Source organism: Mustela nivalis, assembly GCF_964662115.1.
Source record: "Mustela nivalis genome assembly, chromosome: 7".
Classification (NCBI taxonomy): domain Eukaryota; kingdom Metazoa; phylum Chordata; class Mammalia; order Carnivora; family Mustelidae; genus Mustela; species Mustela nivalis.
Genome location: NC_139026.1, coordinates 53582536 through 53654624, shown reverse-complemented (window position 1 = coordinate 53654624; position 72089 = coordinate 53582536). Strand labels below are relative to the sequence as shown.

The 72089-nt window shown below is 36.6% G+C and overlaps 2 protein-coding genes across 9 annotated transcripts; both read left to right on the top strand.

Moving 5' to 3' along the window:
* Positions 1-35492: 35492 nt before the first annotated feature.
* LOC309870231 (NKG2-A/NKG2-B type II integral membrane protein-like) lies at positions 35493-50762 on the top strand (the record flags this gene model as incomplete). The annotated part of the gene is made up of 5 exons (XM_082742425.1): positions 35493-35679; positions 36119-36196; positions 36679-36732; positions 37466-37617; positions 50610-50762. The coding sequence occupies 5 exons, from the start codon at positions 35493-35495 to the stop codon at positions 50760-50762; spliced, it is 624 nt and encodes a 207-aa protein (XP_082598551.1).
* A 9105-nt stretch (positions 50763-59867) lies between these two features.
* On the top strand, positions 59868-71031 carry LOC309868489 (NKG2-C type II integral membrane protein-like). Of its 8 annotated transcripts, XR_014313712.1 has the most exons (7): positions 59944-60172; positions 62083-62192; positions 62743-62823; positions 63455-63508; positions 64293-64444; positions 70117-70224; positions 70487-71031. XR_014313712.1 is itself a non-coding variant. In XM_082738414.1 (6 exons), the coding sequence occupies exons 2-6, from the start codon at positions 62123-62125 to the stop codon at positions 70508-70510; spliced, it is 381 nt and encodes a 126-aa protein (XP_082594540.1). In that variant the 5' UTR covers positions 59944-60172; positions 62083-62122; the 3' UTR covers positions 70511-71031. The 8 variants fall into 8 exon arrangements, 4 of the variants coding, with proteins under 4 accessions (XP_082594540.1, XP_082594543.1, XP_082594542.1 ...); XR_014313709.1 differs by lacking the exon at positions 62743-62823 and having other exon boundaries at positions 59868-60172; positions 61668-62192; XM_082738414.1 differs by lacking the exon at positions 70117-70224.
* Positions 71032-72089: the final 1058 nt, after the last annotated feature.

Sequence of the window (72089 nt, the reverse complement as noted above, 5' to 3'; positions counted from 1 at the left end):
ATTTTACTTGTGGAATGTAAACAATGCATTTGTCAAAATAATAATGTATAAATGTAACATTATAATTATATTTGCATTTGATTATAATATATTTTCTTCTAAGCATTAGTATGAAATTGCATGGTCACAGATATGTGTGACTTTCAATATATTAAATTATCCCTACATTTATCTAGTGTTTTGTGTCAATACACATTGCACAAAAATCCCTTGTTCCAAAACTCAGTAGTCTCAGAAAAGTTATTACAATAAGTTCTGGTGGCTATGTGACAATATAATTTTTCTGGGCTGTGAGCCATTAGGATAATCTCTTCAGTGAGCCTGAGAAGGGCTTGGGTGTGTCTTTTGCTCATTTCACCCAGACCGATGTTTTCTTTTGTCTTCTAGAATTCCTTTTCTTGTTTTAAATATGAGCTGTTTTTTGAGTTTATGAGATGGAAATAGCTGTGTCTTGCATTTTTATTCAAGTCTTTTAATGATCAGAATTTTACTGTTACCATGGTCCAATATATCATTCTGGTGTTAGTGATTGTTTTGATTCTATTTCAGAAGTTACTCAAAGTCCATGAATATAATTCTTATATTACTTTCTTAGATTTTCTTCTTTCTTTTCTTTTCTTTTCTTATCTTTTCTTTTTTTCTCTTTTCTTCTTTCTTTCTTGCTTGCTTTCTTCTTACTTTCTCTTTCTTTTCTCTCTTTCTAAACTTTAATTAGTGTTTATGATCCGGTAATAATTTATTTTTGGTGATGTCTCATTTGCAATGCTGTGATATAAAAGTGAAGGTTATACTTTTCTACATCATGACCTAATTTATGTAGCATAATTTAAAGCAAAGTAGACCTTTTCTGCATAAATAGCTTATGTATGTTCTAATCTGCTTCATATAAATCATATAGATATTAGATATCTTTACATAGATAATTATAAACACATATATCAGTCTACACAGTCTGTCACAACCCACAGCACTCCGAATAAAGTGTAGAGCCTTACCTTCCTTGATGTCCCTTTACTGTGTCTCATTTCTACTATAATTGTCTTAAATGTTTCTCTAGTTACATTGGGAATCAAATGAATGTTACAGTTTTGCTTCAGCTGATGATTTTGCTTTAAATATCAAGCAATTTAGACAACAGAAGAGGTGAAGCAAAGTTCATTAGACCTAGTGATTATTTTATTCTTTCTTTTGTTGTCTTCTTCTTCCTGATGATTCAAGATTCCTTCTGTTATTTAATTTCTGTTTAGATAATTCCCTTTTGTAGTTCTTTCAGAGTGGGTCTAGAGGTGACACAACTTCTTAGTTTTTCTTTATCTCAGAATATCTTGATTTCTCCTGTATTCCTGGGTGATATTTTTGCTGAATAGTCAATGTTTTTTTTTTTTTTTTAATTTCTTTTCAGCGTAAGAGTATTCATTGTTTTTGCACCACACTCAGTGCTCCATGTAATACGTGCCCTCTCTAATACCTATCACCTTGTTCCCCCCAACCTCCCACCCCCCGCCTCTTCAAGTCCCTCAGGTTGTTTTTCAGAGCCCATAGTCTCCCATGGTTCACCGCCCCTTCCAATTTCCTCCAACTCCCTTCTCCTCTCTGTCTCCCCATGTCTTCATGTTATTTGTTATGCTCCACAAATAAGTGAAACCATATGATAATTGACTCTCTCTGCTTGACTTATTTCACTCAGCATAATCTCTTCCAGTCCCATCCATGTTGCTACAAAAGTTGGGTATTCATCCTTTCTGATGGAGGCATAATACTCTATAGTGTATATGGACCCCATCTTCCTTATCCATTCGTCCATTGAAGGGCCTATTGGTTCTTTCCACAGTTTGGCGACCATGGCCATTGCTGCTATAAACATTGGGGGTACAGATGGCCCGTCTTTTTACTTCATCTGTATCTTTGGGGTAAATACCCAGTAGTGCAATGGCAGGGTCATAGGGAAGCTCTATTTTTAATTTCTTGAGGAATCTCCACACTGTTCTCCAAAGTGGCTGCACCAACTTGCATTCCCACCAACAGTGTAAGAGGGTTCCCCTTTCTCCTCTCCATCCTCTCCAACACGTGTTGTTTCCTGTCTTGCTAATTTTGGCCATGCTAAGTGGTGTAAGGTGGTATCTCAATGTGGTTTTAATTTGAATCTCCCTGATGGCTAGTGATGATGAACATTTTTTCATGTGTCTGATAGCCATTTGTATGTTGTCATTGGAGAAGTGTCTGTTCATATCTTCTGCCCATTTTTTGATATGGTTTTTTATTGAAATAATGAAGTTAGGTTCTTTTTTGGGGGGGCTTTCTAGCATGACTCTTTCCCATTATTTTTACTGGACAGAAAAAAGAAAACATTTTCGGACTTTTGTCAGTACCCTTTGGTGTCTGTGGTTTGCTCACCAGTCTGGGATATGGGATGGAAAGAGAAATCTAGGGCGCTCACCACTCTGTCATTCCTTGGGGTTGGAGTGCCCAGTTCTGTCAGTTCTCTCACCTCCTGTTTGAAACTGCTGTTGTTTTTTTATAAAATGTCCAGGGGGTTTTAGTTGCATTTGGTAGAGGGAATAGGGAACAGTGTTTCCTATTTTGCTGGAACAGGAATTCTGATATGTAGTGGTTTTAATTTGTATCTTCCTAAGATTAATAGTGTTAAGCATCTTTCCCTGTACTCATTTGCCATCAATGTGTGCTTTTTGATGTTAGTAACTTGAAATATTTTGGCTATATTTTTACTTCCTGTTACTGTATTTTGAGAATTCTTTATTATTTTTTTTACAATGATTTATAAGTATTTCCTCTCAAGTCTATGACTTGTTTTTCTCTTCTCTTCAAAGAGCAGACATTACCTTAAGGAACTATACTTTATCAATTTGTTCTTTCATGGATTATGCTTTGTTGTTCTTTCCAAGAAATCTCTTCTCAACTTTTGGTCATATGTTTTTTAATACATTTTTTTTCTTTTTCTTACCAATTCAGATGCCTTTTATTTCTTTTTCTTTCTTTCTTTTTTTAATTAATTTTTTTTATTTTCAGCATAACAGTATTCATTATTTTTTCACCACACCCAGTGCTCCATGCAATCCATGCCCTCTATAATACCCACCACCTGGTACCCCAACCTCCCAACCCCCTGCCACTTCAAACCCCTCAGATTGTTTTTCAGAGTCCATAGTCTCTCATGATTAATACATCTTATTGAAATTTTATCATTTATATTTATTGATGATCATTTTTTAGCATTTTTGTATGTAGTATAAAGTTTATATTATTAATTTCATTTGATACTCCATTGTTTCCACACCATTTGTTGTAAGACTCTATTTTCGCCACTGAATGACTGCATCTTTGTTGAAATCTGCATTCCATATATGTTTGGGTATAAACTGCATTTTTTCCTCAGTTTCCTTAATCTTGTATGTATTTTTATGTCAATCCATACTTTAAAACTTGTTCTTTTGCAAACAGTGAGTTTATATTAGTTATTTTTCAGAATTCTCCTATCTATTCTCGATCATTACATGGATGTTTCCTTTCTATTTCTATCAGACTAAATTATTTAAAAAATTAAGAGTGAAAATTAGTTTTATCAGTTGCCTTCTTCATCAGAGAAATCACATCATTTGGCCTTCTTTACTCTGCTAATGTGACGGATTAAGTTTATGAAATTTCACATATAAATCCAAAGTGGTATTTCTTCAATAAATCTACTTACATCATAGTCCATTATTTTTATATACTGTCTGAATCAGTTTAGATTGTCATGGACATGTAATTTTCCTTTTCCTTAGTATTCCAAGAAAACATACACACCACATATTTTATTAGACGCAGCCCCCCCCTTTTTTTTTTATCCTGTAAGGGTTTCTGTTTGGATTATAATTGACATTTCATTTTTCTTTACTTGTAAGCATCTAGATATTTTATAACTGAGAATGAAAAGCTTTCTGGATTACAGATTAAAATATATTAGAAGTTAGGACACTTCTGATATTTTTATTTCCTTTTGTTTTGGTTTTCACAAGTTGTATTTGCTAGGATGTTTTCAATTTTATGTCTAGTTTTAAACATATTTGCATATCTTCATAGTGTTCTCTTATGGTAGTTTTATTGTGGTATGATGTACATACAGATGGTTGCCAACAGCTGGCTGAGTTTTCAAGTGTGACCATCATATGAATAAGAAAATGTGTAAGCTTGATGATTCACAGACCTGTATCCTTGGGGCAAATAATATATTATATATTAATAAAAAAAAGGAAAGAAAGAAAGAAAGAGAAAGAAAGAAAGTTAATTTCCAAAGGAAATCACTGTAGATTTCATTAGTTCAGGTATAACCTACCTTAAGGCTATAATTAAAAGTAATATTTATTCCAAAACAAAACAAAACAAAACAAAACAAACAACAAAAAGAAAGTAAATATTACCAGCACGGCAAAATACCCCTTTCATATTTTCACCTCCATTTACAAACTTTTATATAAATAGAATCATACAGCATGCATATTTTATTTTTGGCATTTTCAGGGGAAGCTAAGTGTGCATTTCATCCATATAGTTTCATGAAGTTCTAAATCATCCAAACTCCTTGCTATTTCATTGTCTGATTCTACTACAGTGCATTCATCCGTGCTATTGCTAATGCTCTTGGATATTTGGGTATTGACCCACTAGGGGCTGCCATGAGTTATTCTATAATACATACTTCACAATTTTCAGCGTAGTATATGTTTATCATTTCTTTTTTCTCTAACTTTAATAGTCTCTTCTCTGTACAGCATCTTGAGAGGGAAGCTACTCAGATCATGCATTTTATAACACTCTTCCTTTTGGATATAAGTGATAAAACTATAAATTGTCTCCAAACACTACTTTGGTTTCATTTTAAAAGTTTTGATATATTTTCAGTTTAGTATCATCCAGTACAAGGTATTTTCATAGATTTCATCTTTGAACTATAAATTTTTCAGAGACTATCACTTTTCTACATGTTTGGAAAATTTCCGCATTTCTTTCAATTGTCACTTCTAATTCATTCCTTTGTCTTCAGAGAATATACTTTGAAAATTTCCATCCTTTCAATGTTTGATCCCTATTTATGACCCAGAAGAATAATTTTTATGTATATCAGTTTTGTCAAGCTGGTTCCTAGTGTTTCAACAGTCTTCCACAGGGCTTCTGATTTTGTGACTAGCTGGTCTCTCACTTACTGAGTGAAGAGCTTTTATATCTCCAACTGTAATTATTGAATTGTTTATTTATCCTCCCAAATCTTTCAATTTCTATTTCATGTGTTTAAGGCTTCCATTGTTAGCGAATGTTTATAATTATTTTAATCTTCTTCTCATATTGACAGCTTTAATGTGTGAAATGTTTCTTTTAATTTCTAATTAAATTTCTTGTTTTAACAGCTATGTTGATATTAGAATAGCCATTTGTCCTCACTTATGGGGTTACTGTTTGTATGATAGATCTTTTGCTGTTGTTTTTCTTTTAGCCTTTTTGCCTTTGAATCTAAAGTGTGTGTGTTATAGAAAGCATAATGACAGACCCTAGTATTCTTTTCTTATTCAGGAAGACAATTTGTATCTTTTGATTGGAATATTTACTGAATTAGCATGAATATCATTATTGGGATAGTTGGATTTAGGTCTCCCATTTTGCTGTTCATATCATGTTTATTTTTTTTATTTTTTTTTAAAGATTTTATTTATTTATTTGACAGAGAGAAATCACAAGTAGATGGAGAGGCAGGCAGAGAGAGAGAGAGGGAAACAGGCTCTCCGCTGAGCAGAGAGCCCGATGTGGGACTCGATCCCAGGACCCTGAGACCATGACCTGAGCTGAAGGCAGCGGCTTAACCCACTGAGCCACCCAGGCGCCCCATATCATGTTTATGTCTTGCTTTCTTCTTCCACCTGATGTATAACCCTTATCTGATATATACGTAGGAGTGACATCACTGAATAATATGGTATTTTTATTTGTAATTTCTTGAAAAAATGCTGTAATATTTTCCATTGTGGCAGCACCAATTTACATTTCTTCCAAAGGATTTCCTTTTCTTCAGATCTCTCACCATTTCTCTTATATTTTTAGAAAAAGCAATTCTAACAGGTGAGAGTTGATATTTTATTGTTTTTGATTTGCATTTTCCTGACGATTAGTGATTTTCTTTCTTGTACCTATTAGCCATTTCTATGTCTTCAGAAAAATGTTACTCAGGCCCTGTTCCCATTTTCAGAATCACATTCTTTTCTTTGTTTTTATTGCATTGGTTGAGATATTTATATATTTGGATGTAGGTTCCTTATCTGATATATGGTTTACAATATTTCTCCTGTTCTGTACATTGTTCTTCCATATATTTTTTCAACTTCATTTTTCAACGTTGTTTCCTTTTCTTTGCTGTGCAAACACTTTGTTAATTTTTCTGCTTTTTCTTTCTCATTCATGACATGAATAAATTCTGTTATTCCTTCCTTGATTTTAAATATTTTTTTCTAGTGTATCTCAAATTTTCTGGAGAGCCAATGAAGTGAATTTTCATTCAGTTGTATCATGATAAACTAAGAAATTCTCTGTGGTTTATTCATATAGTTTTATTTCTCTATTGATATTTCCTATTTGCTATATTCCTGCCATTATATATTCATTTAATTATCTGAACTGTTTTCTTTATGATTTCCATATACTTATTTTTATAAGATTTTATTTATTTGCTTCAGAGAGATTGAGAGACAGAGACAGAGAGCACAAGCATGAGAGGGGGAAGAAGGGCACAGGAAGAAATAGACTTGCTGCTGAGCAGGGAGCCCAATGTGGGACTTGATCCCAGGACTCTGGGATCATGACCTGAGCTAAAGGCAGAAGTTTAACAGACTGAGCCACCCAGAGGTCCCATGTAATTTCCATATGTTTATAAACAGTTCTCTAAAATACTGTCTTATAATTAAAGTAACACCTTATCATAATAGAATTTTATATTGACCTATGTTTTCCTGTAGTATAGTAGACATTTGCCAGTGACTTTTCATGTTTTTTTTTATAGGTAGATATTTTTGGTAATATAGTTTAAATAATATGTAGTCTGTTTCATATTCTTAGATTTATATATTTTATAAGTTGCATACACTTTACTGCAGGATCTTCTTCCCTATTAATCTGCCTGCTGATATTTTTGTTCAGTGTTTCCAAATAGTTATTCTTTATTTTTATTTTTTAGTCTACATTCCTAAGGATTGCAATTGTGAATTTGTAGCTTAAATGAAACCCACAAGTTTTTTAAAAACTATGTTCAAAAACTACAATCAGTAGGGCTTGTACCCTCTTCCATGGTGTGTGTGTGTGTGTGTGTGTGTATGCATGTGAGAGGGGAGTGCTCACAACTTGAGTATCAGTTCTCAAGTCTCCTTCTGCTTAAAATTGTACTGGGTTCATCTTGGTCTCCTCTTCACGTGTGCATATTTTGTTCAATCATCCAAGAGTGTGTAGAGCTCATTGTATTCTCACTAAGAGTATCTTCCCATTGTGTTTATGGGATCATGGTGCTTGACAGAAAAACCAAAATCTCTGACTAGTAAACATATGGGTTTTCCTCATTCATTACCAAGAAAAATCATCACTCTGAGCTGATAAATCAATGGGCTCTTTCAGTCCTTTCTCCATGCTGATCGAGTCTCCCCTGTGGCACCAGCACCATTGTTTTCTGCAGCTTCTCCAAATTGTGGAACTACAAGCGACTGGATTACTGAGCTATGGTGGGCAGGTAGGGAGGCAGGGGAGCAGTGCTGAGCAGGAAGACTACAGACGTGTTTCTTCTTACCAGAATCTCTAGGAGTTTTTTAATAATAGATATTTCATAAAATATTATTAACTTTTGTTAAATTATCAGAATGCTGAAATTGTTGTCTTTGTAAGATTTCCTCTTCATTTACTTCTACTAAGATATTTTCATAACATGTTCAGTATATAACACTATGTTAAAATGTGAAAGATTCTATAAAGTAAGAAAAAAAAATAACTGTGGTTGTTATTACAAATTTAAATAAGAGTCAAATTTATTTGACTTCTAAAAAAATTGTTTTCTTTTTTTTTTTTTTTTTTTTTTAAAGAATTTTTTTAAAGATTTTATTTATTTATTTGACAGAGAGAAATCACAAGTAGATGGAGAGGCAGGCAGAGAGAGAGAGGGAAGCAGGCTCCCTGCTGAGCAGAGAGCCCGATGCGGGACTCGATCCCAGGACCCTGAGATCATGACCTGAGCCGAAGGCAGCGGCTTAACCCACTGAGCCACCCAGGTGCCCCTAAAAAAATTGTTTTCTTATAGTGTTTGTTTGGTCTCCTCATTCGTTCTTCATGGATTAGCAGAGTTTTCCAGAATATCAATATTAATTCATCTCTGTGTCCAAAAGCCTCAGCCTTCTTTCCTAAAGTGTAAGTTTCTTGACAACTTTTGTATTTTATGCCTTAAGAGGACCAATCTTATAAAGAATAAATGCAGTATGTGAATAATCCTATAACATAAAAACTGTTTCCAAAGAAGAATGAAATGGAAATATTCATATTTAGATGTATAAATATTAGTTTAAATAAACTGTTTATTGTTCAAAATATTGTGATTTATATTTTTAAGAATAATAAGATACAATTTTCTGTATTTCAGGTCATCAGTTTTCTCAGCAAGTGACAAGAATTGTCCATTTTTTAACTTTGACTCAAACATAAGATCTTCTGAAAACTGCTTAGATCTAAAAATATATATTTGTAAGCATTAGGCATTTTAGTTACCTAATTTTGGTATAACGCTATCTCACCACCTATAAAGAAGATATTTCTCATTTCTTCAAAGGGCATATAATTTGCCCAGATATTTTTCAGATACTATTTTTAGAACAATTTTAGTTCACAACATAATTGAGAAGAAGGTGCAGAGGTATCCTCCATTGTCCCCGTACACACACATGTGTGGCCTTGCCCGCTATCAGCATCATTCACTAGAATGGTTCGTTTGTTACCAAGAAGGAACCTGCAGTTTGGATCATAATCACGCAAAGCCCAAAGTGAGGTTTGCCCCTTGGTGTCATAGAACTGTTTTTCCATCTTAATTTTATTAATGTGAAAAATATACACTCAGGTACATATTACACATTTCTTAAGCTTTTGTTATTAAATCAGAAATGACAAATAATAATATGAAGCACTGTTACTGTAAAGTCTTCTGTAAGGTCATCAATCCACTCATATTTCCAAATGAATTGATTTTTCTAGCCCTTAAAGGGGCTGCAAATAAAGATTGAACCACCCTGGGTGCCAAGATTATCCACCAGAATTGACTCCAGAATAGAAACCGGAGGAAGACTGATGTAAACAACTATTATCCATTTGTAAGGGAAAACCTACTATGAGGAAAAGTTACTAAAGTCAAGAAAATCATAATAAATTTCTTAGGGTTAAAGGAGAGTATCCAAGGGAAAGATCACTGGGAAACCACATCTGCTCTCTGGATTTAGGGGATTTAGATGTCATTGAAGACAATGCAGCCACAGACAGCTTCATGGCAGACATGCTCACTGCATTGCACCTGGGACAGGGCAGCTCCAGTCCACAGGCTGAACTTAGTGAGGCTGGATCTCAGGCTGTGACTGGCAGGCAGGAAGAATCCTGTTAGGAAGAACAGAGCAGAGGCCAGGAAACTGACTCACACTGACCACAAAACTTGCTGGAGGCTGAATACAAGGACTTCCTGCCTGCGTGCAGCAGGTAACCAAGCCATAGCCGCCAAACACCCTGAAAAGACCATGAAATCAGAAGAGTCCTTACTGCTGTGTCTCTCCATTGCCTTTATCGACAGAACTCAGACTCATGTGAGCTGACAAGGAAGAGAACTCCATTTTCTGAGAACAGGGCACAGAGGGTGGGAAGATTTAGATCTGAGAGTACCAAATTGTTAACAGACACTCAGGGTGATCATGCAACAACCACAGGATTGCTGTATAAGAGCCATTGCTACCTGCCCCACGTCCTCAGAGAATGGAATAAACAGCTATCTTCTGAACCTCTTTTAGTGCTGCACCATCAAAATTAGGTTCATTTTTTGGTAGAGATTGGTGTCTTCTCAATCATTAATAACCAGTGTCCTTCACCACTTTTTCTTGTGTGCTGTTTTCCTTCTTACCTGGATTTCAGATGTTTTAGAAGACATCTTATTTTATTAAATTTCCCAAGTCCCCACTTCTGTCACCCTTATCCAGGCTAGAAAATATTTTGATGTAAGAAATAAAATGTTAAATTATTAAGAAAAAAAGAATAAAAGTGTAAAGACATTGTTTGAGTCAAACAGCTAGTTAATGCTACAATTCCCAACAAACTTTAGTAATTTGGTAGTGATTCAGATATTTCTACCCTCATTTAATTACAAGAGTGAGATCGATTGAACTTGATTATTGCTTGCAAAAATATTCATACATCATAAACATGTGTCATTTTGAATATACACAATTTTTTTTGCACATATTATTTTTTGAGAGCTATTTATTTATTTAGTGCAGAGAGAGAGAGAGAGAGAGAGAGAGAGAGAGAGAACAAGCAGGAGAGCAGCAGTCAGAGGGAGAAGCAATCTCCCCACTGAAAAGAGCCAGACTGGAAGGTGCAGCACGCAGTCCCAGGACCCTGGGAATATAACCTCAGCATAATGCAGATGCTTAACTGACTGAGCCACCCAAGCAAACTTACACATATTCTTTACACTCTCTGTACTGATTTCTTATACTCTGATTGAGGAATTATATGAATACTCAAAATCAAACTCATATAATATGTAAATGCTAGCTGTAATGGTTTGCTGACATTGTACTCAAATGACCCAAGATTGCAATGACATTGTAAAATAAACTTATTTCTCATTCACCAGTTTCTGCTTTGGCTGGGTTTTAGTTGATCGAGGCTTGGCATCATGGGCTTGGCTCCAGACTACAACTACAGATTCAGCTCTGATCTTTTGGATGTATTTTATTCTTAGAAAAGCAGCTACCTGATGTACGACATCTTATAGCAGAGGTTAGCTGTTAGGAGATATGTGCTTCTTAATGCCTGGACCCTGAACTTATAAGCTGTCACATTCCCACTCACATTAGATTGTGAAAACAAGTCACATGGCCAAACTTGTCATTGGTTTTCTACAGGGTTTACTCCTTTCAAAGTGCTCTGATGGAAGGAATGTAGTTTTATTGAACAAAAACCTAATTTACCATAATAACTGTAGGATTTTTTTTCTTATTGTATTTCATGAAAGAAACTTGTTTGTAAAAGAAAAATATTGGGAAATAGATTTTTGAAATCAAGTTGTAGTTATTATTCTTTCTCTTACTGGTCAAGAAACCCAGTCTTCTCACCCAATGTGTTACTTTGGACATATGTAATGGTCTCTTTTGTAATAGAAGACATTTTTAAAGGAATTTTCAAGGTGTTCAAGATAGTCTGTTTGGTTCCTGGATTTGGGGAGCCTACTGGGTCTTAGGGGAAGAAGGCACTGAATGCCCTGTTCCTTCCAGTGTTGAGTATCGCATTGATATATATGTATTTCTTTTTTTTATAATGGTAAATCAAACAATGTTTATTATTTGAATTATTTTTATTCAACTTAAACTTAAAAGAAAAAAAAATCATTTATTTCTCCTATTCCCCACTCCAACTCCAATCTACTTTCTGTATCCATGAACTTGGGTTTTTTTTGTTCACTTTTAGATTTCACTAAAGAGTGATCAAAAGTCTTCAAAAAGTCTTTATCTGTCTTATGTCACGTAGCATAATGCCTTGAGGTTCATATCCATGTTGTTGTAAATGACAAGACTTCATTATTTTTATGGCTGAATAATAGTCTATTGCATATATGTACACCACAATTTTTTTAATTAATTTTTTTATTTTCAGCATAACAGTATTCATTATTTTTGTACCACACCCAGTGCTCCATGCAATCCGTGCCCTCTCTATTACCCACCAGCTGGTACCCCAATCTCCCACCCCCTGGCACTTCAAAACCTTCAGATTGTTTTTCAGAGTCCATACTCTCTCATGGTTCACCTCCCCTTCCAATTTACCCCAACTCCCTTCTCCTCTCTAACTCCCCATGTCCTCCATGCTATTTGTTATGCTCCACAAATAAGTGAAACCATATGATAATTGACTCTCTCTGCTTGACTTATTTCACTCAGCATAATCTCTTCCAGTCCCATCCATGTTGCTACAAAAGTTGGGTATCCATCCTTTCTGATGGAGGCATAATACTCCATAGTGTATATGGACCACATCTTCCTTATCCATTCGTCCGTTGAAGGGCATCTTGGTTCTTTCCACAGTTTGGTGACCGTGGCCATTGCTGCTATAAACATTGGGGTACAGGTGGCCCTTCTTTTCACTACATCTGTATCTTTGGGGTAAATACACAGGAGTGCAATGGCACTCCTGTCATAGGGAAGTTCTATTTTTAATTTCTTGAGGAATCTCCACACTGTTCTCCAAAGAGGCTGCACCAACTTGCATTCCCACCAACAGTGTAAGAAGGTTCCCCTTTCTCCACATCACCTCCGACACATGTTGTTTCCCTGTCTTGCTAATTTTGGCCATTCTAACTGGTATAAGGTGATATCTCAATGTAGTTTTAATTTGAATCTCCCTGATGGCTAGTGATGATGAACATTTTTTCATGTGTCTGCTAGCCATTTGTATGTCTTTATTGGAGAAGTGTCTGTCCATATCTTCCGCCCATTTTTTGATAAGATTGCCTGTTTTGTGTGTGTTGAGTTTGAGGAGTTCATTATAGATCCTGGATAACAACTTCTTGTCTGTACTGTCATTTGCCAATATCTTCTCCCATTCCGTGGGTTGCCTCTTGGTTTTCTGGACTGTTTCCTTGGCTGTGCAGAAGCTTTTGATTCTGATGAAGTCCCAAAAGTTCATCTTCGCTTTTGTTTCCTTTGCCTTTGGAGACATATCTTGAAAGAAGTTGCTGCGGCTGATATCGAAGAGATTACTGCCTATGCTCTCCTCGAGGATTCTGATGGATTCCTGTCTCACATTGAGGTCTTTTATCCATTTTGAGTTTATCTTTGTGTTTGGTGTATGAGAATGGTCTAGTTTCATTCTTCTACATATAGCTGTCCAGTTTTCCCAGCACCATTTATTGAAGAGACTGTCTTTTTTCCATTGTATATTTTTTCCTGTTTTATCGAAGATTATTTGACCATAGAGTTGAGGGTCCATATCGGTCCCTACTCTGTTCCACTGGTCTATGTGTCTGTTTTTTATGCCAGTACCATGCTGTCTTGGTGATCACAGCTTTGTAGTAAAGCTTGAAATCAGGTAACGTGATGCCCCCAGTTTTATTTTTGTTTTTCAACATTTCCTTAGTGATTCAGGGTCTCTTCTGATTCCATACAAATTTTAGAATTATTTGCTCCAGCTCTTTGAAGAATACAGGTGGAATTTTGATTGGAATAGCATTAAAAGTATAGATTGCTCTAGGTAGTATAGACATTTTAAGAAATTTATTCTTCCAATCCAAGAGCATGGAATGGTCTTCCATCTTTTTGTGTCTTCTTCAATTTCTTTCATGAGTGTTCTGTAGTTCCTCAAGTACAGATCCTTTACCTCTTTGGTTAGGTTTATTTCCAGGTATCTTATGGTTCTTGGTGCTATAGTAAATGGAATCAATTCTCTAATTTCCCCTTCTGTATTTTCAGTATTAGTGTATAAGAAAGCCACTGATTTCTGTACATTGACTTTGTATCCTGCCACGTTGCTGAATTGTTGTATTAGTTCTGGTAATTTGGGGGTGGAGTCTTTTAGGATTTCCATATAAAGAATCATGTCATCTGCAACGAGAGAGAGTTTTACTTCTTCATTGCCAATTTGGATACCTTTTATTTCTCTTTGTTGTCTGATTGCTGTTGCTAGGACTTCTAATACTATGTTGAACAAGAGTGGTGAGAGTGGGTACCCTTGTCGTGTTCCTGATCTCAAAGGGAAGGAGGCAAGCTTTTTCCCACTGAGGATGATATTTGCTGTGGGTCTTTCATAGGTAGATTTGATGAAGTTCAGGAATGTTCCCTCTATCCCTATGCTTTGAAGCGTTTTAATCAGGAACGGATGCTGGATTTTGTCAAATGCTTTTTCTGCATCAATCGAGAGGACCATGTGGTTCTTCTCTCTTCTCTTATTAATTTGTTCTATCACATTGATTGATTTGCGAATGTTGAACCATTCTTGTAGCCCAGGAATGAATCCCACCTGATCATGGTGGATAATCTTTTTAATGTGCTGTTGGATCCTGTTGGCTAGGATCTTGTTAAGAATCTTAGCATCCATATTCATCAGGGATATTGGTCTGAAATTCTCCTTTTTGGTAGGGTCTTTGCCTGGTTTGGGGATCAGGGTAATGCTGGCTTCACAGAAAGAGTCAGGAAGTTTTCCTTCTGCTTCAATTTTTTGAAACAGCTTCAGGAGAATAGGTGTTATTTCTTCTTTGAAAGTTTGGTAGAATTCCCCAGGGAATTCATCAGGTCCTGGGATCTTGTTTTTTGGGAGGTTTTTGATCACCGCTTCAATCTCGTTACTAGATATTGGTCTATTCAGGTTGTCAATTTCTTCCTCATTCAATTTTGGGAGTTTATAGTTTTCCAGGAATGCATCCATTTCATCTAGGTTGCTTAGCTTATTGGCATATATCTGTTAATAATAACTTCTGATGATTGTTTCTACTTCCTTGGTGTTCATTGTGATCTCTCCCTTTTCATTCATAATTTTATGAATATGAGCTTTCTTTCTTTTCTTTTGGATTAGTGTCACCAATGGTTTATTGATCTTATTGATTCTTTCAAAAAAACAGCTTCTAGTTTCATTGATACGTTCTACTGTATCTCTGGTTTCTACCTCATCAATCTCAGCTCTAATCTTGATTATTTCCCTTCTTATGTGTGGAATTGGTTTGATTTGTTGTTGATTCTCCAGTTCTTTGAGGTGTAGAGACAGCTGCTGTGTTCTGGATTTTTCAATTTTTTTGAGGGAGGCTTGGTTGGCTATGTATTTTCCCCTTAGGACCACCTTTACTGTATACCATAGGTTTTGGATTGAAGTGTTTTCATTGTCATTGGTTTCCATGAATTGTTTCAGTTTTTACTTGATCTCCTGGTTGATCCAAGTATTCTTAAGCTAGGTGGTCTTTAGCTTCCAGGTGTTTGAGTTTCTTCGGAACTTTTCCTTGTGATTGAGCTCCAGTTTCAAAGCATTGTGATCTGAGAATATGCAGGGAATAATCTCAGTCTTTTGGTATCAGTTGAGTCCTGATTTGTGACCCAGTATGTGGTCTATTCTGGAGAAGGTCCCATATGCACTTGAGAAGAATGAGTATTCTGTTGTTTTAGGGTGGAATGTTATGTATATATCTATGATGTCCATCTGGTCCAATGTGTCATTCAATGCTCTTGTTTTTTTATTGATTTTCTGCTTCGATGATCTGTCTATTCCTGAGAGAGGTGTGTTAAGATCTCCTACGATTAGTGTATTCATATCAATATGACTCTTTATCTTGATTAACAGTTTTCTTATGTAATTGGCTGCTCCCATATTGGGGGCATAGATATTTACAATTGTTAGATCATCTTGGTGGATAGTCCCTTTAAAAATGATGTAGTGTCCTTCTGTATCTCTGACTACATTCTTTAGTTTAAAATCTAATTTGTCTGATATGAGAATCGCTACCCTAGCTTTCTTTTGAGGCCCATTGGCATGAAAGATGCTTCTCCATCCCTTCACTTTCAGTCTGGGTGTATCTTTAGGTTCAAAATGGGTCTCTTGTAGACAACATATGGATGGGTCCTGTCGTTTTATCCAATCTGCAACCCTGTGCCATTTTATGGGTGCATTTAGGCCAGTCACATTAAGGGTGATTATTGATAGATACGTTTTTATTGACATCGTGTTACCTTTGAAGTCTTTCTTTCTGTAGATTGTCTCTATATTTTTGTTCAATGTTATTCTTGGGCTTTTTCCTCCTTTAAAGAAGCCCCCTTAATATTTCCTGCTGTATCGGCTTGGTGGTTGCATAGTCTTTTAAGACTTTCTGGTCCTGGAAACTCTTTATCTCTCCATCCATTTTGAATGTCAGTCTTGCTGGATAAAGTATTCTTGGCTGCATGTTCTTCTCCTTTATGCCCTGAATATATCTTGCCAGCCATTTCTGGCTTGCCACGTCTCTGTGGACAGGTCTGACATTATTCTGATAGGCTTTCCTCTGTATGTAAGGATCTTCTTTGTCCTAGCTGCTTTAAAGAGGTTCTGTCTACAATTATAATTCTTCATTCTTACTATTAGGTGTCTCGAGGACTTTCGAGAATCTGAATCTTGGGGGGGGGGGGGACCTTTCGGCCTCTAGTACATGAACGCTGGTTCCATTCATGAGATTTGAAAATTTTCATGAAGAACTTCTTCCACTATATCTTCTAGACTACTTTCTTTCTCCTCCCCTTCAGGGATTCCAATAATTCTGATGTTGGAACGTTTCATGGCATCATTTATTTCCTTGATTCTGTTTTTGTGGCTTCTAAACTGTTTGTTCCAGGCTTCCTCCCCATCCTTTCTCTCTATCTGTTTGTCCTCCAGATCACTAATTCTATCTTCTGACTCAGTTACTCTAGCGTTGAGAGAATTTAGATTAGATTGGAACTCATTGAGAGCATTGTGAAGCTCATCTCTGGTAGCTTTCAGCTCTTCCCTAATATTGAAAACATGTTCTCTGGTCGTTTTCAGTTCGGCCCTAATCAATTCCGTTTGGTCACCCATGGCTTTCTCCAACCGAGCTATTGCTTGGATAATTGTTAGCCTGAATTCTCTTTCCGACATATTGTCTATGTTGATAGCCATTAGCTCTGTTGCAGAAAGTCCATCCTCTGTATTTTTCTTCTGTTGGGCATTCCCCTCCTAGTCATTTTGGTGAAGATGACTGAATGGGTGTAGCTGGGTGTATCGACTGTGGTGCAGTCCAGGTGCATCCTGGAATGCTTCTGAGAAATCAGGGTTCCCCACCCAAATGAGAGGGAAAAGAAAAGGAAAAGAAAAAAAGAGAGAGGGAGAGAGACAGGAATGAAAGGTGAGATAAAAGAGAAGGTTCAGCCCAAATGGGCCCCAAGGTAAGATTTATGAAGTATACAAACAGACACAGACAAACAAAAAGACTGATAAAAGTATATGACAAGAGAAAAAATATATATATATTTGCATATGTATATATGCAAATAAAGGAAGAACCTCATTAAAAAGAACCCTGAGTGTAAGATTTATATACTATCAGGACAAACACAAAAACACAGAAATACTGGTGGAAGAAAGAGATGGGAGAGTGGTTGTAAATTCTCAGTGTGGGTGAGGAAGGTTGTTTTGATTTTTCTTGGATGTATCTTTATATCTTTGTTAAAGGACTCAAATTTCCTAAGATAAGGGGGGATTAGGAATTGGTTTACCTATAGGGGTGGCATTGATTGGGGAAAGGGGATTACCTTGAATTTTAACTCTATATGAATATTAGAAAATAAAAATTAAAAAAGGAATAAACTAGACTAAACTAAACTCAAATTAAAAAAAAAGAAATTTAAAAAATAGAAATGCAAAAGGAAAACACAGGTGTATATATCAAAAAGTTCAGGTTAGAAGGTTATTATGGAATTTGATGTACTGGACATCTCACTGTGACGGTAAATAGGTTAAAAAATTATCTATATATAATAAAAATTAACTATATAAAAAATGAGCCAGAATAGTAGGATCGAATTAATAATAAAAATTGTCCTATGAAGTAGTGGTGATTGTTCTCTTGTCATCCCTGGTAGCTTTTTTTTTTTTTTTTTTCCTTTCCTGGTTGGTTTTCTGGGGGAGGGGCCTGCCACATGGGTTTTCAGAAAATGATGTTATCTCAGTTAAGTCCCCCCGCCCCCCTCAAAGGGTGGGCTCTGAGGAAACTGTTTTTTTCAGGCTTTTGTTCTCTGGAGGTTTTTATATTTGTTCACTTTTGTTTATCTCTCTCGCCTTGACCGCTTTTGATGGTTTTTGTAGGTTTAGAGGAAAGCAAATTGCACCCTGACCTCCCTCTCAGAAAGATGCCTCAGACTGGCTGCAGAGCCCAAATAAATCCCCCCTTGGCCACTGGCAGAGCAGGTTCCCAGTCGCTGTCCCTGGGGACACAGGATTTTTTGCTTGTACCCAAAACCACGGCAGCAGCGGCTGTCTGGGCAGCTCTAGACTGCCATAAGTTCCAAGCAGCAATAGCACACTGAGATTTTCCCGCTGGCCCAGGCTGGGAATGCCTGGTCTTTCCCGTCTGAGAGCACCCAGCTGGCGCCTGTGTGCACCTCTCTCAGGGCAGGGCGTGGGGCATGACTCGGACTCTGATGGCATGGCAGGGCGCTCGCGTGGGGTCTGCAAAAAGGCTGTGCTTCTGTTGGCTGGCTAGGCTCCCAGCCCCTCACAGGAGCCGGGCGCCACGCCCTCTCAGGCACACTGGTGGTTCAGGGACCAAGACCTGGATTCTCTGCCGCACTCTCTCTGGCTATGTGCCAGGGGTGGCTCTCCTGGGCCTGGGGACTTAAGCCCCGACCCTAACACTCCGATTCCCACAATTTCCCCCCAGTGACCCTTTGCTCTTTTTGAGAGCTTTCTACCAGACTCCCGAGTTAATGCTGGTCCCCAGGTGCAGGGCGCTCTAGTATTGGGATATTACTTTCCAACGGGTCGCCTCTGGTGGCTCCCTCCCCCTTTTGTTTATCTTCTGATATCAGTCTGACTTTCCCAGTCCGCTTTACCTGCCCACTGGCGTCTTCTGCTCCAGTAGAGATCCAGACGTGTATAATTCAGATCTCAGGCTAATTTCGTGGGTGATCACGGATTTCTTTGGAAGATAATCAGCTCACTTTAGGGTACAGGTTGAAAGGGCGCCTCCTCCTACTTCCCCGCCATCTTGTGTCTCAGATCCATATGTATTTCTTAGCACGGAGACGAAAGAAAGGAAGCTCTTTAATATTAACATTCTGATTGTGGAACACCTCCCAGTTTTTTCTTTAATATTAGCTCTTTAATATTAACATTCTGATGTGGAACACCTCCCAGTTTTTTCTTAAATTATGTTTTACATCTCCAAATTCTTCTAAAAAAGATGCTTAATGTCTTACATGTACCCATAAGAAGCCATGGGAAGACTTTGGTAGAGTGAACTTAGTGGAGGATCCACCAAATTCATTGGAGATATATAAGCATGGAACACTATTTTAAGGGAGTTATGCAGGTGTAAAGTCAGAGTAGAAAGAGTCATGGAAGGGCTCAGTCAGTTAAGTGACTGAATCTTGATTTCAGGTCGGGTCACTACCTCAAGGTCATGAAATTGAGCCTGTGTCCAGCTCCATACTCAGTGCAGGGTTTGCTTAAGATTCTCTCTCCCTTGCCTTCTGCCCCAACCCCATTTCAAATGAATAAATAAATCTTTAAAAAAAAAAAAAAGAGAAGACCATATGGTCTTGATGATAATAGCTTCATAATAGAGTTTCAAGTGCAGAATTGTAATGCCTCAGGCTTTTGTTTTCTTTTTCAACATTATTTTGTCTTTTGGGGGGCATTTCTCATTCCATGCAAATTTTAGGATTATTTGTTCTAGCGCTGTGAAAAATGTTGATGGTATTTTGATAGGGCTTGTATCAAAACTATAGATTGCTATTGGTAGCATACACATTTACAAGTATTTTTTGTTCCAGTTCATGAGGATGGAATTTTTTTTTTCCATTTCTCTATGTCTTCCTCAATTTCTTTCATAACTGTTCTATAGTTTTAGTTTCTCGTTACCTCTTTGGTTAGGTTTATTCCTCTGTATCTTACGGTTTTGGTGCAATTGTAAATAGGATTGAACCCTTAATTTCTATTTCTTCTGCCTCACTGTTAATATATAGAATGCACCTGACTTCTGTGTATTGATTTTTATCCTGTGCATTTGCTGAATTCCTGCATGAATTCTAGGAATTTTTTTGGTGGAATCTTTGCATTTTCTACATAGACTATTATATCATTTATGAAGAATGAAGATCTGAATTCTTCGCTGATTTGTATGTCTTTAAAATCTTTTCATTGTCTGATTGCTGAGGCTAGGACTCTAGTGCTATTGAACAACAGTGGTGAGAGTGGACTCAACTGTTGTGTTTCTGACCTTCTCATACTGCTGGTGAGAATGCAAACTGGTACAGCAACTCTGGTAATCAGTATGGAGGTTCCTCAATCAGTTGAAAATAGAGCTACCCTATTACATAGCAGGTACACTACTTGGTATTTATCCAAAGGTACAAACATTGTGATTCAAGGGGGCATATACACCTCAATATTTGTAGCAGCAATGTCCATAAGAACCAAACTAGGGAAAGAGCCCACATGTGCATCGGCAGATAAATGGATATAGAAGACGTGGTATATATACATTGAAGTATGATCCAGCAACAAAAAAGAATGAAATCTTGCCATTTGCAATGATGTGCATGGAACTAGAGTGTGTTATGCTAAGCAAAATAAGTTAAGTCAGAGAAAGACCAATAATGTATGGTTTCACTCATATGCGGAATTTAATAAACAAAACAGATGAACATGGAGAAGGGTGGAAAAACAACACAAGATGAAAACTGAGATGGAGGCAGATCATAAGAGACTCTTAAATATAGGGAACAGACAGGGTTGCAGGCGGGGAGATGGGTGGGAGGAAGGGACAACTGGGTGATCTGCATTAAGCAGGACATTGAGGTAATGACCATGGGATGTAATATGCAACTGATGAATCACTAAATTCTACCACTGAGACTTAAAAAAAAAAACCCCTCAGAGAAGTCAGAGATATAAAGATCAGTGTGGCAGTTTTCTGTGTGTCTAACTTTCTAAGACTATCCATTAGGTTTTGAACATTATGGGCTTCTTATTCTAGATTTCAGAGTTAAGGAGACCTCATTTCAGTACTAATTTCAGAGGAAGGTGAGGTTCTTTTATAACTTGCTGTGTTTGCAGCACAGAAGAAAGTGTATTCTTTGCGGGCACGCAGTTCCAAAGAAAATGCGAAAAGGAAAAAGTTGGGTCTGTCCAAATTACTGTACCCAATTGATTAATATGAAATTTTTATTTTCTGAAATTAATGATTGTATTTTGTGAATAAAATAAGGCTTTAACATTTAACATTTAACATTTAATTGTTGCTCTGCAACAATTAAGATTAAGATTACAACCATTAGTTCTTTGCAGCTCCTCCTAAGGCAACATGTAAATATCTAGCTTTGTCCCTCTAAATGCTCTGGATTGGATAAGAATAATAATGGAATCTGAGAGGGGATCAAAAATAAGTTTTGCAAGAGAGATCAACGTGATAATATCAAAAGTTATGACACATGTAATTAGCATCTCACAAGAAGAGGGAAACAATTAGCAGAAGATGATTTTAAGAAATAATGGCTGAAGCTAATTTGAATTTGTTGAAAACACCAAGTTAAAGTCAGGAAGTCCAGCAAAACCCGAATTAAAATAATAAAAACTAGATCACACATAGGCACATTCTGGTCATACTTCTGAAACAGATAAAAAATATTGAAATCAATGAGAGAATAACAACACTTTCTATTCCTAGAAATTCACTAGGAACAATAAGTTTAGGAGATAATAATCATCTCATTAAAAACCCTGCCAAATCAGAATGTGATATCATTAATGGTTTTCCAGAATGAAGGTAAATTAAGATGTTTTCCAGAAACTACTTGGCTTGCCGTGCAAGAAGTATTAAAGGAAGAAAATGTCTCAGGTTTACGTGTCATAGTTTCATAAGAAATCTTGTTGTTTGGGAAGGCATAAAAACATGTAAAGTTATAAATATCAGGGTAAATATGAAAGACAATCTTCTGTGAATTTTCTGGCAGTGTGCGTGACCATTCAAAGCAAAGTTTGCAAGTTTCTTCCAGTGTTTATAATGTATGTGATATGTAAGACCTATGACAACTATTTACCATAATGGCGGGGGGAGGATATCAATAAACCTGTTTCATACAGGGTTTCTTACGTTGTACAACTAATTCTACCTAGGCCATGAAAAGTTAAGACTGTGTACAGTAATCTTAGTATAACCACTAAGAAGAAACTGTACACAGGGAGAGCCTAGAAGCAAATATACTAATTGAAATGGAGTTCTAAAAATTATTCAGGGACAAGATGGCAGGGGAGTAGGAGGAGGCGCCCCAAAGTGAGCTGATTACCTACCAAAGAACTCTGATCACCCATGAAATCAGCCTGAGATCAGAATTATACACGTCTGGATCTCTACAGGGGCAGAAAATGCCAGTGGGCAGGTAAAGCGGACTGGGAAAGTCGGACTGATATCGGAAGATAAACAAAAGGGGGAGGGAGCCACCAGAGGCGACCCGTTGGAAAGTAATACCCCAATACAAGCGAGAGTGCCCTGCCTCTGGGGACCAGCATTAACTTGGAGACTGGTTGAAAGCACTCGGGGGGGGGGGGGGGGGGGGGATTGTGGGATTGTGGGTGGCTAGGGACAGGGGCTCAAGTCCCCGGGCCCAGGACAGCCTCCCTGGCGCTGAGGCAGAGAGAGTGCGGCGGAGAAACCAGCTCTTGTCCCTAAGCAGCCAGCACGCCCGAGAATTCCGAATTCGTGGGTTCTAGTTCCTGTGAGTCAGCAGAATGTGCGAGCCCTACCACAAAGCTCGAGATATGCGTGCATGTCCCTCATGCTCCCCTGAGTTACAAAGGCCCAGCCGGTGCTCTTTGACCTGCGCCATTGTTTCAAAGCCTAAGCCTCGTGCCCCAAACTCTCCCCTGACAGAGGTGCGCAAAAGCCGAGCCTGGTGCTTAAGGACCTGCGCCCCGTTCTCATTGCCTGAGATATGCACCCGACCCATAGCCGCCTCTGAAAGAGGTGCGGGCAAGCCGGGCACTCCCAGCCCAGGCCAGTGGCAAAATCTCAGTGTGCAATTGCTGCTTGGAACCTCCCTGGCGGTCGGGAGCTCCCAGACAGCTGCCACTGCCTTGGCTTTGGGTACAAGCAAAAAGATCCTGTGCCCCCAGGGTATGCAACTTGGAACCTGCTCTGCCAGCGGCCAAAGGGGAACTTATTTAGGCTCTGCACCCAGACTGAGGCTTCTCTCTGAGAGGGAGATCAGGGTGCGGTTTGTTTTCCTCTAAAACTACAAAAACCATCAAAGGCGGTCAAGGTGAGAGAAAAAAAAAGTGAACAAGCACAAAAACCGACAGAGAACAAAAGCCTGAAAAAAACCAGTTTCCTCAGAGCCCACCCCCTTGAGGGGGGCAGGAGGACTTAACTCAGGAAACATCATTGACTGACAACCCACGTGGCAGCCCCTCCCCCCAGAATACAAACCAAGAAAGAAAAAAAAAAAAGAGGAAAAAAAAAAAAGGGACTACTAAAGAACAACCACTACTTCATAGGAAAACTTGTATTGTTCACTCGTTCCCACTATTCCGGTTCTTTTTTTTTTTTTTTTAACCTATTTACCATCAAAGCAAGTTGTACAGTACATCAAATTCCATAAGACCTTTCTAACCTGAACTTTTTGATACATACACCTATGTTTTTCTCTTGCATTTTTATTTTTTGAATTCCTTTTTTAAAATTTTAGTTTAGTTTAGTCTAATTTATTCCTTTTTATTTTTATCCTCTAATATTCATATAGAGTTAAACTTCAAAGTAATCCCCTTTCCCCAATCAATACTACCCCTATAGGTAAACCAATTTTTAATCCCCTTTATCTTAGGAAAGTTGAGTCCTTTAACAAAGATATCAAGATACATCCAGGAAGAATCAAAACAACCTTCCTCACACACACTGAGAATTTATAAGAACTCTCCCATCTTCTTCCACCAGTGTTTCTGTGTTTTTTGTGTTTGTCCTGATAGCATATAAATTTTACACTTGTAGTTCTTTTTGACGAGGTTCTTTCTTTATTTGCATATATATATATATTTTTTTTTCTTTTGTCATATACTTGTATCAGTCTTTTTATCTCTTTTTGTCTACATCTGGGCTGAACCTTCTTTTTCATCTTCCCTTTCTTTCCTGTCTCTCTCTCTCTCTCTCTCTCTCTTTTTCCTTCTTTTCTTTTTTTCTTTTTCTTTTTCTTTTCTTTTGTCTCTCGTTTGGGTGGGGAATCCTGATTGCTCAGAAGTGTTCCAGGGTGCACCTTGACTGCACCACAGTTGATACATCCAGCTACATCTGTTTAGTCATCTCCCACCAAAATGACTAGGAGGAGGAATGCCCAACAGAAGAAAAATACAGAGGATGGTCCTTCTGCAACAGAGCTGACCGCTATCAACATAGACAATATGTCGGAAAGAGAATTCAGGCTAACAATTATCCAGGCAATAGCTAGGTTAGAGAAAGCCATGGATGACCAAACAGAATTGATTAGGGCCAAACTGAAAGAGACCAGACAGGATGTTCACAATGTTAGGGCGGAGCTTAAAGCTACCAGGAAGGAGGTTCACAATGCTTTCAATGAGTTCCAATCTAATCTAAACTTTCTCAAAGCTAGGGTAACTGAGACAGAAGATAGAATTAGTGATCTGGAAGACAAACAGAGAGAAAGGATCAGGAGGAAGCCTGGAACAAACAGCTTAGAAACCATGAAAACAGAATCAGGGAAACAAATGATGCCATGAAGCGTTCGAATGTCAGAATTATTGGAATCCCTGAAGGGGAGGAGAAAGAAAGAAGTCTAGAAGATATAGTGACACAAGTCCTTCATGAAAATTTTCCCAGTCTCGCGAAAGGAACCAGCATTCATGTACTAGAGGCTGAACGGTCTCCACCCAAGATTATACATTCCAAAAAAAAATCACCTGATAGTCAAATTGAGGAATTATAATTGTAAGTATAATCTCTTGAAAGCCGCCAGGGCAAAGAGGCTCCTTACTTACAGAGGGAAGCCCATCAGAATAACGTCAGACCTGTCCAGAGACTGGCAAGCCAGAAGAGGCTGGCAAGATATATTCAGGGCACTAAATGAGAAGAACATGCAGCCAAGAATACTTTATCCAGCAAGACTGACATTCAAAATAGATGGAGAGATAAAGAGTTTTCAAGACCGGCAAAGCTTAAAGGACTGTGCAACCACCAAGCCAACACCGCAGGAAATATTAAGGGGGGTTCTATAAAAGAGGAAAAATCCCAAGAATAGCATTGAACAGAAATATAGAGACAGTCTACAGAAAGAAAGACTTTAAAGGTAACTCAATGTCGATAAAAACGTATCAATAGGGTGATCAATAATCACCCTTAATGTGAATGGCCTAAATGCACGCATAAAACGACACAGGGTTGCAGATTGGATAAAACGACAGGACCCATCCATATGTTGTCTACAGAGACCCATTTTGAACCTAAAGATACACGCAGACTGAAAGTGAATGGATGGAGAAGCATGTTTTATGCCAATGGGCATCAAAAGAAGGCTGGGGTATCGATTCTCATATCAGATAAATTAGACTTCAAACTGTAGTCAGAGATACAGAAGGACACTACATAATCCTTAAAGGGACTATCCACCAAGATGATCTAACAATTGTAAATATCTATGCTCCCAATATGGAAGCAGCCAATTACTTAAGAAAACTGTTCATCAAGATAAAGAGTCATATTGATATGAATACACTAATCGTAGGAGATCTTAAAACGCCTCTCTCAGAATTAGACAGATGATCGAAGCAGAAAATCAATAAAGAAACAAGAGCATTGAATGACACATTGGACCAGATGGACATCATAGATATATACATAACATTCCACCCTAAAACAACAGAATACTCATTCTTCTCAAGTGCATACGGGACCTTCTCCAGAATAGACCACATACTGGGTCACAAATCAGGACTCAACTGATACCAAAAGACTGAGATTATTCCCTGCATATTCTCAGATCACAATGCTTTGAAACTGGAGCTCAATCACAAGGAAAAGTTCCGAAGAAACTCAAACACCTGGAAGCTAAAGACCACCTTGCTTAAGAATGCTTGGATCAATCAGGAGATCAAGTAAAAACTGAAACAATTCATGGAAACCAATGACAATGAAGACACTTCAATCCAAAACCTATGGTATACAGTAAAGGTGGTCCTAAGGGGAAAATACATAGCCAACCAAGCCTCCCTCAAAAAAATTGAAAAATCCAGAACACAGCAGCTGTCTCTACACCTTAAAGAACTGGAGAATCAACAACAAATCAAACCAATTCCACACATAAGAAGGGAAATAATCAAGATTAGAGCTGAGATCAATGAGGTGGAAGCCAGAGATACAGTAGAACGTATCAATGAAACTAGAAGCTGTTTTTTTAAAGAATCAATAAGATCCATAAACCATTGGCCACACTAATCAAAAAGAAAAGAGGGAAAGCTCAAATTCATAAAATTATGAATGAAAAGGGAGAGATCACAACAAACACCAAGGAGGTAGAAACAATCATCAGAAGTTATTATCAACAGTTATATGCCAATAAGCTTAGCAACCTAGATGAAATGGATGAATTCATGGAAAAATAGAAACTACCAAAATTGAATGAGGAAGAAATTGACAACCTGAATAGACTGATATCTAATAACGAGATTGAAGCAGTGATCAAAATCTTCGCAAAAAACAAGAGCCCAGGACCTGACGGATTCCCTGGGGAATTCTACCTATTCTCCTGAAGCTGTTTCAAAAATTGAAGCACAAGGAAAACTTCCTGACTCTTTCTATGAAGCCAGCATTACCCTGATCCCCAAACCAGGCAAAGACCCTACCAAAAAGGAGAATTTCAGACCAATATCCCTGATGAATATGGATGCTAAGATTCTTAACAAGATCCTAGCCAACAGGATCCAACAGCACATTAAAAAGATTATCCACCATGATAAGGTGGGATTCATTCCTGGCCTCAAGAATGGTTCAACATTCGCAAATCAATCAATGTGATAGAACAAATTAATAAGAGAAGAGAGAAGAACCACATGGTCCTCTCGATTGATGCAGAAAAAGCATTTGACAAAATCCAGCATCTGTTCCTGATTAAAATGCTTCAAAGTGTACGGATAGAGGGAACTTTCCTGAACCTCATCAAATCTATCTATGAAAGACCCACAGCAAATATCATTCTCAATGGGAAAAAACTTGCTTCCTTCCCGTTGAGATCAGGAACAAGACAAGGATGCCCACTTTCACCACTCTTGTTCAACATAGTATTAGAAGTCCTAGCAACAGCAATCAGACAACAAAGAGAAATAAAAGGTATCCAAATTGGTAATGAAGAAGTCAAACTGCCTCTCTTCACAGATGACATGATTCTTTATATGGAAAACCCAAAAGACTCCACCCCCAAACTACTAGAACTCATACAGGAATTCAGCAATGTGGCAGGATACAAAGTCAATGTGCAGAAATCAGTGGCTTTCTTATATACTAACAATGAAAATACAGAAAGGGAAATTAGAGAATTGATTCCATTTACTATAGCACCAAGAACCATAAGACACCTGGGAATAAACCTAACCAAAGAGGTAAAGGATCTGTACTTGAGGAACTACAGAACACTCATGAAAGAATTGAAGAAGACACAAAAAAATGGAAGATCATTCCATGCTCTTGGATCGAAGGAATAAACATTGTTAAAATGTCTATACTGCCAAGAGCAATCTATACTTTTAATGCTATTCCGATCAAAATTCCACTGGTATTCTTCAAAGAGCTGGAGCAAATAATCCTAAAAATTGTATGGAATCAGAAGAGACCCCAAATCCTTAAGGAAATGTTGAAAAACAAAAATAAAACTGGGGGCATCACGTTACCTGATTTCAAGCTTTACTACAAAGCTGTGATCACCAAGACAGCATGGTACTGGCATAAAAACAGACACATAGACCAGTAGAACAGAGTAGAGAGCCTAGATATGGACCCTCAACTCTATGGTCAATTAATCTTTGACAAAACAGGAAAAAATATAGAGTGGAAAAAAGACAGTCTCTTCAATAAATGGTGCTGGGAAAACTGGACAGCTATATGTAGAAGAATGAAACTAGACTATTCTCTTACACCGTACGCAAAGATAAACTCAAAATGGATAAAATACCTCAATGTGAGACAGGAATCCATCAAAATCCTCGAGGAGAACATAGGTAGTAACCTCTTCAATATCGACCACATAATTTCTTTCAAGATATGTCTCCAAAGGCAAAGGAAACAAAAATGAAGATGAACTTTTGGGACTTCATCAAGATCAAAAGCTTCTGCACAGCAAAGGAAACAGTCAACAAAACAAAGAGGCAACCCACGGAATGGGAGAAGATATTTGCAAATGACAGTACAGACAAAAGGTTGATATCCAGGATCTATAATAAACTCCTCAAACTCAACACACACAAAACAGACAATCATATAAAAAAATGGGCAGAAGATATGAGCAGATACTTCTCCAATGAAGACATACAAATGGCTATCAGACACATGAAAAAATGTTCATCATCACTAGCCATCAGGGAGATTCAAATTAAAACTACATTGAGATATCACCTTATACCAGTTAGAATGGCCAAAATTAACAAAACAGGAAACAACATGTGTTGGAGGTGATGTGGAGAAAGGGGAACCCTCTTCCACTGTTGGTGGGAATGCAAGTTGGTGCAGCCACTTTGGAGAACGGTGTGGAGATTCCTCAAGAAATTAAAAATAGAGCTTCCCTATGACCCTGCAATTGCACTCCTGGGTATTTACCCCAAGGATTCAGATGTAGTAAAAAGAAGGGCCATCTGTACCCCAATGTTTATAGCAACAATGGCCAGAGTCGCCAAACTATGGAAAGAACCAAGATGCCATTCAACGGACGAATGGATAAGGAAGATGTGGTCCATATACACTATGGAGTATTATCCCTCCATCAGAAAGGATGAATACCCAACTTTTGTAGCAACATGGATGGGACTGGAAGAGATTATGCTGAGTGAAATAAATCAAGCAGAGAGAGTCAATTATCATATGGTTTCACTTATTTGTGGATCATAACAAATAGCATGGAGGACAAGGGGTGTTAGAGAGGAGAAGCGAGTTGGGGTAAATTGGAAGGGGAGGTGAATCACGAGAGACTATGGACTCTGAAAAACAACCTGAGGGGTTTGAAGTGGTGGGGGGGTGGGAGGTTGGGGTACCAGGTGGTGGTTATTATAGAGGGCACGGATTGCATGGAACACTGGGTGTGGTGAAAAAATAATGAATACTGTTTTTCTGAAAATAAATAAATTGAAAAAATTTTAAAAAAAAGAAAAAAAAAGAAAAAAATTATTCAAATAATCCCAGAGAAGGGAGGCACAAAGTGCACATAGACAGAATAAGTTACAAATCTGAAAGTATTTAATTTGAGGAATTAACACTTCCATAATATGACTCATATACCTATGATGACATAATTAAGAAAAGAATTCTTCTATCCCAAATTCTTACTCTTATTATTCTTCCCCATAAGTATGTGTGATCTAGCTTCAATTAGTATTCCTCTGGCAGATTCAATTTAAGCTAATTTCCCTTAAAATGGATATTGTGGTTCTAGACTACAAAAGATGGGTTTTGAAAAATACTTATATTCCTTATTTTTCAATTTCCAATATATATATTAGCATATAAAAATAAAGTTTTAATCTGTCACCCACATAATCTTTGTTATTATTTTTTCCATAATTAAAAATCCTCTAAGTGTACATTTTATCATAGGCTCAATTACTTCCCAGATTTTAATGATCATTGTTGCTAAAGAAAAACTTCTGTAGTTATTCTCAACCTAGGCCATTTAGGATATGGAAACTGTGCTCAAAATTGAAAATCATAAAAAAAAAAAAGGAAAAAAGAAGAAAAGCAAAAGAGAAACACACATACACACACACATACACACCAAATGATGGAATTCTTGAAAATTGATTATAAAGTACAAATATTTAAACACTTTTATTTTAAAGATTTTATTTATTTATTTGACAGACAGAGATCACAAGTAGGCAGAGAGGCAGGCAGAGAGGAGGAAGCAGGCTCCCCACAGAGCAGAGAGCCCGATGTGGGGCCTAATCCCAGGATCCTGAGATCATGACCCGAGCCGAAGGCAGTGGCTTAACCCACTGAGCCACCCAGGCGCCCCATAAAGTACAAATATTTAGAGTGAATAAAAGTGTAAGGGATACAGAATGACTACCAAAAAAAAGAGGTTAGTGTCTGATGGTTAGACTTTGGAAAACCTGGAGTAATTTTTAAAAATAAAAAAAAAAGAATTCTAGAAATGAAAATAAAAATATTTAAATGAATAATTGATGGAGTGATTAAAGAACAAGTTAGAAAAGATTTGGGAGAAAGTAAGCAAATTGAAAGACAAGACAATAGAAAAGGAGGGAGAACGTATAAAAGCTACAGGTGTGAGGGATAATATTTGCAGAGAGGATCAGAATCATTGAGAGAATGCAGATAAGCCATATTGGAAGAGAGCATATGTGATCGTAGTCAGGATTGGTAGTCCACTGGATCCTCCATTCAAGAAACACAGTTACTCACTATTGGAAAAGATACCTTTAATGAACACCGTGCTGCATCATAGTAAAACTATTTCTAATTCCCATCTTTCCATTTTCTGTTGAATCTATGACAAATTGGATTTTTGCCCCAACAGCTCACTGGAACCATTCCCTATTCTGCACACAAAATAACAAAATCTCATCTTCCTTTATTAGCAGCAGCATTCAACAGAGTGGATCATTCATTCCTCGTGGAAACATTTTTTCACTTGGTACCTATGGCAGCATGGATTCCTGGGTTTGAGTCCTATCTCCTCATTGCGCTTTTGGTCTTGTTTGCTGATTTCACCTCTTCTCCTCTTCCTCTTTACATGAGAGAGTCTCTGAGCTTATCCTAGAACTTCCTCTTATTTACATCCACTTTAAGTTTCTGGGTGACCATCTCTGATACTTCATTTTAAGCAGCACCTGCAAGCTGAAAAGCCTAGTTTTATACTTTCTTGCCCATATCTCACCATTCACCTTGGGACTTTGATATCTGAGTCCTTAGTCAACTGTTCCATTTGTGTGTTTCACAAAAAATTCACTCTTCAGATGTCCAATCCAAACACAGACTCTTAATCACAACTACTTCATGTATAATCCTTCCCAGTTCATTGAATGGAAACAGATTCAGTCTCTTTTCAGATACTCAAGGTAAAGCACATGTTTCATCCATGACCCCTTTCCTTCTTTCTCAGGCCACGTTCTCACGTTAGAGGCTTCTTAACACTGACTTCAAAGTATTCCAGAGTCCAATCTCTCATCACCATTGCCCCACTTTACCTTAGCCCAAGCTACCACATCCCTGTAGTATTTTGAGTCTCCCTGTTTTTGTTCTTAATTTTCTCATTACTTTTTATCTGCCAAATTGAGACTAGTATAATGTAATTAGAGCATGCTACTCATCTGTTCCTGATTCTTGAAAAAGATGTTACAGACTTAACTAGCAAAAACCTGGGAGATCTGATCTTTTCAATTTATGCATATTACTTTGTAATACAGCATTTCTCAATCTTTACTTCATTATCTCCCCCAAACTCAACTCACCAAGAAGTCTTTACAGACACCTTATCACTATGAAAATTCAAAATCAAAAATATGTTATATCTCTTTCATGTACTATATGTGTAACTGTGCTTAAACAAAATGGGCTAACATTTTGTTTTCGCTAACAACACAACAGAAATACAATTATAAGAGAATATTATTTTCCTTAAGAGAAGAATATTATTTTCCTTAAGAGAAGAGAGAGAGCACAGGCAGGCAATGTGGCAAGCAGAGGCAAAGGGCGAAGCAGGCTCCCCACTGAACAAGGAGCCTAACGCAAGACCCTGGGATCATGACTTGAGCCAGAGGCAGACACTTAATGACTGAGCCACCCAGGTGGCCTAAGAGAATAGTATTTAAAAAACATTCAGACCAACAAATGGGGACAATCTGGAAGAAATGGATACATTCCTAGAAACATAAATTTCCAAAACCAAAACAGGAACAAATGGAAAACTTGAGCACATGGATAACGAGCAGAGAAATCAAATCAGTCATCAAAAATCTCCCGACAAACAGAACTCCAGGGCCAGATGGTTTCCAAGGGGATTCTTCCAAACATTTAAAGAAGAGTTAATACCTATTCTCCTCAAAAAATTCCAAACAAATAGAAATGGAAGGAAAATCACCTAATTCATTTTATGAGGCCAGCATTAGCCTAATCGCAAAACCAGACCAAGACTCCATATAAAAGAGGACTGCAGGCCAATATTCCTGATGAACATGGGTGCAGATAGTCTCAACAAAATACTAGCAAATCAAATCCAAAAATAATTCAAAGAATCAAGTGGAATTTAATTTTTGGTGGCAAGGGTTGGTCAATATTCACAAAGAAAATAGTGTGATACACCATATTCATAAAAAAGTATAAGTACCATATAAAGCTTTCAACAGATGTATAGAAAGAATCTGACAATGCCCATTCAAAATAGCTGGAGACAAATATCACTAAACTCCTGTTGTTAATGGAGTGGTGGTTACAGATTTTTCCCATTATAATAGTAATGACATCAGGAGAGTATAAGCTGAAGAAGCACGTTATGCCAAGATTTAGCAACCTGTGTATAAATAGAACTGACACATCTAAAATACTCTTCAAAGACCTGAATTTTCAGGTCTCAGCATTTGTGACCGAGAAAAAAGCAAGTTAACAGCATGGGTTGTCAAGCTTGTGACCCCAGTATCTTGTGGAACATAAACATTTCTCAGAGTCATGTCGCAATTAGCTGACACACTACAAGCTGAAAGTCTCGGATATTCTGGAGGTGTGTGATGAGATAGTGTCTTCAAAATAGACCAAGTGTAAGGATTTCCTGTTCAAATTTTAAGTGACACATTGAATGAAATCTACTTTTTCCACTATTACCTCTCTCTGAGCTCTCTCACAGGGCCGGCAGTCTGTGAAGACCACAGATACTGTCTGTTTACAAGAGTAACCTGGTTTCCCAGTGGAAGATGTAGGATTCTCTGGCCAACAGAAGGTATGTGTCACTCCTCTGCTGTCTCTCTCCTAGCTGCCTCACTTAGTGGGAGATACAGATGCTGGATGGGTTGCACAGGAGGAACAGTAATACGCAATCAAATCACAGAGAACATTGGTACACTTATTCCAACAATCTAGGGTAACAGACAAGAAGGAATATGAAAAACACTGGAGAATTTCTTAAAGTATTCAAATTTTTGCCTGTGGAGAAGTAATTAGGTACATATACACGCACATAATTGTGTCTGCAGATCAGTATAATTTCATGTGAAATCCCATAAGCATCAGGAGAAGTGACAGTTAATTTTGGATTTGTCATCAATATAGATATAATTACATATATTATTTGATCTTTAGCCCAGTCTTTGAAAATAGATTCTTAAAACAGACGAACATAGGTGAAGGGGAAAAAAAGACAGGTGGCAAACAACAAGACATTCGTAACTATAGAGAACAAACTGATGGATGCTGAAAGGCAGGTAGTCAGGGAATGGGCTAAATGAGAGATGGGTATTAAGGAGGACATCTGTAGTGATGAGCATTGGTATTATATGTAAGTGATGAATCACTAAATTCTACTCTAGAATCGAATATCATACTATATGTCAACTAACTAGAATTACATAAATATTTGAAAAAAATAATTTAAGATGAAGCCTTCAGTCATAAAAGTCAAATGTAATTGCTCTTATACTTGCTTTATTAAATGAAAGTAGTTTGATTGTTGATGGAAAGCAGATGAAGTACCTTCTGGAAAATATTAATTTATACTTAGGTATGAAATAATCAAAAAAACTTTTAAAAAATTGACCAAAACTTGGCAAAAAAAAGATATTTAATACTGAAAAAGAAGCCTGTCTAATGGATTATGTTACATGCTCTAAGGATATGAATCAGCAATGATACTGTGACTATTCTGTTAAAAATACTTAAGATAACTAATATACTATTGAGAACTTAGAAAAGCTGAATGGAATACTTAGTGCTTTAAATGCATTATATTTTATATATTTTAATTCCCAGCTTAGATTAGTATAAACTATGTAGCTATGTAGGAAATAACTTCTTAAAGGTCATAGTTTGTAAATTTGAGAGCCAGGAGTAATTCTATATTTCACTGAGTGCTGAGCTCATTGACTGTATTATGAAATTACATTTCTTTCATTTATTAGAATTCCTTATACAACTAAAGTTTCCCTACTGCCGTTCACATTCTTAGGTTTTTCTGGAAGTTTGTACCAACAGTGTTTTTCCATAAATCAATTACCCTTTTATTTATCATTTTATGGTTTCACACCTTTACTATTAAATCAGTTGTCAACTTCTGGTGTTAAGTACTTTAAAAAATAGTTTTGGTGTTTTTTATTTCATTATTTTTCAGGGTTCGGATAAATTTATTGTGTCATGTAACATTTTCAACACATAAAAGATTTCCTTTAAAACTTAACAATTTCTGAGGCGCCTGGGTGGCTCAGTGGGTTAAACTGCTGCCTTCGGCTTAGGTCATGATCCCAATGTCCTGGGATGTGGGACTCGATCCCAGGACATTGGGATCTCCGCTCAGCAGGGAGCCTGCTTCCCTCTCCCTCTCTCTCTGCCTGTCTCTCTGTTAAATAAATAAATAAAAGCTTAAAAAAAAAAACTTAACTGTTTCTTCAAATGCCACAATTACTCACTTGATACCACTTGATACCACACTTGATACCACTACATGACATTTTAGTAAAGAAACCTGAGTCTTAAATAAAAGTAATTTACTCCAGGAAATTCCTATATGTGCCAAAACTAATATTCCCTAATCTGGGGGATTCAATTTTTTTAACCAATAATGCATTTAAAACTTGTCAAAAAAATTGGTGCAGCATTTTCATTCTAATGCAGCATTTAAATGTTAACCCAGTTATTTCAATAGTGCTGACCTGTTCTGTGGAATCTGGCCTTACATTAATGAGGACAATATTATTCCTGAATTTTTTTCTTCAATAATTTGTTGCTTTACATATTTCCAACCAATACTATTATGTCAAACAGAGAATATCATTATAAAAACCACTTATTTCATCATGAAGCACTTTTTTAAAGCTCCACGGAGCTTTTACATTTTACATTTTTACATTGTTTTACATTTACATTGTTTTTTATATTTTTACATTACATTACTTTTACATTTTTTACATTTTACAGTGTTCAACAGCAGATGAGTACTACCACTCACCACACACTCCACCCACTGTTACTGTCCCTGCAATCTTGTCATTGCATACACTCTTCATCAAGTCCTTCAGTACAGTCCCAGCCCTGTGCCTGACACCACACAGCTGCAGAGATGAATAACCAAGGAGTTACCTATGCAGAACTCAGTCAGGTTAAGGGTTTAAGAAAACAGCAAGTGAAAGCTGAGGGCACTAAACGTGGCATTTTGGGAACAGAGCAGGAAATAACGTATGCAGAATTAACTCTTCAAGATGCTTCTCGGGATCTTCAAGGGAATGGCAAGAACTACCAATGGAAAGGTAATACTTAATTACCTTTAAATACTTAATACCTTTAAATACTTAATACAGACACAGTATACTATTCTAGAATGTGCACCTGGGGAGCAGAGGTGCAGGAAATGAGTAGGGAATGATCTCCCATATTTTTCATTTGTGTGGATCAGAGTTTGGAGCTGGAATATGGTATTGTAATTGAAATCTAAGGATGAGCCTTGTTCAAGTGTTGTAATTCATGGCCTTAACCCAATCTCATGGGGGTAATATATTTATTGCAAATGTAATGTTATATTCTGAGAGAAGATTATGATGATTGATGCAAGTTTGGGATCCAAATTTTTATATGTGACTCCCTGTGATTTGTTGGTTCTCTTGTATGTAAATTTCCTAAATGATTGTTTTCCATCCATGTTTTCTGAACATTTTTATTTCTCTTCCAACTCTTTACCTTCATGTCCAGGGAAGGTCATTGCTGGGATCCTGGGAATCATCTGCCTTGTCTTGTTGTCCACTGTGGTCACAATAGCTGTTATTCCCTGTAAGTGTTTCAATGACAAGGGAATTTTTCACTTTAATGATCATCGATGCTCGGAATGTTGCACAATATTACGGAATGGTATTACCTCAATTTAAAGCATGTATGTCCTAAGTGTGGAATGGCTATTCTGAATCTGTCAAAAGTAGAAATAACGGAATAACTCTATATAGAGCGTATTACAAAAATATTCCAATTTCATACCTGAAATATAAATTATGGGAGAGACGTTATGGAGATATACAAGTTAGCTCTTGAGACTGTTTAAACCAAATACTGCAAAAGACTGTGAGGTTTGATTCTTTAAACTTTTGAATTGTCTTCCCCCACATGTTCACTATTTTATTTAATTTTTATGGGTAAAATCAATTTTGTTACAGTTTTCTCATTCTAAACAATATACCAAAGTTCAAACTAAGAAACTCAAATCATAATGATTTATTTAGTTTAATATTGTTTTATGAACATTGCTTTAATTTTTCTAGTTACTGCAGGACCGGTGCAGAACAAGCTGTCTGTGGAAATAAAGACCCAGAAAGGTAGAAAATCATTTCCAAAACTCTGATATTAGGATAGCGTGTATTTTGTAGGTATCTTAAGCTAGAAAAGGATGATAATAGATGATTTTGGGGAAAATGAATTAGAAAATTACATAGTAAATTTTCATAATTGATGAGTATAGGAGAAATATTACCTCTTACACAACAGTATGAGGAAATATTAATTTAAAATCAGCATACGTGATGGCTGTATGGCTCAGTGAGAAGCATCTGACTCTGGGTTTTGACTCAGGTTATGAACTCAGGGTCCTGGGAATGAGCCCCACGTCGACTCCTTGCTCAGTGCAGAGTCTGAGATTCTCTCTCCCTCCCCCTCTCCTTCTACCCCTCAAGTTCATGCTTTATTTCACTCTCTCTCAAACAAATAAATAGATCTTAAAATAAAGTTACTATACCCATAGTTACCAATGGTCTCAAATTTACTCCTGCTTTAGCATTATATGATATAAACCATTATACAATTCCAAAAAAGTTGTTTTGTTCAGGGACTCGAAGTGCGTGTAAAGATGGTCATTTTTCTTTGTTTTATACTGGCATGTAAGTAAGGGATGAAAGCCTGACTCTTCTGGGAGTGTGCATGTGTTTTATTTTTGCCCGCTTATGAGGGTGAAATGATGTGTTTTATAACATTTGTGTATACATATGAAAGTTGCAAACTTGCAAGTGTTAATATCCAAAGCCTTTTGGATAATATCTCATAATCTTTCTTTAGCTTATCATTGTGGTCACTGTCCAAAAGAGTGGATTACATATTCCAAAACTTGCTACTACATTAGCACTGAAAGAAAATCATGGAACGAGAGTCGGTTGTCCTGTGCTTCTAAGAGCTCTACCCTGCTCTCCATAGAGGATGAAGAGGAAATGGTGAGGTTTCAAATGTTTGCAGCTTTTATTAAATGCTTATTTTTTAATATTACATTTGTAGATCTCATCCATATAGTCATACATATTTCTTGTTTATTTATTTTAAAGTCTGTTACTATTGCATAGTTTGACTCTATGATATTTTACTATTTTTATACCTTTTAAAAAATATACATTTAATAATTTCTAGTTCTTGCTTTTCACAGAAAGCCATACTTTTATAATAAATGATCTTCTGCCTGAAATAATCTTATTGTATTTTTTACCACACATCAAGAAAACTATATGATTTGGGCACCAGGGTGTCTCAGTGAGTTAAGCCTCTGCCTTTGGCTTTGGTCATGATCTCAGGGTCCTGGGATTGAGCTGCACATCAGGCTCTTTGCTCAGTCATATAGTTTTCTTAAAAAAAAGAAAACTATATGACTGTGCATATTCATCACAAAACAGTCAGAACATAATTACAAATCAGATCATGAGCGAGAAGTTTAGAGCCTCTATTAGCGCTGCCAACTTTAATACTGTGAAATGTCTTTGCTAATTCTTGGCATATATATTGATGGAATCATGCAGTATGCATTATTATGTGTATCTTCTTTTCTTCTTGTTTGATATTTGCAATCCGTCTATATTATTCCATTTGTCTATAGTTTGTGAATTTTCACTGCTGCTGTCTTATATGAATAGGACATTTTAAAAGCTATTCTCAGAAACTTACATCCTTTTGAGTATGTGCATATTATGAATATTTATTTTATAAAAGACTTTTTCTGTGTGTTTTCCACATATTGTATTTATAATAACTTATTATACATAACTACATAGTGCATAGTATATTTATGAAATATAAAAAACACATTTGTCAAAATAACAATGCATAAATGTAACATTATAATTGTATTTACATATGATTATTATACATTTTTTTCTAAGCATTAGTATGAAATTGCCCGGTCATAGATATGTATGTCTTTCAATATATTACATTATCCCTGTTTATCTAATGTATTGTGTGCGCCTGGCTTGCGGGCACCAATTTCAGGGGAGACTGTGGGTCACGCGCGGGTCTCAGGCTCTGAGAACGGGACGCAGGTCCGAAAGCACCAGCCTGGGCCTTCCGTGTACCTCTCTGCCCACTGGCGTCTTCTGCCCCTGTAGAGATCCAGACGTGTATAATTCTGATCTCAGGCTGATTTCATGGGTGATCGGAGTTCTTTGGTAGGTAATCAGCTCACTTTGGGGTATGGGCTGAAAAGGCGCCTCCTCCTACTTCCCTGCCATCTTGTCCCCCTCTGTGTAAATACATTGTACAAAGTAGTCCCTTGATCCAAAAATTCAGAGGTTTGAGAAAAATTATGACAAAAAGTTCTGGTGGTTATATAACAGTATCATTTTTTTTTTTTTCTGGGCTGTGAATTATATGGATAGTCTATTCAGTGAGAAGGAGTCGAGTGTGTCCCTCACTCATTTCTCCTAAATGGTGTTTTATTCTGTCTTCTTGGAAGTCCTTATCATGTTTTAAATATGAGTTCTTTTTTTGAGTTTATAAGATGGGAATATCTGTGTATTGCATTTCTACTCCCCTATTGGAGTCCTTTAATGATCAGAATTTTAATATTACCATGGTCCCATATATCATTTGGGTGTTAGTGATTATTTGAACCTATTTCAGAAGTCAGTCAAAGTTCATAAACATAATTTCCCATATTACTTTTATCTTTTTTCTTTATTTATTAATTTTTCACTTTAATTAGAGTTTCTGATCCAACTGGAATTTATTTTTGGTGATGTTGTATTTGCGAAGCAGTGAGATAAATGTGAAGTTTTCTACATCATAAACCTAACTGATGGAGCATAATGTAAAGCAAAGTCGATCTTTTCTTCATAAATAACTTTATACATATATCGTCATATACATGTCCCCATATGTTCTAATTGGCTTCCTATAAACAATGTAGATAGTATGTATCTTTATACAGAAAATTATAAACACATATATTAGTCTACACAGTCTGTCACAACCCACTGCACTCTGAGTAAAATGTAAAGCCTTCCCTTCCCTGATGTCCCTTTACTGTGTCTCATTTAAATACTTTGTTTTAAATGTTTCTCTACTTATGTTGAGAATTACATGAATGTTTTCACTTTGCTTCAACATGATTTTCATTCAAATATCAAACAATTTAGACACTAGAGTTGAAGCAATGTCCCTTAGACCTAATGATAGTTTTATACTTTCTTTTGTTTTCCATTTCTTCCTGATGATTATTGCAAGATTCCTTCTGTTACCATTTAATTTCTGTTTGGATAATTCCCTTTAGCAGTTCTTTCAGAGTGGGTGTGGAGGTGACACTTTTCTTAGTTTTCCTTTATCTCAGAATGTCTTGATTTCTCCTGCATTCCTGAGTGATGTGCCCCTTGAATAGTCAGTGGCTGATTGAAATTACTAACTTAGTATCTACATTTTTGTTTGTTTGGGTCTTTATAGCATGTCTTTTTTTTTTTTTCTTTCTATTATTTTGACTAGAGAGAAAAAAAAAAGCATTTTGGGGCCTTTTGTCTGTGCACTTTGCTGTCTGTGGTTTGCTCACCAGTCTGGGATATGTGAGGCAAAAAGAAATTCCAGAGCGCTCACCACCGTGTCATTCAGGGATAGAGGGCACAGTTCTGTCACCTTTCTTATCGCCTGTTTGAATGTTATATTGTTTTGTGTATAATATCCAGGTGTTTTACCTGTATTTGGTGGAGGAAGTAGGGACTAGCAGCATATCCTCTCCTTGCTGGAATAGAAATTCTGATACGTAGTGGTTCTAATGTGAATGTTCCTAAGACTGATAATGTTGAGCAACTTTTTCTGTATTTATTTGCCATCAATATATGCTTTTTGATGAAGTATTTTGAAATATTTTTGTTATATTTTTAATTTTTGTCATGGTATTTTGAGAATTCTTTATTATTCTGGCAGCAAGTATTTTATTAGATGTATTATTTGTAAATATTTCCTCTCAAGTCTATGACTTGTCTTTCCTTTCTCTTCAAAGCGCAGACATTATCTTAAGGAACTACACTTCATCAGTTTGTTCCTTTTTAGATCATGTTTTCTTTCTTTCTAAGAAATCTCTGCCCAACTTTAGGTCAGATATTTTTCTTAATACATCTTCTTGAAATTTTATCATTTGCACTATAGATAATCATTTTTAAACATTTTTGAATATGGTATAAAGTATATATTATTAATTTCATTTGATACTAATTGTTTCCACAACATTTATTATAACACTATACTTCTCCATGGAATGATTTTACATCCTTGCCAAAATCGGCATTCCATATATATGTGGGTATGAACTTCGCACTTTCTCTTCAGTTTCTTGGATCTTGTATATATTTTTGTCAATCCATACTTTAAAGGTTGTCCTTTTATAAACAGTGGCTTTATATTAGTTCTTCTCAGAGTTATCATATCTATTCTAGGTCTTTGCATGGGTGTTTTCTTTTATCAGTCTAAATGTTTTTTAATTAAAAATGAAAATTAGTTTTATCTTCTGCATCAGAGAAATTACATCCTTTGACCTTCTTTACTTAGCTAATGTGACAGAGTAAGTTAATGGAATTTCAAATGTAAATCCAAAATGGTATTGCTTCAGTAAATCTACTTATTTTGTAGTTCATTGTTTTTATATATTATCAGAATTAGTTTAGATTGCTACTCACATGTAATTTCCTTTTCTTAGTATTCCAAGAAAATGCACACAACAATTTTATTAGACCTTTTTTTCTACCTTGCAAGATTGGCTTTTTGTTTGTTTTTGTTTTTAATTTTTTTTAAATTTATTTTCAGCTTAACAGTAATCATTGTTTTTGCACCATGCACAGTGCTCCATGCAATCCGTGCCCTCTCCAATAACCACCACCTGGTTCCCCCAACCTCCCACCCCTCGCCCCTTCAAAACCCTCAGATTGTTTTTCAGAGTCCATAGTCTCTCATGGTTCACCTCCCCTTCCAATTTCCCTTAACTCCCTTCTCCTCTCCATCTCCTCTTGTCCTCCATGCTATTTGTTATGCTCCACAAATAAGTGAAACCATATGATAATTGACTCTCTCTGCTTGACTTATTTCACTCAGCATAATCTCTTCCAGTCCCATCCATGTTGCTACAAAAGCTGGGTATTCATCCTTTCTGATGGAGGCATAATACTCCATAGTGTATATGGACCCCATATTCCTTACCCATTCATCCGTTGAAAGGCATCTTGGTTCTTCTCACAGTTTGGCGACCGTGGCCATTGCTGCTATAAATATTGGGGTACAGATGGCCCTCCTTTTTACTACATCTGTATCTTTGGGGTAAATACCCAGGAGTGCAATTGCAGGGTCATAGGGAAGCTCTATTTTTTTAAATTTTTTATTTTTTATAAACATATAATATATTTTTATCCCCAGGGTTACAGGTCTGTGATTCGCCAGGTTTACACACTTTACAGCACTCACCAAAGCACATACCCTCCCCAATGTCCATAACCCTACCCCCCTTCTCCCAACCCCCCTCCCCCCAGCAACCCTCAGTTTGTTTTGTAAGATTAAGAGTCACTTATGGTTTGTCTCCCTCCCAATCCCATCTTGTTTCATTTATTCTTCTCCTACCCCCTTGGGAAGCTCTATTTTTAATTTCTTGAGGAATCTCCACACTGTTCTCTAAAGTGGCTGCACCAACTTGCATTCCCACCAACAGTGTAAGAGGGTTCCCCTTTCTCCACATCCTCTCCAACACATGTTTCCTGTCTTGCTAATTTTGGCCATTCTAACTGGTGTAAGGTGGTATTTCAATGTGGTTTCAATTTGAATCTCCCTGATGGCTAGTGATGATGAACATTTTTTCATGTGTCTGATAGCCATTTGTATGTCTTCATTGGAGAAGTGTCTGTTCATATTTTCTGCCTATTTTTTGACATGATTATATGTTTTGCATGTTGCAAAACTTTGACACACCATCCCCTGGGATGCTGGGAAAATCTTTATCTCTTCTTCGTTTCTGAATGACAGCTTTGCCGACTAAGGTATTCCTGGTTGACAGTTGTCTTTCCCTTTGACTGCTTTAAAAATATCATCCCACTCTCTCCTATCTTATCCATGAGAAGAAGGTCTTCCCAAGAGGATGTTTTCTGCTGTCTGATATAGCATGTTGACCTCAGAGTCCCCAAAGCAATATTGGAGCTACAATGTTGTCTACTTCCCTCTATGTTCTCCTCAAGGAATTTCATAGTTTTATTGTATCTTGTGTTTAGGTATTTGGTCCATTTTGTGTTAACATTAGTATATGGTGTAAACGTAAGCCTCTAATTTCATTCTTTTGCAAATTAATTGTTTTCCCAACCATTTGTGAAAGTCCATTTCCCAACATCTTTTGTGAAAGACTGTCCCTTTCCTTTTGAAGGTATTGGCTCCCCAATCAAAATGATTAGACTGAATATACATTAGTTTGTGTTTAGGTATATTTTGATTTTTTTAAGAGTTATTTATTTATTTGTGTGTGAGAGAGAGAGTACAAGCAGGAGGGAGTGGCAAGCAGAGGGAGAAGCAGGCCTCCTTCTGAGCCAGGAGCCCTGTTCAGGACTTGATCCCTGGACCCTGTGATCATGACCTGAGCAAAAGCAGAAGCTTATCCAACTAAGCCACCCATGAGTCCCAGGATATATTTTTAAGTTATTGTTTCCATGGAGGACTTATGGCCTGGGGCTTCTTATACTGGTGTGACGCACTCCTATCTAACTTGTGCCCATGGCATGTGTGGATTCTATGGTAGATAATGTGGTCTCGGGGATGCTGGAGATGGAAGATGTATCACCCATTCCATGGTTTTCACACAAATTCAGTCACCTCATGCTCCACCTTGTTCCTTCAGGAGTGTTTCTTTTCTGTGTTGGCATGTGTTCTTCAGTCATTTCATTATGTTTTGAGTTATAGATATAGTTCTATTATTAGTTTGTTGAGCCTCTGGGGTCCATAATATTTTTTAAATGATATTTAAGAAGTCGTTCATTCTTTGTGACTTATGATTATTTTTCTGCACTGTTCCCACCCCCACCCCCTGCTTCTCTTTTCCTTCTCAGATTGTATTTAGACTTATGTTAATTTTCCTGGTACTGTTTTGAAGGTTTCTGACTGTGTTAATTTTTCTTTTTTATTTTGTTCTCTTTCGGTGAGATGAGTAAATCCATTATTCCCTCCTCAATGTCATCAATTTTTTCTAATGTATCTCAAATTTTCTGGAGAGCCAATTTAGTGTATTTTCATGTAGGTATATAGTGATAAACCAAGAATTTCTCTAATTTATTCATATACTTTTATTTCTCTGTTGGTATTTTTTATATTACTGTTGCCATTGTATGTTCATTTAGTTTTCTGAACTGTTTTCTTTGTAATTTCCATATATTTATAAATAGTACTATAAAATGCTTTTTTTCTAATAAACAATATTCTTATCTCAGTAGAAGTTTATATTGACCTATGCTTTCCACTAGTGTGGAAAAGATTTGTCAGTTTCTTTTCTTTTTTTTTTTTTAATTTTTAGGTAGATAGTTTTGATAATATAATTTAGTCATCATGCATTCTATTTCATATTCCTAGATTTGTATTTTCTGTAAGTTGCACAGCTTCTATTGCAGGATCTTCTCCCCTCAAATCTGCCTGCTAATGGTTTTGTTCAGAGTTACCAAATTCTTATTTTTTAGCCTGCATTCCTAGGAATTGTCCTTTTGACTTTGTAGATTAGATTTTACCTCAAGTTCTCTTAAAGACTGTGTTCAAAGTGTGCAGGTCAATAGGACTTCTATGCTCTGCCATGAGATGTGTGTGTGTGTGTGTGTGTGTGTGCATGTGAGTGTGAGAAGGAAGTGCTCACAACTGGAATATCAGTTCTCAAGTCTCCTTCTCCTTTTACTTTCTACTGGCTCATCTTGGTCTCCTTTCCATGTGTGCATATTTTTTTTTTCCATCAATCAACAGTGTACAGAGAGCTCATGTCAACTCTTCTGTTGTCCTTTACTAACAGCATTTTCCTATTATATTTATGGGAGCCACAGCGCTTGACAGAAAAATTGCAACCTCTAATATTTTCCCCCCCTCTGGAGTGGAAATAATTTTATAGACACCTGAGAAAAAGTGCAGGAGAAGCATTCCTGCTGACCATGTAGCCTGTCCCCTTGGGCCAGACTAGGCCACAAGACTTCTCTCATCCTGCCCTTGAGCTTTGGGTCATTTGGGGCCCAACTGATGAATACCCAAAGGCTGGAGAAGTCTGCAGCCTGAGTCTGGAGAGAAAGCATGTGCAGTTATGGTTCCTGAAAGCTAGGGGAGAGTCAGCAAGGAAGACACACTGATCGAGATCTAGAGTCTCTTGGGTCACAGCCCCAAGTCTGATAAAAAAAAAACAAAAAACAAAACAACAACAACAAAAAAACTGTTCTTTTTAGGCTCCTGGTTCCTAGCCAGTCATATTCTCCTGACACATGTATGGATTTTCCTCATTCATTACCAAGCAAAATCATCACTCTGAGCTAAAAAGTCAATGGGCTATTTCAGTCCCTTTTCCCCTGCTGATTGAGTCTCCCCTGTGGCACCAGGACCATTGCTTTCTGCATCTTCTCCAAATTGTGGAACTACAAGCTTCTGGATCACTTTGGCTTTCTTTCTCAACATTCCTCTGGCTATTTGAGGTCTTTTCTGGTTCCATATAAATTTTAGGATTATTTGTTTCACTTCTTTGAAAAAGACGGATGGGATTTTGATAGGGATTGCATTAAATGTGTAGATTGCTTGAGGTAGCAGAGACATTTTCACAATATTTGTTCTTCCAATCCATGAGCTTGTAACATTTTTCCATTTCTTTGTGACTTCTTCAATTTCTTTCATGAGTACTTTATAGTTTTCTGAGTATAGACTCTTTGCCTCTTTGGTTCTTTTATTCCTAGGTATCTTATGGTTTTGGGTGCAATTGTAAATGGGATTGACTCCTTAATTTCTCTTTCTTCTGTCTTGTTGTTGGTGTAAAGAAATGCAACTGATTTCTGTGCATTGATTTTATATTCTGACACTTTACTGAATTCTTATACAAGTTCTAGCAGATTTGGAGTGGAATCTTTTGGGTTTTCCACATATAGTATCATATCATCTGCAAAGAGGGAGGGTTTGACTTCTTTTTTGCCAATTTGGATGCCTTTAATTTCTTTTTGCTGTCTGATTGCTGAGGCTAGGACTTCTAGTACTATGTTGAATAGCAGTGGCGATAATGGACATCCCTGCCATGTTCCTGACCATAGCAGAAAAGCTTTCAATTTTTCTCCTTTGAGAATGATATTTGTGGTGGGTTTTTCATAGATGGCTTTGATAATATTGAGGTATGTGCCTTCTATCCCTACACTTTGAAGAGTTTTGATCAGGAAGGGATGCTGTACTTTGTCAAATGCTTTTTTAGCATCTGTTGAGAGTATATGGCTCTTGTACTTTTTTTTATTAATATATTGTATCACAATGATTGATTTGTAGGTGTTGAACCAAACTTGCAGCCCTGAAATAAATTCTGCTTGGTCGTGGTGAATGATCCTTTTAATGCACTGTTGGATCCTATTAGCTAGTATTTTGATGATAATTTTTGCATCTGTGTTTATCAAGGATATTGGTCTATAATTCTCTTTTTTGATGGGATCTTTGTGTGGTTTTGGGATCAAGGTGATGCTGACCTCATAAAATGAGTTTGGAAGTTTTCCTTCCATTTCTATTTTTTGGAAAAGTTTCAGGAGAATAGGCATTAATTCTTCTTTAAATGTTTGGTAGAATTCCCCCAGGAGACCATCTGGCCCTAGGCTCTTGTGTGTTTGGAGATTTTTAATGACTGTTTCATTCTCCTTACTGGTTATGGGTCTGTTCAGGTTTTCTGTTTCTTACTGCTTCAGTTGTGGTAGTTTATATGTCTCTAGGAATGCATCCATTTCTTCCAGATTGTCAAATTTACTGGTGTATTGTTTCTCATAACATTTCTTATAATCGTTTGTATTTCTTTGGTTTTGGTTGTGATCTCTCCTCTTTCATTCACGGTTTCATTCACTTGGGTACTTTCTCTATTCTTTTTGTAAGTCTGGCCAGGGGTTTATCAATCTTATTAATTCTTTCAAAGAACTAAGGTCCTAGCTTCTTTGATTTGTTCTACTGTTTTTTTTGTTTGTTTGTTTGTTTGTTTTTGGTTTCTATTTCATTGATTTCTGCTCTGATTTTTATGATTTCTCTTCTCCTGTTGGGTTTAGGCTTTCTTTGTTGTTCTTTCTCCAGCTCCTTTAGGTGTAGGGTTAGGTTGTGTATTTGAGACCTTTCTTTTTTCCTGAGAAAGGCTTGTATCACTATATTTTTTCCTCTCAGGACTGCCTTTGTTCTGTCCCACAGAGACCTGGCAGGCCAGAAATAACTGGCATGATATATTCAGAGGACTAAATGAGAAAAACATGCAGCCAAGAATACTATATCCAGCTAGACTATCATTGAAAATAGAAGGAGAGATTAAAAAAAAAAAAAAAAAAAACGCTTCCAGGACAAACAAAAACTAAAACAATTTGTAAACCAGCTCTACAGGAAATATTGAAAGGGGTCCTCTAAGCAAAGAGAGAGCCTATAAATAATAGATCAGAAAAGAACAGGGACAATATAGAGTGATAGTCATCTTACAGGCAATACAATGGCACTTAATTCATATCTCTCAATAGATACCCTGAGTGTAAATGTGTTAAATGCCCCAATCAGAAGACACAGGGTATCAGACAGACCTGATCCTTCTGTAACCCCATGGGACCTGAGGCCATGCTGTCCCCACGTGGTCTTCACACCAGCTTAGCCTCTGGAGTGATGTCCCTCAGTGGAGTAGACTTTTAGAAGTTCTGATTTTATGCTCCATTGATCCACCTTGGGCTGGCCCCTCCCCCTGAGGTCTATTTTCCTGTCACTTTGGATTCACTTCTCCGCTGGTCCTACCTTTCAGAACATGGTTGATTTTCTGTTTCTAGAATTGCTGCTCTTCTTCTCTTTGATCTCCTGTTGGATTTGTAGGTGTTCAGAATGGTTTGATAAGCTATCTAGCTCATCTCCTGCTACCTGATGTTGACTCAGCCTGCTACTTCTCTGCCATCTTGACTCCCAACCCCTCTTCATTTGTTTCTACTAAGATATTTTTATAACATGTCCTGTGTGTAACATTACTTTAAAATTTGAAAGTATCTGTAAAGTAAGAAAGAATGAACTATGTTATTGCAAAATTCAAAAAAGTCTTGTTCAACTTCCAAAAAAATTTTTGTTTTCTCATAGTATTTGTTGAGCTTCTTAATTCGTTCTTCATGGATTAGGAGAGATTCCCAGAACATCAGTATTAATTCATCTGTATGGCCAAAAGTCTCCACCTCCTTTCCTAAAGTGTAAGTTTCTTGACCACTTGTTTTATGCCTCAAGAGGATTAATCTTACAAAGAATAAATGCAATATGTGAACAATTATATAACACAATTGTGAAAATGTTTCCATAAAAAATGAAATGAGAAATATTCAGATTTAGATGTACAGCTATTAGTCTAAATCAACTATTTATTTTTCAGAATATTGTGATTCATATTTTTAAGAGTACTGAGATATAATTCTCTGTATTTCAGGTCATCAGTTTCTTCAGAGAGTGATGAGAAGTGTCCCTTTTTCAACTCTTACTCAAATAAAACTTCTTTCGAATCCTGCTTGGATAAAAAAATATATATTTGTAAGCTCAGGCATTTTAGTTACCTAATTTTGGTATAATGCTACCTCACCATCTATAAAGAACATATTTCTCATTTTTTCAAAAGTCATAAAATTATTATCTCATAATATTGGTTTCAGTTATAATTTTTAGAGCAATTTTAGGTTCACGCAAATTAAGAAGAAGGTACAGAGATTTCCTCTATTACCCATGAATACACAAGTGCATGGCTGCGCCTGTTATCAGCATCACTCATTAGAATGGCTTCTTACTGAAGGTCCCACCAAGGGGGACGGAAGAGTGTGAGACTGCATTTCAACCAGTCTCCTAAATTTAGCTAGAAAGCTACAAAGCTACTCTGGACACCCATAAAATCAGCCTGAATATAAGATTATACATGTTTGGGTTTCTATGAGGGATGAGGATCATCCATGGAGAGGTACAAAAGATGGAGTTGGGTTTGCACAGACAGATGTTTGAGGACAGAAGTGGGGAGAGGCGAAAGAAACCAGCCATTGGAAATCAATACCCCAGGTCAAAAGAGCCCTATGCTTGGGGACCAGTGATACCTTTGAGATGGGTGGCTTCAAGACAGGAAGGGACTGATAACAGTGTTCAAAAAAAACAAAGGTGCTTAAGGGACAATTGCAGGGACCAGGTGGCCTAGGTGTGGGCACATGGACTGGCCACAACTACTGCCCACCTGTGCCTGAGAGGACCCAGTGGGGATTTATGTCAGCGGTCCCTGGGGCTTGACAGCTACTGCTACCACCATAGTCACCTCCACCCCACTGCTTCGCTACAGCTGAGAGGACCCAACTTTGTCTGGAGACCACAGTCCTGGGAGCAGCAGCCACCAGGGATGGACTTGCCCAAACTGGTATCACTCATGGTTTTTGTGTCACAGGGGTACAGAGAAAAGTGGGAGGTCTCAGGAAACCACTGAGAGGGTCTCTGCGAATGCACGCCACCTGTGGGAGGCTGCAGTATTCAATGGGATTTGCAGAGGGGGAGTCTATGTTCTGGATGATTCAGAAAGGAGCAGAGGGTGGCTTCTCCCTAAGGCAGAGGTCTGGGTGTGGACAGTTTACTTTGCTCTGACCCTCTTCAATGTCATGAAAAGCGACTAGGTAAGAAAAGCCTCCAAGAACAAAAGCCTGAAAAACCAGTTTCCATAAAGCCCTGTCCCATGATAGGGGCCAGCACAACTCCACCCACGCAGGATTAACTGAAAATCAACACAGCAGAACCCTGCCCCAGAAGACAAGCTGAAAGAACAAGAGGACAACAAAATCAAGGTGCCCATAAAATTATGAAAACCCCAACACCAGGGGAAACAAGTTTATTAAGCCTTGATACTGCCTCACAGCCTGTATATTTCTGAGATAACAACTTTTTTCTCTCTTTATTTTTAATTATTTCTCGTGATTCCTGCTCTTTGCTGTTCTTGTTTTGTTATTCTAATATACTTTCCATTTCAACTGGTGTTTAATTAATACAACATATTCCAGGGGCGCCTGGGTGGCTCAGTGGGTTAAGCCTCTGGCTTCGGCTCAGGTCATGATCTTAGGGTCCTGGGATCGAGCCCCATATTGGGCTCTCTGCTCAGCAGGGAGCCTGCTTCTCCCCTCTCTCTGCCTGCCTCCTCTCTGCCTACTTGTGATTTCTCTCTCTGTCAAATAAATAAATATAATTAAAAAAATACAACATATTCCATAGTAACTTTTTAACTTGAATGTATTATACATATACTTTTTTCTTTTTCTTTATATATATATATATATATATATATATATATATACATAAGCTTCAATGTAGTCCTTTTTTTCCCTATTCAATAATACCTTTATATATACACCACTTTTAATTTCTCTGTATGTATGTTTTCTCTAACAAAGAAAACAAAATACACCCAAAAAGAACAGAAATGGACATTCCTTGCCCACACTGAGGGATTATAACCACTTCCCAACAGCCCACCTGGTTATTTATTTATTTATCCTTTTATTTGTTTGCTTGTTCTTGTTTTTGTACTTTACAAATATTACTCTTAGGGCGCATTTTGGCTGGAATTTTTTTTTCTTTTACTTTTACTTTTTCTATTTTTTTTTTTTTTTTTTTTTTTTTTTGTGGTGACATTTGTTTGCTCCAAACATTATCAGGTGCTCCTTGACTGGATAGTGGTTTATATTTTTGGCTGTACATCCCCTCAACCACAACTCAACAGAATGATGAGGAGGAAGAACACCCAACAAAGAAAAGCTCCAGAGACAATGGCCTCTCCCACAGATCTAATGGATATGGATCCAAGCAAGTTGTCAGAAATAGACTTCAGTGTAGTAGTTATGAAGACAATAGTCAGGCTGGAGAAAACTGTTAATGGCAACATAGATTCATTAAGGGCGGAAGTGAGACCAGATTTGGCAGAACTTAAAAATGCTATCAATGAGATACAATTTAATCTAGATACTCTAACAGTTAGGGCAAATGAGGCCAAAGAAATAATTTGTGATCTTGAAGACAAACTGATAGAAAAGAAAGAGGCAGAAGGAGCTTTGGAACAGAGCTTAAAATCCATGAAAACAGAATTAGAGAAATAAATGGTGCCATGAAACTTTCCAATGTCAGAATTATTGGGATCCCTGAAGGGGTGGAGAGAGAGAGAGGACTAGAAGATATATTTGACCAAACTGTAGCCAAGAGCTTCATGAATCTGGAGAATGAAACAAACAATCCTGTGCTAGAGGCAGAGAGGTTATCTCCCAAGATCAATGAGACCAATGTCCAGGTATGTAATAGTAAAACTTGCAAATCTTAGAATGAAGTATACAATCTTAAGTGCAGTTAGGAGGAAGAGATTCCTTATGTAAAGAGGGAGGACCATCAGAATAACGTCAGACCTATTCACATCAATCTGACAAGCCAGAAAGGGCTGGCAAGACATCTTCAGGGTGCTAAATGAGAAGAATATGCAGCCAAGAATTCTTTACCTGGCAAGGCTGTCATTCAGAGCAGTTGAAGAGATTAGAAGCTTGCAGGACCTGAAGAGGCTTAAAGTATATGTGACCACTAAGCTGGCCCTGTAAGAAATATTAAGGGGAGGGGTGCGATAAAGGGAGAAGGACCCCAAGAGTGATACAGAACAGAAATAGACAGAGACAATCCATAGAAACAAGGACTTCACAGGCAACACGATGACAATAAAATCTTTTTTTTAATTTATTTTTTATATATTTTCAGCATAACAGTATTCACTGTTTTTGTACCACACCCAGTGCTCCATGAAATCCATGCCCTCTCTAATACGCACCACCTGGTTCCCCCAACCTCCCACCCCGCACCACTTAAAACCCCTCAGATTGTTTTTCAGAGTCCATAGTCTCTCATGGTTCACCTCCCCTTCCAATTTCCCGCAAATTCCTTCTCCTAACTCTCCATGTCCACCACGCTATTTGTTATGCTCCACAAATAAGAGAAACCATATGATAATTGACTTTCTCTGCTTGACTTATTTCACTCAGCATAATCTCCTCCAGTCCCGTCCATGTTGCTACAAAAGTTGGGTATTCATCCTTTCTGATGGAGGCATAATACTCCATAGTGTCTATGGACCACATCTTCGTTATCCATTCATCTGTTGAAGGGTATCTTGGTTCTTTCCACAGTTTGGCGACCGTGGCCATTGCTGCTATAAACATTGGGGTACAGATGGCCCTTCTTTTCACTACATCTGTATCTTGGGGGTAAATACTCAGTAGTGCAATTGCAGGGTGATAGGGAAGTTCTATTTTTAATTTCTTGAGGAATCTCCACACTGTTCTCCAAAGAGGCTGCACCAACTTGCATTCCCATCAACAGTGTAAGAGGGTTCCCCTTTCTCCACATCTCCTCCAACACATGTTGTTTCCTGTCTTGTTAATTTTGGCCATTCTAACTGGTGTAAGGTGGTATTTCAATGTGGTTTTAATTTGAATCTCCCTGATGGCTAGTGATGATGAACATTTTTTCATGTGTCTGATAGCCATTTGTATGTCTTCATCGGAGAAGTGTCTGTTCATATCTTCTGCCCATTTTTTGTATGGAATCAGAAGAGACCCCGAATCGCTAAGGAAATGTTGAAAAACAAAAATAAAACTGGGGGCATCATGTTACCTGATTTCAAGCTTTACTACAAAGCTGTGATCACCAAGACAGCATGGTACTGGCATAAAAACAGACATATAGTCCAGTGGAACAGAGTAGAGAGCCCAGATATGGACCTTCAACTCTATGGTCAAATAATCTTCGACAAAACAGGAAAAAATATACAGTGGAAAAAAGCCAATCTCTTCAATAAATGGTGCTGGGAAAACTGGACAGCTATATGTAGAAGAATGAAACTAGACCATTCTCTTACACCATACACAAAGATAAACTCAAAATGGATAAAAGACCTCAATGTGAGACAGGAATCCATCAGAATCCTAGAGGAGAACATAGGCAGTAGCCTCTTCGATATCAGCCACAGCAACTTCTTTCAAGATATGTCTCCAAAGGCAAAGGAAACAAAAGCCAAAATAAACTTCTGGGACTTCATCAAAATCAAAAGCTTCTGCACAGCCAAGAAAACAGTCAAGAAAACAAAGAGACAACCCACGGAATGGGAGAAGATATTTGCAAATGACGGTACAGACAAAAGGTTGATATCCAGAATCTATAAAGATCAACACACACAAAACAGATAATCATATCAAAAATGGGCAGAAGATATGAACATGACAATAAAATCTTATCTGTCAATAATCCCTCTCAACATGAATGGCCTCTTTAAGACAATGAAGAGCTCTTTTCCTTCTAGTGTTGAGTATCCCATCTACACATATGAGTTTTTCACCATGGAGAAGGGAGAATGTAAGAGAGAAGCTTCTTAATATACACACAGAACAATATTTATAGGGAGTTAATCAAGTATGCAGTCAGAGTAGAAAGAGGGGTGCCTTGTGGCACAGTTAGTTAAGTGTCTGATCAGGTCATGACCTCAAGGTGATGAGACCAACCCTGCATCCAGCTACATGCTCAGTGCCAACTGCTAACACTCTCTCTTCCTTGCTTTCAGCCCTTATCCCCTTCTTTCAAAGAAATAAATAAATCTTAAAAATAAATACCATACACTATTGACGATAATAGCTTTGTAATACAGCTTTATGTCCAGAATTGTGAAGCCTCAGGCTTTGGTTTTTCTTTTTCAACATTATTTTGTCCATTTGGGGTCTTTTCTTTTTCATACACATTTTAGGATTGTTTGTTCTAGCTCTGTGAAAAATGCTGATCATATTTTGATAAGAATTGCAGTGAATCTGTAGTTGCATTGAGTAGGATAGATTTTTTTAAGAGCATTTGTTCTTGAGGAAATTGAGAGACAGGGTGGGGGACGTTTAGGGGTCGGGAGGGAAAATATAAAATAAGATGGAATCAGGAGGCAGACAAACTGTAAGAGACTCTTAATCTCATGAAACAAACTGAGGGTTGCTGGAGGGTGGAAGGTAGGGATAGGGTGGCTGGTTATGGACACTGGGGAGGGTATGTATATACTATGGTGAGAGCTTTGAAATGTGTAGGCCTAATGATTTACAGACCTGTACCCATGAGGCAAATTATATGTTAATTAAAAAATATAAAAGAATATTTGTTCTTACTATCCATTAGCATGGAATGCTTTTTGATTTCTCTGTGTCTTCCTCAATTTCTTTCACGAGTGTTCTATAGTTTTCAGAGTACAGATTCTTTTTTTTTTTTTAATTTTTTATATATTTATTTGACAGAGAGAGAAAGATCACAAATAGACAGAGAGGCAGGCAGAGAGAAGGGAGAAGCAGGCCCCCTACCAAGCAGAGAGCCCAATGTGGGGCTTGATCCCAGGACCCTGAGCTCATGACCCGAGCTGAAGGCCAAGGCCCAACCCACTGAGCCACCTAGGGGCCCCTAGAGTACAGATTCTTTATCTCTTTGATTAGGTTTATTCCTAATATCTTATGTTTTGTTTTTGTTGTTTTTCTAGTTGCAATTATAAGTGGGATACATTTTTTGACTTCTATTTCTTCTGTCTCATTGTTAGGATACGGCAGTACAACTGACTTCTGTGCATTGATTTTATATTCTGCGCCTTTCCTGAATTCCTGTGTGAGTTCTAGTAAATTTTTGTTGGAGTCTTTGGGTTTTCTACATAGACTATCATTGTTGTCTGTGAAGAGTGAAAGTTTGGCTGCTTCTTTGCTGATCTGGATGCCTTTTATTTCTTTCTGTTGTCCGATTGCTGAGCCTAGGACCTCCAGTACTATGTTGAACAACAGCAGTGAAAGTGGACTTGTCTGTTGTGTTCCTGAACCTCTTATACTGTACGTGGGAATGCAGTCTGGTGCAGACACTCTGGAAAACAGTATGGAGATTCCTCAAAAAGTAAAAAATATGGCTAACTTATGACCCAGCAATTGCATTACTAGGTATTTACCCCAAAGATACAGATGTAAAGAAAAGAACAGTCACAGACACCTAAATGTTCACAGAAACAATGTCCACAATGGCCAAGCTATGGAAAGAACCCAGATGTCATCAAGTGATGAGTTGATAAAGAAGATGTGGTATATATACAATGGAATATTACTCAAACATCAAAAAGAATGAAATCTTGCCATTTGCAATGAGGTGCATGGTACTAGATGGTATAATGCCAAGCAAAATAAATCAGCCAGAAAAAGACAAATACCATATTGTTTCACTCATATGTTGAATTTAAAAACAAAACAGATGAACATAGGGAAGGGAAGGAAACTTTCTGAGAATATACATTAGGTGTTGAACAATATGAGCTTGTTATTCTAGATCCCAGAGTTAAAAAGTACTCACTTCAGTACTAAATTCAGAGAAAGATTAAACCGTTTCATAATTTACTGTGGTTGTACCAGAGCAGGACAGGTATTCTTTGCAGGCACTCAGTTCCAAAGAAAATGCAGAAAGGACAAAGTTGTATCTGTCTGATCTTCTGTACCCAATTTATTAAATGGAAAATTTTATTTTCTAATAATTAATGAGTGTAAGATTAAGGATAAAATAAGATGTTAGCATTTAAAATATGTTTTTCTGCCCTTAATTGCAACAACAGGTTCTTTGCAGACCCTCCTAAAACAATATGCAAATATCTATCTTTTGTCCCCTCAAATACGCTGGATTGAATAAGAATAATAGTGCAATCTGAGAGGTGATGAAAAGTAATTTTCATACATAAAACAAAACAAAACAAAAAAAACAAAAAATAAAAAGATAAAAATCACAAGGGCAATCAATGTGATAATACCAAAAGTTAGGACATGTATTAGGATGTTACAAGGTGAGAGAAACAAAGAGCAGATTATTTGAAGAAATAATGGCTGACGCTATTTCAATTATGTTGAAAAACACCAAGTTAAATTCAAGAAGCCCAGCAAAACCAAATTAGATAACAAAAACAAAAACAAAACTAGATCACATGTGGGCACATTGTAGTCATACTTCTGAAACAGATAAAAAATATATTAAAAGCAATGAGAGAATAACAACTCTTTATATACCTAGAACTTCATTCAAATTAATGAAATTTGGGAGATAATAGAATATTTATCTCAAGTAAAAAACTCTGCCAACCAAGAATTTGATTTCATTAATAGTCTTCCAGAATGCTGGTAAATTAAAACATTTTCCAATGACTACTCAAAACATTCCAAAAAAAAAAAAAAAGGGAAGAAATGTGAGTAAAACTTTGAAATTCACCCTGTGAGGCCAGCATTACCTTAATAACAGAATGAGACATAGACCCTACTGTTAAAGAGGATGATAAGCCAATATGCAGAATGAACATGGATGCAAATATTCTCAAGAACATACTAGCAAATCAAATCCAACAATAATTAAAATAATCTGGTGGGATTTAATTTTTGGCAACAAGATTGGTTCAATATTCACAAAGCAAACGATGTCATACACTACATTTAAAAAAATAGGTTAGGAAAATTCGATCATTTCAATAGATGTAGAAAAGGCATATGACAATATGCAGCAATCAATCATGATTAAAAATCCCTCATTAATACAGGGATAGAGAGAACATACTTCAAAGTAATGCAAATCACATATGAACCATGAACAGCTAATTTCATCCTCAATGGGGAGAAACTGAGAACTTTTCTTCCACATTCAGTAACAGATAGGGATGTCCACTGGCATCATTGTTATTTAACATAGTACTGGTGGTCCTGGCCTCAGCAGTCAGACAACACAAAGAAATAAAAGGGATCCACATCAGCGAGGAAGCTGCCAAACGTTCACTATTTGCAGATGACACGATTCTATATACAGAAAACCCAAAAGACTGCAACAAAAATTGCTAGAACTGATGCAGTAATTCAGTAGAGTCACAAATTATAAAATCAATGTACAGAAATCTGTTCCATTTCTATACTCCAGTTATGAAATAGCAAAAAGGGAAATCAAGGAATCAATCACATTTTTAACTGCACCAAAATCATGAGTTACCAAGGAATAAAACTAACCAAAGAGGTGAAAGGTCCATACATGGAAAACTATAAAATACTAATGAAAGAAATTGAAGAAGACACAAAGAATGTAAAAACATCCATCCTCATGGATTGGAAGAACAAACTTTACTAAAATGTCTATAGTACCCAAAGAAATCTCCATACTTAATGCAATCCTTATAAAAATAGCAACAACCTTTTTCACAGAGTTAGAAAAAACAATCCTAAAATTTGTTTGGTTCCCAAAAGACATACAATGGCCAAAAAAACCTTAAAAGAAAAAGCAAAGCAGGAGACATTCCTATTACTTACTTCAGGTTGTATTAAAAAGCTGTATTCAAAAGGCATTCGCACAGCAAAGGAAACAATCAATAAAACTAAAACACAGTCTATGAAATGGGAGACATCTCTGTTAAGGCAATAGCATCCAAAATATGTAAAGAAATTATTAAACTCAACACCCAGAAAACAAATAATCCATGTAAAAAATGGGTAGAAGACATGAAGAGACGTTTTTCCAAAAATGATTTCCTGATGACTAACAGACACAGGAAAAGATGCTAAACATCATTCTTCATCAAGGAGATACAAATCAAAAGTACACTGAGACATGACCTCACACCTCTTAGAATAGCTAAAATCAACAACACAGGAAACAACAGATGCTGGAGAGGAAGCAGGGAAGGGGAGCCCTCCCACAATGTTGGTGGGAATGGGAACTGGTGTGGCCACTCTGAAATATAGTACTGAGGTTCTTCAGAAAGTTAAAAGTAGAACTACCCTATATACCAGCCACTGGACTAATTGATATTTACCCAAAGGATACAGAAATACGTATTTGAATGTATTCACACAACCAGTGTTTATAGCAGCATTATCCACAACAAAAAAATTATGGAAAGAGCACAAATGTCCATCAACTGAAGAATATATAAAGACAAGGGTTTACATATCTACCGTGAAATATTACTCAGCCATCCAAAAAGAGTGAAATGTTGACTTTGCAACAACTTGGATAGAGCTAGAGAGTATTAAGGTAAGCAAAAAAGGTCAGTAAGAGAAAGACAAATACCATATAATTTCACTTGTATGCAGGATTTAAGAAAGAAAATGATTGCACGGAGGGGAAAAAAGGAGAGGCAACCCATCTGAGGGGTATTGGAGGGTAGAGGGACTAGTGAAGAGTTAAAGAGGTGATGGGTATTAAGGAGTGCACTTGTCATGGTGACCACTAGGTGTTTTATGTTAAGTGATTATTCACTAAATTCTACACCTGAAATGGGAAAAAAAAAGTATAAATGATAAAACCAAACAAACAAGCCAATGACAAGATTTCTTTTTTTTTTCATTTCTGAATAATAGCCTACTGCATGTATGTCACATTGTCTATATTTATCCTTCTGTTGTAGACACTTAGGGTGATTCTCTACTGTAGCTATTATGAAAAATACTCTAATGAACATGGGACTAGAGATCTTTCTTTCAGATAGTGGTGTCCTTTCCTTTGGATATATGCTGCGTACCTTGGAGATACTGTGGGTTTGGTTCCAGACCAGTGCAATAAAGCCAAATGTCACAATAACTCAGTCTTATGGATTTTTGGTTTCCCAGTGCATGAAAAAGTTATGTTTACACTATAATGTATTCTATTCAGTGTGTGGGATCATTATGTCTAAGAAAATAAAGTACATGTTTTATATAAAAAATATGTTCTTGCTGAAAATGCTAGTCACCACCTGAGTTTTGAGCAAGTTGTAATCACAAGTCACAGATCACAATAACAAGTTTAGTAATTATGGGAAAGTTACAAAGATATGAGAATTACCAAAATGTGACACAGACACATGAAGTGAGAAAGTGCTGTTGGAAAAACAGTGGCAATACACTTGATCCACACAGAGTTACCACAACCCTCTGATGTGTAAAACATATATTATCCACTAAGTACAATAAGCAAAAGGCAATAAAAGGGGATATGTCATCCCCAGAAGTGGAATTTCTGGGTATGACACTTCTGTTTTTAAACTAGATAACATGAAGTTTTTTCTTTTTTCTTTTTTTTTTTTTTTTAAGATTTTATCGATTTATTTGAGAAAGAGCACAAAAGAGAGAGCAGAATCAGGAAAAGGGCAGAGTGAGAAGCAGGTTCCCTGCTGAGCAGGAAGCCAACATGGAGCTCAATCCTAGGACCTTGAGATCAAGATCTGACCCAAAGGCAGATCTTAACCTACTGAGACACACAGGTGCCCCTTATTTCCTTTGGAATTCATAGTCATATATCTGTGTTTTAAAAGTCTACATTTTCTGCTGTCTTACTTTTTGGTTAAGAGCAATGCTTAAAAATTAGCTTTGTTTCCCCCATGTTCTTAGAATTTTTTTTTTGTCATTTATTGACAAATGTCCCTTTTATAAAAGAGATATCTGGTTATGATTGAAGGATGAATCAATGAATAATGTCATGAGTGGTTACTTACTATTGTAACCTCTGCCATGGTGATATAGTTGAATATTGTCTCATGTTTGAACCTTCCCAGAGATATAAATTTTTATCACGTGAAATTTAAATAATTATTTACAAATAATAAAATTGAAGGTAGGAATCTAAAGAACTAGGGCTGAGAAATTGAGAACAGCTGGGAATTAATAATAGCAACAGTTACCATGAAGTTGAAAATGTAGTAGTTACTCAAAATAGTTGGAGATAAATATCAGTAATTTCCTACTCTAATGGGATTATGTTTTCAGATTTTTCCCATTATAATAGAAATAACATAAGGAGAGCATAAGGAAAAGAAGCATGTTATGCCAAGACTTAGCAATGTGTAAAAATAGAACTGACACATCAAAGATACTCTTCAAAGACCTGCATTTTCAGGTCTCGGCACTTGTGACTGAGAAAGAAGCAAGTTAACAGCTTGGGTGGTCAAGCCTCTGACCCCAATATCTTGTGAAACATAAACATTTCTCAGAGTCATGTCGCAATTAACTGACACACCACAAACTGAAATTCTAGGACATTCTGGAGGTGTGTGATGAGATAAAGTATCTTCAAAATAGCCCAAATGTAAGGGTTTCCTGTTCAAATTTTAAGCGACATGTTGATGATAAATCTACTTTTTCCACTATTCCTCACTCTGAGCGCTCACAGGGCTGGCAGTCTGTGAAGACCACAGATACTGTGGATACAAGATACAAGAGTAACTTGATCTCCCCCTGGAAGATGCCCGACTCTGGCCAACAGAAGGTAAGTGTCACTCCTCTGCTGTCTCTCTCCTAGCCACCTCACTTAGTGGGAGATACAGATACTGGATGGATACAACTAATACACAACGAAATCACAGAGAACACTGGTTAACTCTATTACAACAACTCAGGGTCACAGATAGGAAGAAATATGATATATGTCAGAGAATATCTTAAAATATTCATATTCTTGCCTGTGGAGAAGTAGTCAAATGTATACACACGCAGATGATAAGGGTTAAAATCCATATAATTTCACGTGAAATCTCATAAACATCATGCATGACAAGGAATGGTTAATTTGGATTTGTCATCAACATAGAAATAATTTCATATATTACTTGATATTTAGCCCAGCCTTTAAAAATACATTCTTGAAATAAAATCATGCAATCATGAAGGTCAAATATACTTCTTCATATACTTTCTTAAATAAAACTATTTAATGTTTCCTAATATCAGGAGGAGGTAAATTTCCTAATTTACTAATTAAGCTTACCTATAAATAATGACAAGATTCCAAAAAATATGAACAAAGCATTGCAAAAGTTTTTACCACACTGATGAAGATAGCCCTATGAATCATTGTACATAGTATGATATGAATCAGAAACAACAATATAGCAATTGGGTTAAAAATGGGAATAAAATAACTAACATATTATTAAGAGTTTATAAAAGCCTGCTTGAATCCTAAGTGTTTTACATGTATTAGAGCTTACATATTTTTAATCTCAATGATAGATTAGTAAATTATGTAGGTAGACATGAAGTAACTTAAAAGATCACACATTGTAACTTTGAGAACCAGAAGGGATTCTAGAGCTCACTGACTGCAGAGCTAATTATGTGAATTATTAGATTACGTTTATTTGAGTTATAACAATTGCTTGCACAATAAAGCTACCTTCACTCCTTTGACAGCCATAGATTGTTTCTGAGTTCATACCATTCTTCCATAAATGATCTCTACTTTTGTTTACCATTTTATACTTGCATATGTTGGCCATTATCAATTACCCTTTTCTGGTGTCAAATAAGGATTTTTAGAAATTTTTTCTGTTATTGTCTGCTTTTGGTTTTCAGCAGTATTGTTTAGGTTTTGGATAAGGTTAGTGTGTCATGTAGTATTTTTCACCATATACAGTATTTCTTTAAAATTTAATTTCCAGAATTCTACAATCATTCAAAATGTAAGGTAATTTAATAAGACCTCATCCCCTTTTACTAAGTATACATAAGTCACCAAATAAAAGTAATTTACTGCAGGACGTTCCTGTATATGCTAACACCACTGTTCCCCCAACTTCAGAACAATCTTTAACCTTTCATGGATTTTAAAAATTGTCATAAAAAATTTGTCTTATTATTTCCTAATAACAGCATTTTAGTTTTAACCCTGTTATTCCTACAGTGTGTCTATGGAATCTGACATTAAGCTACTAAGAACATCATTCTTTAAATGTTTCTTTTTTTTTCCTTCTATTTATTTTCAGCATAACAGTATTCATTATTTTTGCACCACACCCAGTGCTCCATGCAATCCATGCCCTCTATAATACTCACCACCTGGTTCCCCCAACCTCCCACCCCCCCCCGCCACTTCAAACCCCTCAGACTGTTTTTCAGAGACCATAGTCTCTCATGGTTCACCTCGTGTTTCTTTATTCTTCACTAATTTGTTGCTTTTTGTGGCTACAATCAATAACATTGCATCAAACATAAAATACCACTTTAAGAATCACTTATTCTCTGATGAAACACTTATTTCAAGCTCTGAAGAAATCAGAACCAGAATTTTACATCATTCAGCTACAAAGGAGTGTTACCACTTACCTCACACTCCACCCAGTGTGACTCTAGCAGGGCTCTTGTCATTACCTACACCGTTTGCTGACTATATAAGTCCAGTTTCCATACAGCACAGGCCCTGAGATCTCTCAGTGCTGAAATGAATAACCAGAGAGAAAACCTCTCAGAACCAAATCTGTTTAAGAACTCAAGAAGACAACTGTCGAAAGGTAAGGCTCTAATTCAGTAACTGATTCTAAAAGCTCTAATTCAGTAACTGAGCAGGAAATCATCTGTGCAGAACTAAATCTTCAAAATGTGTCTGAAGACCTGCAAGGGAATGACAAGAACTACCACTGCAAAAATAAAGCACACAGTAAGGCACACAGGACAACTGTTCTAGGATGTGAACTTGGGGTGCAATGTGTGGGAAAGAGTAGAGAATAATTCCATATATTTTTCATTTGTGAGGATCATGATGAACTTGAAGCTGGAATAAGGTATCGTTTTTGAGATCTGAGGACTAATTCACTCCAGCATTGTTGTAATTCATAGTCCGTGACCAAATAGCTCATGGAGCATGATGCTTACTGACAGTTAAGTGGTATATTGTGAGGAAGATTACAATGGTAGATATGGGTTTGTGGTCCATGTTTATACCTATGATTCTCTGTGCATCTTTGGTTCTCTTGTATGTAAACTGTCTAAACTTTAGTCTTCATCCATCCATCCTTTCTCACTGTTTCATTTCTCTCCCCACATAATTGCCATCATCTCTAGAGAAGCTCATTGCTGGGGTTTTGGGACTCTCCTGCCTTGTCTTGACCTATATTGTAGCAAGAATGATAAGTTCTCTTTCCTGTGAGTAAATCTTTGAATGATTATGAGAAATCTTTTCTTTTCTTTTTTTTTTTTTTTATTTTATTTATTTAACAGACAGAGATCACAAGTAGGCAGAGAGGCAGGCAGAGAGAGAGGAGGAAGCAGGCTCCCTGCTGAGCAGAGAGCCTGATATGGGGCTCCATCCCAGGAGCCTGGGATCATGACCTGAGCCAAAGGCAGAGGCTTTAACCCACTGAGCCACCAGGCGCCCCGAGGAATCTTTTCATTTTAATGATCATCAGTGCCTCTAAGCATTTAAAGTATGAGGGAGTGGAACTATCCTTTTCACGTATGCATTTAGACTAAATGTGGAATGCTTATTCTGAACTTCTCAAAAGTATAAATAACAATGATTGTAGAAAATATACATATATACATAATTGAAAAATACAAGTTAATTCTTGAGACTGGCTAAACGAAATACTCTAAGAAATGTCGATGTTTGGTTGTTTAAGGCTTTGGATTGATTTACCCTCAAATCTTAATGATATTGTTAATTTTAGTAAATCAATTTTATTCCAGAATATTCTAATCTTAAAAAGTACACCAAGTTTTCTGTTTTTCAAACAGAAAAACTAGAATTATTACAATGATTAATTTTTATTTTTAGGTATTAGAACACCACAGCAGGACAATTTGTACCCAGTTACAAGAATCCAGAAATGTATGTAATGATTTTCATAGTTCTGATAGTAGTACAGTTTATATTTTGTCTCCATCTAGGCTGTACAAAATCATTATAGAGTTTGAGGTGAAATATATATTATAAAATGCAGAAGATAGATGTTAATAAGTAATGATTATAAGAGCTTATTCCTTCTTATGCAGCAATATGAAGAAATCCTCATTTAAAATTACCATATCCATTGGGGACCTGGGTGGCTCAATTGGTTAAGCACTTGCCTTTGGCTCAGGTCATGATCTGGAGTCCCGGAATCCAGTTCCACATTGGGCCCCCAGCTCCACAGTGAGTCGGCTTCTCCCTCTATCCTTCTCCTCTCTCATGCTCCCCCTCACTGTCTCTTTCTCAAATAAATAAAGAAAAAATATATTTTAAATTACCATACTCATTATTGCCAATTGCTTCAAATTTCCTCCTGCTATGACATGATAAGAGATAAATCATTATATAACTCCAAAAAAGTGGTTTTGTTCAGTGACTCAAAAGACATGTAGACTTTTTTGTGTGTTTGCCTTTTATGGGCACATAAATTAAGGGAGGGAAGCCTGACTCTTTGGGAGTGTGTGTGTTTTATTTTTGCCACCTGTGAAGAAGGGTGCATGGATATGTCATATATATATGTGTATATATATATATAGATAGATAGATATATACACACACACATACATATGTATATATATGCATGTGTGTATACATATGCAAGTTGTAAATTTGCAATTTTTAAAATTTGAAACTTTTTGGATAATATCTCATAATCTTTCTTTAGCTGATCCATGTGGTCATTGTCCAAAAGAGTGGATTACATATTCCAAAACTTGCTATTACATTAGCACTGAAAGAAAACCATGGAATGAGAGTCGGTTGTCCTGTGCTTCTAAGAACTCTACCCTGCTCTCCATAGAGGATGAAGAGGAAATGGTGAGGTTTCACATGTTTGCAGCTTTTATTAAAAGCTTATCATTTAATATTACATTTGTAGATCTCATCCTTATAGTCATACATATTTCTTGTTTATTTAAAGTCTGTTACTATTCCATAGTTTGACTCTGTGATATTTTACTATTTTTATACCTTTAATGTATATTTAATAATTTCTAGTTCTTGCTTTTCTTAGAAAGCCATACTTCTATAAATGCTCTTTTGCCTGAAATAACCTTATATATTTTTTACCACACATCAAGAAAACTATATGACTGGGGCACCAGGGTGGCTCAGTGGGTTAAGCCTCTGCCTTCAGCTCATGTCATGATCTCAGGGTCCTGGGATCAGCCCTGCATCGGGTTCTCTGCTGGGCAGGGAGCCTGCTTCCTCTTTCCTCTCTGCCTGCCTCTCTGCCTACTTGTGATTTCTTTTTCTGTCAAATAAATAAATAAATCTTAAAATAAAAAAGAAAACTACATGATTGTACATATTCATCACAAAACAGTCAGAACATAAATACAGATCAGCTCATGAGCGAGAAGTTTAGAGCCTCTATTTGTCCTGCCAACTTTAATACTATGAAATATCCTTACTTATTTTTGGAGTTTATATCGTTGGACTCATGCAGTATGCATTATTATATGTGTCTCCTTTTGCTTTCATATATTTGTAATTGGTCTATATTACTAGATTTGTCTATAGTTTGTGAATTTGTAGTGTTGCTGTCTTATATGAATAGGACATTTTAAAAGTTTCTCAGAAACTTGCATCCTTTTTACTGTGTGGTTATTATGAATAATTATTTTATGGAGCACCTGGGTGGCTCAGTGAATTAAGCCTCTGCCTTCGGCTCAGGTCATGATCTCAGGGTCCTGGGATCAAGCCCCACATCAGGCTCTCTGCTCAGAGAGCCTGCTCCCCTCCCCACTCCCTGCCTACTTGTGATCTCTCTCTCTGTCAAATAAATAAATAAAATTTAAAAAAATAATTATTTTATGAAAGGCTTTTTCTATGTGTTTTCTATGTATTGTATTTATGATAACTATTATATATAACTACATAATATATAGTATATTTACGAAATGTAAATAATACATTTGTCGAAAAAACAATGCATAAATTGAACATTATAATTATGTTTACATATGATTATTGTACATTTTCTTCTAAGCATTAGTATGAAAATGCCCAGTCATAGATATGTGTATCTTTCAATATATTACATTATCCCTACATTTATCTAATGTACTGTGTAAATATATTGTACAAAATTGTCCATTGATCCAAAGTTCTGAGGAAAATTATGACAAAAAGTTCTGCTGGTTATAGAACAGTATCATTTTCTTGGGCTGTGAGTTATTAGGATATTCTCTTTGGTGAGAAGGACTCGTGTGTCCCTTGCTTATTTCTCCTAGATGGTGTTTTTCTTTTGTCTTCTTGGAAGTCCTTACCATGTTTTAAATATGAGCTCTTTTTTGAGTTTACAAGATGGAAATAACTGTGTATGGCATTTTTACTCTCCTATTGGAGTCCTTTAATGATCAGAATTTTAATATTACCATGGTTTCATATGTCATTTGAGTGTTATTGATTATTTTGAACCTATTTTAGAACTTTGTCAAAGTTCATAAACATTTTTTCATATTACTTCTATCTTTTTTCTTTATTTATTAATTTCTCACTTTATTTTTTTTTTGCATTTTTTGATAATTAATAATTATATTCTTTTTTTTTAATTTTTAATTTTTTATAAACATATATTTTTATCCCCAGGGGTACAGGTCTGTGAATCACCAGGTTTACACACTTCACAGCACTCACCAAAGCACATACCCTCCCCAATGTCCATAATCCCACCCCCTTCTCCCAAGCCCCCTCCCCCCAGCAACCCTCAGTTTGTTTTGTGAGATTAAGAGTCACTTATGGTTTGTCTCCCTCCCAATCCCATCTTGTTTCATTTATTCTTCTCCTACCCACTTAAGCCTCCATGTTGCATCACCACTTCCTCATATCAGGGAGATCATATGATAGTTGTCTTTAGCGAAATAAGTCAAGCAGAGAAAGACAACTATTTATTAATTTCTCACTTTAATTAGAGTTTCTGATGCAATTGGAATTTATTTTTGGTGATGTTGTATTTGTGATGCAGTGAGATAAATGTGAAGGTTATAGTTTTCTACATCATGAACCTAACTGATGGAGCATAATGTAAAGCAAAGTCGATCTTTTCTTCATAAATAACTTTATACATATATAGTCATATACATGTCCCCATATGTTCTAATCGGCTTCATATAAACAATGTAGATAGCATATATCTTTATATAGATAATTATAAACACATATATCAGTCTGCACAGTCTGTCACAACCCACTGCACTCTGAGTAAAATGTAAAGCCTTCCCTTCCTTGATGTCCCTTTACTGTGTCTCATTTCTACTTTGTTTTAAATGTTTCTCTACTTATGTTGAGAATTACATGAATGGTATCACTTTGTTTCAACTGATGATTTTCATTCAAATATCAAACAATTTAGACACTAGAGTTGAGGCGAAGTCCCTTAGACCTAATGATAGTTTCATACTTTGTTTTTTTTTTTTCCCTTTCTTCCTGATGATTCTTGGAAGATTCCTTCTGTTACCATTTAATTTCTGTTTGGATAATTCCTTTCAGCAGTTCTTGCAGACTGGGTGTGGTGGTGACACTTTTCTTAGTTTTCCTTTATCTCAAAATGTCTTGATGTCCCCTGCATTCCTGAGTGATGTGTCCCTTGAATAGTCTGTGGTTGATTGAAATAACGCACTTAGTGTCTACATTTTTTGTTTATTTGTTTGTGTGGGTCTTTCTAACATATCTTTTTTTCTATTATGCTCATTAGAGAAAAAAAAAACATTTTGGGGACTTTTGTCTGTGCACTTTGGTGTCTGTGGTTTGCTCACCACTCTGGGATATGTGAGGCAAAGAGAAATTGCAGGGCGCTCACCGCCATATCATTCCTTGGGGTTAGAGGGCGCAGTTCTGTCCGCTTTCTCATAAACTGTTTGAATGTTATATTGTTTTGTGTATAATATCTAGGTGTTTTAGCTGTATTTGGTGGAGGATGTAGGGAACAGTAGCATATCCTCTCTTTTGCTGGAATAGGAATTCTGATATGTAGTAGTTCTAATGTGAATGTTCCCTAAGACTGATAGTGTCGAGCAACTTTCTCTGTATTTATTTGCCATCAATAAATGCTTTTTGGTGAAGTATCTTGAAATATTTTTGTTATATTTTTAGTTTTTGTTATTGTATTTTGAGAATTCTTTCTGTATCCTGGCAGCAAATATTTTATTAGATGTGTTATTTGTAAATATTTCCTCTCGGTCTATGACTGGTCTTTCCTTTCTCTTCAAAGCACAGACATCTTAAGGAACTATACTTCATCACTTTGTTCTTTTATGGATCATGTTTTGTTTCTCTCTAAGAAATCACTGCCCAAATTTAGGTCAGATGTTTTTCCTAATACATCTTCTTGAAATTTTATCATTTGTGCTAACAGATGATCATTTTTTAACATTTTTGTATATGGTATAAAGTATATATTATTAATTTCATTTGATACTAATTGTTTCCACAACATTTATTGTAACACTATGCTTTCTCCACGGAATGATTTTTCATCATTGCAAATTTGTATTCCATAAATGTGTGGGTATAACTTTGCACTTCCTTCTCGGTTTCTTTGATCTTTTATATACTTTTGTCAAACTGTACTTTAAAAATTGTCCTTTTATAAACAGTGGCTTTTATAATCAGCTCTTTTTCAGAGTTATCATATCTATTCTAGATCTTTTCATGGATCTTTCCTTTTTATTTCCAGCAGCCTAAATTTTTTTAAATTAAAAATGAAAATTAGTTTTATCTTCTGCATCAGAGAAATCACTTCCTTTGACCTTCTTTACTCTGCTAATGTGACAGATTAAGTTAAAGGAATTGCAAATGTAAATACAACTTGGTATTGCTTCAATAAATCTACTTATCTTGTAGTTTATTAATTTTATATATTATCAGAATTAGCTTAGATGCCACTCACATGTAATTTCCTTTTTTTAGTATTCCAAGAAAATGCACACAACACATATTTTATTAGACCCTTTTCTCTACCTTGTAAGATTTTCTTTTTGGTTTTTAATTGATATTTCATCTTTCTTTCCTCATAAGCATCTGAATATTCTTACACTGAGTTTGAATAGTTTTCTAAATTAGAGATTAAATTATATTAAAGGTTAAGACATTTCTGATATATTTATTTCCTTTTATTTTGGTTTTCATAAGTTGTATTTGGTAGGACGTTTTTAATTTTATGTCTAACTTTAAACATATTTGCATATTTTCATGGTATCCTGTTATGTTAATTTTACTGTGGTGTAATATACATACAGATGTTTGCACATGTGATACATACCAACAGCTGGCTGAATTTTCAAGTGTCACCATCATATGAGGGAGAAAATGAATATTACCAGCACTACAAAATGCCCGTTTCATGTTTTCACCACCATTTACAAACATTTACATAAGTAGAAAGATACAGTATGCATATTTTATTTTTGGCATTTTCAGGGGAAGCTAAACTTGTGCGTTTCATCCATATAGTTGCATGAAGTTGTAAATCCTCCAAACTCCTTGCTGCTCCATTGTCTAGTTCTACTTTAGTGCATTCATCCATGCTATTGCTAATGCTCTTGAATATTTAGGTATTGATCCACTTGGGCTGCCATGGGTTACTCTACTATTTGTACTTCAGAATCAACTTTCAACTTAGTATATGTTTATCATTTCTTTCTTGTCTAACTTTAATAGGTTCTTCTCTGTACAGCACCTTGAGAGGGAAACTACTTAGATCATGCATTTTTTAAAATTTATTTTTTATTTATTTTCAGCATAACAGTATTCATTATTTTTGCACTACACCCAGTGTTCCATGCAATCTGTGCCCTCCATAATACCCACCACCTGGTACCCCAACCTCCCACCCCCCTGCCACCTCAAACCCCTCAGATTGTTTTTCAGAGTCCATAGTCTCTCATGGTTCGCCTCCCCTTCCAATTTCCCCCAACTCCCTTCTCCTCTCTAACTCCCCATGTCCTCCATGCTATTTGTTATGCTCCACAAATAAGTGAAACCATATGATAATTGACTCTCTCTGCTTGACTTATTTCACTCATTTTATAACATTCTTCCTTTTGGGTATAAGTGACAGAGCTATGAATTATCTCTAAACACCACTTTAGTTCCACCTTAAAACTTTTGATATATTCTCAGTTTTATATCATCCAGGTATGATGGATCGTTGAGCTATGGTGGGCAGGTGGGGAAACATGGGAGCAGTTCTGGCTAAGAAAACTACAGATGTGCTTCTTTTCACATGAATCTCTAGGAGTTTTTCAATAATGGATTTTTCATAAAATATTATTAACCTTTGATAAATTATCAGAACAGTGACACTGTTGTCTTTGTAAGTTTTTCCTATTCATTTATTCCTACTAAGATATTTTTATACCATGTTCAGTGTATAACACTATATTAAAATGCGAAAGTTTCTATAGAATCTATAGAAAAAATAACTGGTTATTACAAATTCAAATAAGAACTTTTATTTGACTTCTAAAAAAATTGTTTTCTCATAGTGTTTTTTTTGGCTTCCTCATTCATTCTTCATGGATTAATAGAATTTCCCAGAATATCAATATAAATCCATCTCTGTGTCCAAAAGCCTCTGCCTTCTTTCCTAAACCGTAAGTTTCTTGACAACTTTTGTATTTTATGCCTTAAGAAGACTAATCTTATAAAGAACAAGTATAGTATGTGAACAATTCTATAACACAATTGTTAAAGTGTTTTCATTGCAGAATAATATGGGAAATTCTCAGATTCAGATATACAACTATTATTTTACATAACTTGTTTATTCTTCAAAATATTGTGATTCATATTTTTTAAGATTTATATTTTTTAAGATATTTATATTTATATTTTTTACAATTTTCTGTATTTCAGGTCGTCAGTGTTTTCAGCAAGTGACAAGAATTGTCCATTTTTCGACTTCGACTCAAACATGGGATCTTTTGAAGACTGTTTATATCCAAAAATATATGTTTGTAAGCATTAGGCATTTCAGTTACCTAAGTTTGGAATAACGCTATCTCACCATCTATAAAGAAGATATTTCTCATTTCTTCAAAAGGCATGCAATTTTCCCAGATATTTTTCAGATACTCTTTTTAGAATAATTTTAGTTCACAACAAAATTGAGAAGAAGGTACATAGCTATCCTCCACCATCCCTGTATACACACATGCGTGGCCTTGCCCGTTATCAGCATGATTCACTAGAATGGTTCATTTCTTAGCCAAGAGGAATCTGCAGTTTGTATCATAATCATGCAAAGCCCAAAGTGCACCTGAGGTTTCCCCCTTGGGTCAAAGAACTGTTTTTTCATCTTAATTTTATTAATGTAAAAAATATATACTCAGGTACATATTATACATTTCTTAAGCTTTTGTTATTTGTTAAATAATAAAGTACAAATTATTGCATCGTTATTGTGAAGCATTGTTATTGTGAAGTCTCCAATAAGGCCATCAATCCACTCATATTTCCAAGTGAATTGATTTATCCTGCAAATAAAGGTTGCAAATAAGGGGCTGCAAATAAGGGTTGACGACCCTGGGTGGCAAGATTACACATGAAATTGACTCAGGAACAGAAACCAGAGGAAGACTGATGTAAACATTACTATCCAGTTTGTAAGGGAAAGCTTACTAGAAAGAAAGGCTACTAAAATAAGAAAGTCATAATGAATTTCTTAGGGTTAGAGGACAGTACACAAGGGAGAAATCACTGGGAAGCCACATCTCCTCTCTGGAGATGGAATTTAGATGTCATTGAAGACAATATGGACACACACAGCTTCATGCAGACATGCTCACTGCATTGACCTGGGACAGAGCAGCTCCACAGTCTACAGGCTGAACTAGGTGGGGATGGATCTCAGGCTGTGACTGGCAGGCAGGAAGAACCCCTGTTAGGAAGGACAGAGCAGAGGGCAGGAAGCTTTGACTGGGACTGGCCACAAGTACCTGCTGGAGGCTGAACACTTCCTGTGTTCATGCAGCTGGCAACAAAGCCATAGCAGCCAAACACCCTGAAAACACCATGAAACCAGGACGAAGAGCCCTTTCTCTTGCAGGGTGCCTTCACTGCCTTAATTAACAGAATTTAGCACATGTGAGCTGTCAAGGAAGAGAACTTTATAGGATCCTGCTCCATTGTCTGAGAACAGGGCATAGAGGGATGGGTAGATTTAGAGCTGAGAATACTAAATTGTTAACAGGCACTCAGGGTTATAATGCAACAAACACAGGATTACTATATACAAGCCATTCCCATCTGCCCCACATCCTCAGAGAATGGGATAAACACTTTTCTTCTGAATCACTTTTAGTCCAGCACTATAAAAAATTATGTTCATTTTTTGGTAGAGATTGGTTTCTTCTCAATCATTAATAACCAGTGCCCTTCACTACTTTTTCTGGTGTGATGTTTTCCTTACCTGGAGTTCAGCTATTTTAGAAGACATCCTGTTTTATTAAATTCTCCA

What these genes read in the sequence shown, in the direction of transcription:
- LOC309868489 (XM_082738414.1), top strand. Translation starts at nt 62,123, where the DNA reads ATGAATAACCAGAGAGAAAACCTCTCAGAACCAAATCTGTTTAAGAAC. An exon ending in AATGATAAGTTCTCTTTCCT is followed by an intron (nt 62,824 to 63,454) that starts GTGAGTAAATCT and finishes TTTTATTTTTAG; the next exon opens with GTATTAGAACACCACAGCAG. An exon ending in AGTTACAAGAATCCAGAAAT is followed by an intron (nt 63,509 to 64,292) that starts GTATGTAATGAT and finishes ATCTTTCTTTAG; the next exon opens with CTGATCCATGTGGTCATTGT.